Source organism: Cupressus sempervirens, chromosome 7 (genome assembly GCF_028749045.1).
Source record: "Cupressus sempervirens isolate cs-2001-9-10 chromosome 7, ASM2874904v1, whole genome shotgun sequence".
Lineage (NCBI taxonomy): Eukaryota > Viridiplantae > Streptophyta > Pinopsida > Cupressales > Cupressaceae > Cupressus > Cupressus sempervirens.
Genome location: NC_143124.1, coordinates 722,240,052 through 722,312,140, shown reverse-complemented (window position 1 = coordinate 722,312,140; position 72,089 = coordinate 722,240,052). Strand labels below are relative to the sequence as shown.

Genomic DNA, 72,089 nt, shown 5'->3' with positions numbered 1-72,089 from the left:
CTTTTTAATTGAAGGAAACACCAATATAAAACACTAATTGATCTCATGGTCATCAATATCAACAAGTTTGACACCAATGACAACACAAATTGCCAAAACATTTACCTCTCCTTGATTCTTATCGAATGATAACTATATTGAAAATTACTATACACTAATAATCATCTCTTTTTATTTGGTAATCAATATGTAGCCTAAGAGTTCCAAGTTTCTTCTCAACAAATATATTTGGTGCACTTTAAGGTGACACATGGGTTCTAACTAGTCTAGAGTTTGCCATAATTTATTATGTTGTTGTTTGAGTTCATACAATTCTATGGTGTAGGCGTTTTGTATATCATCCTTGATATTTTTATTTAATTAGGTAAAATATCTATGTGAAAAAATAAATTTTTGACTTGGAGAATTTCAAATAAGTTCTTTACTGGAGATGATTTGTAATGTCCCCTTTTTCTGGGACATTATATTTCAGTGTTCTCGGCTCACTTCGCCTAGGTTTTGGGGGCGAGAAGGTTCTTTACAGGGTTCCGTTCGAGATTTGACCTAGAGATTTCCAGTTTCAAACCCATCAGTGCAGTTTTGGCAGGTTGTCCGAATGCTTACTATTTTTAGTAAGTAAATAGAGCTCAGTATTCTTGATATCTCAATGTTGGTTTGAAAGCATCTTGCCGAGAACTTTCCAACGAGCTATTGCACATACTTATTGAGTTTGTTTGGTCAGTTATTTTAATGCTTGACGGTTATATGGTTTACTCGCTAAGCGACTTTTAAAGTTCATTTAACTTGTTACTTTATTTAAAAAGGTACTATGTTCACTTGAGTGACTAGAGGACAAAAAAGATGCTTTATCCCACATTGTTTAAAAGAGCATGCATCACATTGGGAAAAGTGATAAAGGTATAACAAATTCCACATGGGAGGATATGAAGATTATATTATTTAAAACAAATATTAATCTACAGTTGGAAATAGTTGCTAGTTATTTCTTCGAGGACACAAACCCTTGAAGAAGCATTTGAAGGTTGGATGCAAACCTAGCCTTTGCACAGGTTTAATTTACATTGCCAATCTGACTGTCATTACTATTTATAAGATTGGATTATTGGGATTGTTGCATGTTATTGTATTGTTGTTGTATAATACAGTAATGTTACTGGACAATTATTTGTATTAATCTGCTGGTTTATGTATAAAATTTTGAATATTGGAGAAATAAAATAATCTTTTCTGAGTTTCTTGTATGCAAATGTGCTGGTTAGAAATCAATTAAAGTTCTAGAATATATATTGAATATTGATTTTCTATTCGGATTTAAATCTGCACTTTTTATCACGGGTTTTTGGTAAAATATCTGGAAAGGGATAATACAGTGGTATCAGAGCCAAGAATCTTGCCATCCTATGGAAATATATGAGAATTTATGAAATCAAGTACTCTGAGCTCTGGTTGCTATAATGTGACTAGGTTTTGAACTATGAGGACGTAAACCCTCCAATTATCTATGAGAAGAGGTTGGATGTCACCCCAACTCTTTCATTGGCTTGCTAGAAGATATACAATGTTTTGAGTAGAGAAGGAAGCAGTATTATATCTGAAGATTACACATAGGAAGACAATATATGAAGGCTTATTCCAAAATCAGTTTGGCAGTAATGAGCAATGTGTAGGTACAGTTGAATGTCCATTCTTATACACCAGTCTTGATACATTAAAGGATGTTGAGATTATGAGCAATTTGAGTGAAATATTGTGTGGAAAAATCTTAAGAGGGGACTGGCACGTGAGCAGTAGGAGTTCATCTATATGTGCACACAGAAGAACAACAGGATGTCATTTTGTTTAACCTGACCCAAGAGCTTCTTATCTGCGAGCAAGTGTTTGAGCAGGAAGATTGGACTTGTCATGAGGGAACTTGCAGGTCGAATATTAGGTGTATGAGTAGATGCAGGCAATGCTATTCAAGTCGGACGCCTAAACACAGGGTCTTCACGGGTTGATTGGTCTGAGAGTCAACTTATCCATTCATTGCGATAGCAACTCAGGCAGATTGCAGGCTTATCCATCTAGCTCACGTCCAATGTTACAAGCATATATCAGTCTGGAACTTCATGACAACACCTATCTAGGTTACGTTGAGGACACCCCAATCTGAGTGGAATACATTCATGCCAACAGAGGTCTTGGTGCCGTAGCAAATACTGTGCTTGGGTTTACGATTAAGCTCCAGTCTGGACATCTAAAACGTGAGTTACTTCTAGCATATTTCAAGCACGATACAACTACGGGTCTATTTTTGATTAAGTAAAACAGGTTTTGAAGGGTGCCTGAAACCTTGAACAAGTCTAAAGATTTTTAATGAGTGCATAAACAAAAGGTACAACAAATCAACGTAGAACTGGTCGCCCCCCAAACTAAGGGTAACCAAGGTGACAAAAAGCCAGTCACTAGCCAAAAGAAAAGAACCAGCAAGGAGGCAGGGCCAGATACATCATGATTTTCCCTTTGATTTAGAGCCTCCCTTGCATGATTGTAGATTCATTTCTAAAGGAGGAGTAGATGGCTTAGTTTTCTTTCTTTTTACCGCAGTCCAGCCATCCTCCACCTTAGCTGCCTTAGCAATCCAATCCCCTGAAGAAATAGAACAATGGAGCCCAGGGGAATCTGAGAAAACAACAATCTCCCTAGAAGAGCCCAAAGCCAACTAGCCCCCCACTGAAATAGGAGGAGAGTCCAGTGCAGGGGCGGGGGCAGGAGAGGGAATAAGGTCCTGGCTCCCAACAGGACTAGGAGGAACATCCAGAACAGGGGCAAACTCCTCCACAGAAGGATCATCGATAGAGGAAACATCCATAGACAAGGGTAGAACAAAGGAGGTCTCCAACGAAGGGGCAATAGGAGAGCCATCCGGGACAGTAGTCTTGGCATCCACCAGAGTGTCCCGAGAAGAGTCACCATCCCCAACAGAGGGGCCCTTTGAGAACAGTGTAATGATCATCCGAAACATTCTTCCAGCAAGGAGTCTTCTTTGGTCTAGGTTTTTTAGAGGAGCAACGAGTAGCAAGGTGACCGGTCTTGTGGCACTTCCTGCATCAGAAAGGGATTCCTTCATAATCAAGACACTGGATCCTAGATCTAACTAGATAGGCCAAACAAATCATTGTTGGGAGACCCTTGGAGATCTCGACCTCAACTAGGATTCGAGCATATGTGGTGCGATACACATTGGAAGAAGTATAATCTACTAGCAAGAAATCCTCGAGGGCCTCCCCCACCACCTCCAGGACAGAATCCACCCAAAGGTGAAGGGGAAGATTTGACAACCTGACCCAAAGAGGGACCTGGTTAAAGGATTCTGTCGACAGATCAATATCCTTGAACTAGGGTTTAGCCATTAAGGGATATTTCTCTTCCCAATAGAAACCTTGACGTAGAATAGCATTTCTATCTTCAGTAGAATCAAAATTCACAATGAAAAAACCCCTGGCAACTAGGTATATCTGAGTTGTACCTAAAATGAAGGGTTCCCATACACGACCAATCCATGTGTGCAGGTCCAGAAGGGAGGGCCAAAAACCTTTAAAGTAGAAAATGGCAGCAGTAGAGGAGAAACTATCCAACTATTTAGAAATATCCTCAACAATGTTTGGATCTAACTCCAATACCAACGAGTTGCCAATAGCAACAGGCTCAGCAACCTGAGACCCTGACCTCGCACTCGGATCACCAATGCCGCCCGGGAAGCCCGTCCTCATATTCTGACCACCTAAGTTAGCCTCATAAGTTGCAACATTCGCATAAGATAAGGTGGATCTATGAGCCTTAGTTGCCAACCTAGCAGGATCAACCAGAGGAGGGGATAGGGCACCACCATGCAACCCAGAAGTCGGGGCAAAAGGCATTTTTAGGGTAGAGGCAACAAGGCCAGGGCCAAGAGCAGGCGAACGATTCTCGTGCTTCAAAGGCCCATGCACTGGCAACGTGGGCATAACAGGCCTGTCCACATTCTGCGCAGGCGAAGCGGGCGACAAGAGTAGCATGGGGAGCTTCTTTGCCATCATTTCTATTAATTTTGAAGATGTTGAGTACCCTACTTTTACAACTACAGGTCAGTTACTATTTATCCGTACTCTTCATTAATCAATATACTAGCTATTTAATGTGCATTTTTGGGTTTAGGGAAGCACCAAATGTTGTATGTGGAGATGTAATGTGAAATACTCGTTGCATCTAGGAGAAATTCATTAAGTATTAAGAACACTCATTGATTTTTTCCAGAATGCAAAATGCTGTCTTTGAATACTACATGTTTATGAATACTAGGAAATTTTATTATCTTACTGTTCATAATTTGGTTTAATTTGGGCTTTCGAATTCGGCCCGAGTCTTCATAATAGGTTGGATTTCCTATTTATTGCTAAAGTATATTATCTACTTATAAAACTTAAACAATGATATCATGTGTTGAGACGACCATTTCATGCAATTAGAATAACAGTAAGGAGCCATTGCAAACAGTTGAAAGTTAGAGTGCAGGGTCTACTGATAAACTGAAGGAATCCTTTGCCTGACTCAATTAAATGCATCTTGGAGGAAGGTTTATTTTTGTCAACATCATTTTGGATGCAGGGACTGGAGCCATTTGCAACAGATCAAATTCTTTGAGGACAATTTTCTTTTAGTATATTGGACAAAACCCCAGTTTAAAGTTCAGGGAGACCTATATAAGGTCTTGAATTGGGCATTATTGGAGCATTTTCATAGGTGTATTTGCAGATCATAGTAAAAGAGTGACACTATGTCAAATCAACATCAAACTGGTGGCAAGTTTATGATAATTACTTATTCTCCAGCCTATCTATACACTCCCAGGCAGGGCTGATGTCTTTCTTGGGTAGAAAAAATTACTTCATTTATTTTTGGTTGGGCAGATTGGATTCATTGGTTACAAACTGGAGCTTTTAAAGCATTCTTTAATCATTTGCTAAGTGTTTCAAAGGTAGCCCTATAGTTAGACAAATGCCAAAGTCTCCAAATTTGACATGAGAGTTAGGAAATCACCACAGGGCGAGTTAGAGTTACATTGCAATCGGATATCACTGGTTTGGGCGTCAGTTATAATTCAGATTTGAAGAGCTGTTTGTAGATTTGCAAAGTTGATTGAGTCTACTATGGACCGTACAACCGTGGATTGATAATTTCTTGCACCTATTGGGAGAAATTGTTCATCTTCATTCTCATAATCTTATAAGCACTCAGGAGCCATGGTCTTTTGAGCAACACCTAGGTGAAGCAATTCTTGTTCTAGCTATATGCCCTCACCAAGCTAGAAATTTGAAATCATGTATAAAACTACGCATTTATCATACTAGAATTTACATAAAAAATTCAGAGTTCCTAGTGACTTACATAGTTCAGACAGTTTTAACACCAACTGTTTGACGAAATGTCTTCTACACCAGCTTGGAATTTCTAATTAGTTTAGGTGAGATCATTATAGTGATATTTTGACCAAAATCTAGAATCAATATCGTAGTGGAGGCAAGAAAATATGGATAATGAAGGGAAGGGCCATGACTATTGTAAATATGGGGAAAAAGATTGTCCAGAGAAACCAAAATATGTCTTGAAAGACACAAATAAGCACCACCAGCTAGCCCAAGACTACCAAATTGATGTTAAAATTGAAGTGAAGAGACTGTACAATGATTATAACAAATTTTCGTCAAAGATTCAAAAAGAATTACCCTTCATTAATTATGTGGACTTTCAACTAGAACTGCAAAACAAGACAGATATGATGAGAAACAATTACTATGAATTGGCTTGAGATCTCCTTGCAGAGGACAGTTATAGAGATTTGCATAGGGAAGATATCAATCAACTTGATAGTAGCACTAATAATGACACAAGTATATTAACATGTAATTGGGAAACAAAAGTATCTTATAAGCTGTTTACACTAGTCCTTCTGATGAGTAGGTTAATGGTCCTTGTAGTAGAGTTGACCAAACCGCCAACGTTGGCAACTCCAACATCTTATTTGGTGACATGGAAATTAACTTGGATGAATTTTATGGTGATACCGGGCTGAAAATTATATCAAATTTTGAGGAGCAAATGGACAACGATGTTGGCAGGATAGATGATCTAGCACACGTTGATTTAGACGATATATCTGAAAATGTTGTTTCCCAAGGTGCTAAAAAATCATAAAATTCTATGGAGAGCAGCCCACTTGTGTTTGAAGGAGATGGTCAAAAAATATTTTCATTCCTTGACTTATTGGATATGCTTTTGGTTAAAGAGGACAAGATTGTCCAAGTGTTGACAAGAACGGATGATTATTCCAAATTGGTTGAGGATCTCATGGAGAAGGTTGTGATAGAAGAGAGACATGGGAATGTATGTGGCGTGACAAGTCCTCTTTTACATACTATCTTTGAAATGTTGAAAATGATAAAATATGAGTACTTGCAACTATTAATGGATAGAGATCTAGCAATAAAATTTGGAAGGGACAAGGAGAGTGAGGTAGATGAGCTATGTCTTCAATTGAGCTTAACACATTGTTCCATCCACAAAGCTGAAAATCAAACAAGTGGGGCAGCCACTTATGAAGAAGATGACAGTGGTTCAAGGGCACAAGAAATCACACAAATCATTGAAAAAATTCATAAAGTGGGTAGATGTGAAGGCAAGCAATGTGATTCAATTACGTATTTCCCATTTGAAATTTTCTATGGTGAGAAATTTTTTATGGATCAACAAGTTGATAAGTCTGAAAATTCTGATTTTTATGACAACATCTATACATTTTCACAAGAGGACATGATTAGTGATACAACAAGTAAGGATAATTTAGAGTTTTCAGCTAATGGTGAACTATCCTTTTATAAAGACCTTGACATAAGCAAGAGTACTTATGGTGGAGTAGGAAGTTTAGATTTATCCTTAGCATGCTCTGAGGGAATTTTTAGCTTGCCTAGATTTTTATCACCTAGCTCTTATGAGATGGCCATGGCCTACTTGTTGGTTGGTGATTTTTCTTGTTGGTATATTCTAGCTATCAGTGATTTGCCTGTGTATGTTGGTAATATATTCGTTGATTCTATTTGGCCTTCAAGGTTCAATGAGTTATTTGCAGGAGAGTGGGGAGAACACACATTATCCTACGTTCCTCATGAGGTGTCTACATTTTTTGTTTAGCGGGATATTGAAGACATTGTTAGCACTTATGATGCTGGTGATTCATCGACCACTCTTTCCTTTACCTAGGATCATGTTGATTGGGTAATTGGGGATCCAGATCTTAATAGTATATTACATCTGGTGGATTATGCTGTGTTGTTACATAGTCACTTGATTATGATCTATGTGTTTCAGCCTTCTGACACATTAGAGTTCTAGAGATTAGGATTACTCTGTTTTCACCAGGGTGACATGATGGCGGAGTCAAATTGGTCGGATCTATCAGTATCATTGATACATATATTATAGCAGTTGGTCAGGGGTATCTTAGATAGCGCACAAGTTCTCACTTGGTATCCAAGTGGAGCATCCCTATGCATTGCTTTTTATCGGGGAGCTTGTTGGAGAGTTTGGTTGCTATCATCTTGGGGTGGATATTGGCATATTGATGAGCTCCCATCTTCACTTGACACTAGAGACTCACAAGGTCACTCATGGAGTGAGGTTTTCATCCTGACTAAGTGTATTGGCACACAAGGCAGCAGTACATGGCAGTTGGTGTCCCTTTATAGTGAGACCTGGGATTATGACATTCAGTTATTTGACACAATGATTACTATTGTACTATTTCACCATTCTGAGTTTGGGAAGATGCACGTTGGGGTAAATCGATTAAGGAGTAGAACCTCATTCTCCAGGTGAGTATGGGATGTTAGAGTAAATAATTTATTTACTAATTATTTATTCTATTTACTTAAGCTTACTTAGATAAATGCATTTCATTTATTAGTTGTAGTCTAGGAGTTAATTATAAGTTGTTGACAATACGGGAGTTTGTTCTCTCCTAATTCATACTTATCCTCTCACCTTGTTCGAGGACTTTCCACCTCATGTGGATGTATGCTTAGTTGTCACACTTATCTCCTAGCGTCTTCTAGCTTGTTCTAGGAGATTCCTGGAGCTTTTTATATTCGAGCTCCCTCGTTGTATTTTCATAACAACACATTCTCATTGTAAATACAATTTCATTTTTTTTGCATACTACTTGTCTCTCATGTCCGTTTAGGGTTTTTCCCTTGCTCCATGCTCTTCTCTCCTTGGCTTCTCTTTGACAAGTTTTCGCATGTAGGTGATCTTGGGCGTCTTCGGAGTTGGATTTCATCAACTCCAACATGGTATTAGAGCCTTCTTGTTGCTGCTTCGTTGAAGGTTTTTTGAAGCTGTGATTTGAAGTCACAAACCCTAGTTTGTTTGTGCATTTTTTCTTCAAATTGGGGGAACTACAATTTTTCAGAGCACTTTCAGCCCAAATGGACGCTGCCATTGGATTCAGAAGGCACTTTTCAGCTAGGATCCATATAAAATTTGTCAATTTTGGAGATAGGGCTTCGGGAGGCAATTTTTTTTTGGTTCCAAGGCTTTTTCGTATGGACTATACAAACAAATTTGCAAAAAAAAAATAAAAAATATATAAACGCAGCACCGCCAGGCGGCCACCAGCGCGCCACCACCCAACAGCTACCTGCGCTCCACCTGACGCTGGCGCACCTCCCTTTTTGCACCCCTTGTTTGTTCAGCTCGGCCACCGCCTGCAAGCCGCCCACTCACCATTGCAGCCAACGACTCCCCTTTCTGTCACAACCTCTACAGGTCCTTCCGCTCCATCGCTACTCGTCCACAACCTGCCAACTCAGCCCTGCGCGTGGAGTCATGTCACCAGCCTGCCTGGCAATTATTCTGAGCCCAGTCAGCATTTTGCAGCCACTCGGTAGTGTGTGGGGGTGACACATGGCCTGGGTGCCACGTGGCACCTTGCCACATGGACCCGCCATGTCACCCCTACCACATCACTTTTTTGCCACGTGGCACGCGCCGACGGCTTCTAGGCTATCAAATTTAAGCCCATAGAATGCTGACATCAACACTGCATCATCAAGCCTTCTTCTTGCACTCTCCAAAGTCCCTTTTGACCTACTCTTGATTTTTTGGCCATAACTTGAGCATACAGAGGTATTTTTCCGATCCGAAAGAAGCACCGAAAAGCTGGTTCCGAAACGGAGACATTGGTGTAGGTATTTTTAGGTTTTGATGCATTTTTATTTCTCATTTTTCAGTTGAAGTCCAAAGTTGTGTTTTTGACTTCGGCATGCATACTTTTGCGTCCCATGTCAATTTTTGGAAACTTTATACCTTTTCAGAAATGTAGTCTTTTTTCTTAGATTTTGGCCCATGCTCTTTCTATCATGTTTTTAGCATTTTTTCTATATGGTGGATATCTTGAGTGTTTTAGGCCCGAGGATTGTTTTCCTGGCATGGTTTTCTCTTGTTTTGGGTTGTACAATGCTTTGTATTAGCTTGTTTTCAGTTTTGATCGTTGAAGCTATCATTTTGAAGCACTTTTATGTATCGCACTGAGGTAAAGTGCCACTCTTGCATTCCAGGGGTCGTGAACGTTGTTTTGAGTCAGTTGTACATGCATTATTTTCATAAAGCACCATGGGGGGGATAGTTGTTTGCTGTTTTAGGCATTCTCCCTTTGTCAAGTGAGTGTCCCTTCCACGACATTAGCCCTATGCAAAGTCAGTTTGACCATGTCTTTATAGGTGTTTGTACCTCTTCCTCTCTCGTCATTCTTGGTTCGTTTGCAAGAGAGTTTGGCGAACCTTCTCAATTGCCTATCATCACACCCCATCTGCATTAAGGGGGGGTTATGTTGTTGTTCTAATGCATCCATGGTTTGATGGTTCGATAGTGTGAACTATGTATTCAGTGGTTGATCCTATATACAAGGCGATTGCAGTGGCTGGTTACCTATGCATTTCGGTGAGATGGATTATCTACCATATAGACACACTCGGTTCGTGCCTTCTTCTTCCATGGAGGTTCTTCAGATCATTAGTTTTCTTCTTGATGGAAAATTTGCGGCTTCTTCATGCTTCAGTGATGCTCTTCATGATCACTCCTTGTTCCTGTTTTAGGGAACATTTCCCTAGTTGGAGGCTTCTTCAGTTCTTCACTAGGTTTTTACCTCTTTTTGGGGGAGGATTTTTCCCATGTGATTTTCTCTCTTTCCTCGTTTACAGAGGTTGCATCTCTTTGCCTTGTACATGGGTACCTAAAATGGCCTCATTTCCGAGACCCATTATGCATTATGCATTTTGTATTTCTTAGTTTTGTGAGCTTAAGACATTTCCCTAAGTTGCACTTAAGGGGGGGTGTTAGAGTAAAAAAATTAATTTACTAATTATTTATTCTATTTACTTAAGCTTACTTAGGTAAATGCATTTCATTTATTAGTTGTAGTCTAGGAGTTAGTTATAAGTTGTTGATAATACAGGAGTTTGTTCTCTCCTAAGTCATACTTATCCTCTCACCTTGTTCGAAGACTTTCCACCTCATGTGGATGTATGCTTAGTTGTCACACTTATCTCCTAGCGTCTTCTAGCTTGTTGTAGGAGATTCCTGGAGCTCTTTATATTCAAGCTCCCTCATTGTATTTTCATAACAACACATTCTCATTGTAAATACAATTTCATTGTTTTTGCATACTTGTTGTCTCTCATGTCCGTTTAGGGTTTTTCCCTTGCTCCACATTCTTCTCTCATTGGCTTTTCTTTGACAGGTTTTCGCATGCAGGTGATCTTGGGCGTCTTCAAAGTTGGATTTCATCAACTCCAACATGGGATCCTGACATTTGATTTCTGCAGGTATGAGTGGATTGCTTGAGGGCAAGCAATCTTTGAGAAGGGAGGCCTTGTAATGTCCCCTTTTTTTGGGACATTATATTTCAATGTTGCCGGCTCACTTCGCCTAAGTTTCGATGGCGAGAAGGTTCTTTATAGGGTTTTGTTCGAGATTTGACCTAGACATTTCCAGTTTCAAACCCATCATAGCAGTTTTGGTAGGTTGTTCGGATGCTTACTATTTTTAGTAAGTAAACAGAGCTCAATATTCTTGATATCTCAATGTTGGTTTGGAAGCGTCTCGCCGAGAGCTTTCCAACGAGCTATTGCACATACTTATCTGAGTTTGTTTGGTCAGTTATTTTAATGCCTGATGGTTATATGGTTTACTGGCTGTTGGTGTTTTATTTTGATGTTAACAGTGCTAAAACTACTAGGCGACAAAAGGCTTAGTACCTAGATATCAGTACATACACAACCTAAAGAATAGCCAATTCTCATTATCACTTGCATATGCAAAGTACTAGGGCCCAACTCCAACAAAACCTTAGACGGTTTTCTACTCTTTTGGCTCTGTAAAACCAGGGCGGGTGCACCCGGGGATGGTTCAAAGATGGAATAATTGTATGAGAATTATCCTTAGTTTCATTTTGATTCTCATCTCTAAATCCTCAAACATATATGTAAATAACTGATAAACACATCCCTTGAACAGATATGGCCAAGAAATCTTCTATAGCTCTGCAGATGTTTCCAACAACAATGGCTAAATGAAGCTAAAACAATCCATGCAGGCAAGTGCTGGCCAACTTTGAAAATCTTACAGGAAAGATAAGTGAAAATTGATTTTATGATGTATTTTGAAAAAGCTAGTTATAATATACTTCTCTTTTGGCTGAAATACTTTCGATCAGTGCCTAATCCATTGGACATTCAGAGTCAAGTAAATTCTTAGATCTAATTTGTTGCCTTGCAACGAATTTTCATCAGCAATTCTTACCAGAATTTATCATTCAAAAATCCTTATTAACACCCAAGCAACCTCATCACATTCATCAAAGCCTTTATTTAATCCATTGAATTAACATCAATAACAAATGGATGTACAGTCTTACTAAATTGCAATCAATTGCATAAGCTTTTACTCACACAACATCAAGGTAGCTCAGTATTAAAAAGGAGACAAAATTCAGAGAAGAACAGATATGGGGACAGTTCATAATTTGTATTCATTTCCTTTGAAAATGGTATATCCTTTACAAAAGACCCAGAAAAACCTTCAGACAAGAAGCACAGTTCTTTCTACATTCATCCATATCTCAGAAATTTTGACAGAAAAAGTATACTATAAATTTCTTTCCCAAAATGTTTGGACCAAAAAAAGAACTAAGCATAATACTTAGTGAAAACCAAATTCGGACCCATCTTTAGCCTTGGGATCTCACTTAAATAATGTGAGATGCAACAAGCTTCAGGCTACAGTAGGTGACAGGTGTCCTTCTTTTAAAAAACAAAAACAAGAATAACAGAAAGGTTGATTACAACAGCACTTCTTGGCGGGTCCCTTTCTGTTATGCTTCTTGGTTGATATGATCTGCTCTCACAATCATTCCTCATCTTCAGAGTACATACCCATAAGGTCTGTAAGTGATGTATCATCTTCTATTACATGCAAACTCACTTTAACCTGGGGATTTTCTATGTCATCATTGATGACTACAAAAGTAACTATTACTCTTACATCTTCCTCGTCATCGTCTCCTGACATCTGTTCACTAAACTGATCTTTCCATCTGTTAAAAGTATCATCATCTGGCCAATCAAAACTTAGGGTTTCTCTTTGTATCTTTATTAAAGAATTGGCATTTTCTTCTAAATCATCGAATTCTTTTCTTATATCAGCATAATATAATTGTATCTTTACCAGCTCTTCATTTGTCTTTCCCCAAAACCAATGGCCAGTCTCACTGATGATGTTTGTTATTCTGTTATCGAATAATTCATCCATTTCCTTTTTCCATTTGTCTTTTTCCTTTACTGTATCAACAGATTCTAAGGCACAAGGAAATAGGGTGAATTTTTTAGCAAGATATTTTGAAAAACAGAGTATCAATTTTCTCTGTAAAGAATCTCTTTTATTTTCAAAATTATCTAATTGATTCAATAAATCAAAAATCCTTTCAACCTGATGATAAGGCATTTGAACTGTAGATATACAAATAATTGTAACATCATTATTTCTCTGTCTCCACTTCTGTGCAAGAGAATCTAGTCCATTCTTTTCTTTATTTAACTCATCCATGAGGGTTACAATCCTTGTCAACTGATCATAAAAATTTGACCATTGTATTTTATCCCTCAAGTATGTCACACCCTGCCTCCATTTCTCTTCCTGCTGATTTCTAAATTCTATCTGCCACTCATGTAATTTAGTTTTTTCTGCTTCAAATTCCTCTGCAGTATAGAATTGGGGTCTTTCAGGGGTGTCAGGTATCTCAATAATAGGGGTTAATCCCACAGATGACTGTGGGGGATATGCAATTCTTAGTGTACTGGATTCTCCCACTTTTCTCTTTCCAAGTACCTTTTCTAATTGAGATACCCTGTTTTCTAACTCAATTCTCCTTTTTACCTCTTGATTATAGGCTTCCACCACTATTTCATATTTATTATGTATATCAATCATTTCCCTCTCTTCTCTTTCCGCAGTAGCCAGGGCAAATTTAGAATAATCCACATTCATGTGGGCTGCCTGTACATTTGAAGTGTCAGCAACTCTTCTTACAATGATACTCCCTGTTAATCCTGAATCATCAGGCTGTGATGAAGTAATTCTGGATCCTCTTCTCAGGGACCACATAACAAGGGCAGCTTGATCATTGCTGAATGCTGTACCCAAGAATTCCTCTTTATTTGGATCCTGGAGTCCTAAATTATTTGAAACAGAATTAAAAATTAATGCGTCAGCAATGTCCCAATTGGGCAATAATAAAACATTAGCATTTTTTACCATCTGTCTTCCCTCATCAGGGGTTATATTTTGGAACTCTTGCACCATTTGTTCCTTTATTAGATTTTGAATGGAGGTCTCATCCATTTCTGGATGTTCTGCTCTCATATTATTGCACCTTTGCTCAAAAATGTGCATGTTTACTCTCCACGCAAACTGATGGAAAGCCCTAGATCTTACAAAATTGTTATCAGACAAAAAATGCTGACTGGCTTGTTCCAAAACAGGGTCCAATTCCCTTCCTCTGAAATCTGCTGTAGTTAATTCAAAACTTGGTACAGGGGTTTCTTGAGGGTTCCCTTCATCAATCTCTGCTTGTGTAACAAAAATTTCTCCTTGTGACCCCATTTGTTCGAATTGCTCATTGGTGAGCTGTTCTTCCTCAATTCTTATTGGGGTTTGAGAAGGTGAGCCACTTTCATCAGGGGATTCTTCCTCCCTTATTATTCTCCTTCTTTTGGGGGAAAGTTCAGGGGGTCTTTCTTCTAGGACAGTGCTGGTGGATCCAACTATCTATTTTTCTTTATGCACCACGGGCACCTGCTGTCGGACAATAGTATATCCTGTTTTCTTCCGTACCACCAGTGGACCTATCCCAATGTTGGGGGTGAAACCCAATTTTCTCATAATTTCTCTGGCTTTATCTGGAAAAGAATTAATAAAATGCTGTTTCTTCTCATTCATTACTTCCATTATCTCAGAGAAAGTACTCATGAGCTTATGTATTTTATCTGCATTGTTTGCAACATTACTAAGAGGACTGAAATCTTTATCAAAACAATTAATGAATTCCAAAACTTTTGAATAGACTCTCCATTTTTCTTTCTTTATTTCTTGCTCATGGAGAGAGTATTCATTTCTTATTATATCTTCAGGAAAATAGAATTCATGCTGAACTGGACGAAGCTTGATTCTCAATCTAAGGGCAGAGTTAAAGAAACCTTCTGTATCACAAAAACGAGAGTGAGACACTGCCATTTTATATTGATCCAAAAATTTATGGAAAAAGACCCACCCTTCTTTAGTTATCACAAACTGGTGGGCTATAGTACAAGTAGGAAAAATTGATCCTGTCCCCCTTTTGTGCAAAAAGGCCTCCTCCACTCCTCCCAACTGCCACAAAAATTCAGCTATCCCTACCTTTAAAGGTACCTGATAGGGTAACACATGGGGTGTTCCTTTGAAACCATAGACCCTGATGACCGTTGAGACTGAATATGGGATAATATCTCCCCAATTATGTGAAACTTTTAGATTATGGGTTTTGTCCATAGGCCTGACAAGGTGCATTAATGCCTTAGGGATTCTGGGATTGTCATTCAATATAAGGCACCTTAGTTTGGAGGCAAAGTTCCTATCAAATCTAACGAAGCTAGCATTTTTTGCTTCCCAGGTCATGTCTGCACTCCATAATTGGACTAGTAGTGCTTCCCCTTCTTGTTCTCTATTTAAAACCATTTCTTTACCAAAATAAGTGGCCCCTTTAAAAAGAAACATATGCATCAGTAAGGAATACTGACCCCAAACCTTTTCCACCTTGCCCTGTGCAATCCCCACCAATCCATGATGAATCTCATTTGCCAAGTAAGATGCAAAATCAAAAATTATTTCCACACCAAAAGAAGAGATTTGGGTGATCATATAGATGAAGCTCACCGGAATAAAGTCTTCTTCGCCCTCTCCGAAGACTCTGCACAGGGTCCTATATATCTCCACTGCCCTGGCATTAAAACATGATTTCTTGAAGGGTTCTTTAGAAGATGATGTTATGGTTGGGAGGCCTCCAATCCGGCCTATGTGGGCTTTCAGTGCACCCTGTCTAACTACATCCCTCTTGGATATATATTCTTTTTCTAAATCTATCAGATTAATGGGCACATGATACATGGTGAGGGGTCCCAGATTGAAAACCTTCCTAATCTCCTCGGGACTGATGGTAACTAAAGCCTCACCATCTATTCTTCTCACTACTTTAGTGGCTTGGTCATAGTTTTTTGCTATAGCTTCAAGCAGGTCAAAATCCATAAACACGCTGGGGACAACAAGCTTCCCAAGATCAAAATTCCATATATTGGCATGAGGTGCATATAACTTCCTCTCGGCAAACCATTTTTTGAATAAACTCAAACCAGTTTGAGCAGTTTGAGCATCCCGGACCCAATTACCCTTATCATACAATCCATCAGCTACCCTAAGCCTAGGGTTGAGTGAGGTTAACCTCTTAACTTGCACCGTTTCTACAGTAGATTCAGGAAGTAACTCAAGCAAATCATCATGCACATTTCTATCCAGGTAGTTTACTGCACCTGTAAATCCCTTCTTAGGAGGCATCTTGGGCTATCCTTTTTAAAACTTAAAAGCTCACAAAGATGATGGCAGTTTTACTTACTTGAATTCTGTCTCAATTCTCCTTTGTATTCCTGCAAAATTTCAGCGAACAGATAACTTGACAAATTTTTTTTTTTATCAACCTTGGCACGCTTTTCTTTCAGTAATAGCTTCTGCACAAGAATGGCTTCAAATCTTTTCTCGCGTGAAATGAAACTGATGTAATCTCTCTGTATTATACTCTGTTTTTCCTCACGGACGAAGCTTTCTTGTCTAATTAATACAGAGAGTGGCACTACATTTTTTATTTAAAACTGCGCCGTTGATCTTCAAAGATCCTACGATCATGCGGTACAAAGAGAACAACTAGGAGTTATATTTGCCATGTCAGTTATTTTACCCAATAAGAGCTTGCCACGTACATAATTCTTTCTTTTGAAGGCGCTTACATTTAGACCCACTGACGACGGAGAACACGTGTCAGCATGTCGCTACTTCGTTATGCATAAAGAACAAGCACCTTGCCATGACGAGGCGGCGACAACCGTTGATCGGATCAAGAAATGATCGAAAGATACGCTACAGGACTTCTTAAGAAAGAAGGCGGCGGGCCCAACTCGCTATGTCGCTGTAATTATCTTCCTTGCAACTCTTCATAGCGAGGTAGCGAGCTCCGTTGATCCACTTCAAGCTGACGTTCCAGATTTCTTGTACATTTAGTCAGATAGGTATTAATGAGAATCGGATCTCTGCATAGCTGGCACCTGTCAAAATTTATCACAGTCATTTGTCATTACACGTCTTTAGAGATCTTGCCGATCTTTTGCCATTTTACGGGGCCTCGCTAACTCGCTAACGGTGAAGCACCTCAATTTTTCGATAGCGAGGTAGCGAGCTTCGGCACTTAAAAGGATTCCGTGCCGGAAAATGCAAGGGTTACCCAGTAATTACTTCTGTTAATTAAAACTGATTCTGACAACGGTATTTATGACTGGTCATGCCACCTGGTGTAATTATGATACAAGCAAGATGCAATGTCATCATTTTTAGATTTTCACGTGGCCTCGCGACTTCGCTAACGGTGAAGTGCCTGAATTTTCCGATAGCGAGGTGGTGGAACTTCCGAAAAAATCAACATTCCGGCTCTGATGTCAAATATTCTAGTGGGTCCCTCTCCTTCCCTTTTTTATGGCGAATTGCAAAGTGTACCTGCACAATAAAACATTTAATAAGCAAATCTCCGATCGCCGCACCTTCACTTCATGGTCCCACCGCTTAAAAAACTCAACACTCGCTATCTCGCTATACTTAATGAGCATGCAACTCTCAATAGCGAGGTAATGCCAGCGGTAGATCTAATCGGATCAGACGGTTGGGACAAATAGGAAGAAAGGTAACCCGGGAGGAAGGAAAAGGAATATGAAAGCATATTCGCCTCTTTTGAAATTTGAAAATTTCGCGCCCGACCATTTATGAATAGGGATGAATATAGGGCTTATATGGCGATTATTTCTTACAGATGGTTTATCCAAAATCTTATACTTCACTTAGACATAGAACATCTGACTTTTCTATGGTTTAACTGAGAAATTTTTTACTGCAGAAAAAGTCAGACCAACATTGGCTAAGCGACTTTTAAAGTTCATTTAACTTGTCACTTTATTTAAAAAAATACTATGTTCACTTAAGTGATTGGAGGACAAAAATGGTGCTTTATCCCACATTGTTTAAAAGAGCATGCATCGCATTGGGAAAAGTGATAAAGGTACAACAGAGTTCACATGGGAGGATATGAAGATTATATTATTTAAAACAAATATTAATCTGGAGCTGGAAATAGTTGCTGGTTATTTCTTCGAGGACGCAAACCCTTGAAGAAGCATTTGAAGGTTGGACGCAAACCTAGCCTTCTCACAAGTTTAATCTACATTGCTAATCTGACTGTCATTCCTGTTTATAAGATTGGATTATTGGGATTGTTGCATATTATTGTATTGTTGTTGTATAAGACAATAATGCTACTGAACAATTATTTGTATTAATTTGCTAGTTTATGTATAAACTTATGAATATTGGGGAAATAAAATAATCTTTTTTGAGTTTTTTGTATGCAAATGTGTTGGTTAGAAATCGATTAAAGTTCTAGAATTTATATTGAATATTGGTTTTTTGTTTGAATTTAAATCTGCACTTTTTATCACAAGTTTTTGGTAAAATATCCGGAAAGGGATATTACATGATTCAATCTATCTAGTTTGTTGGCTAATTTTATTAATTAATAATTGAGTATAAAACAAGGTATAACCCTTCATTACAATCTTTCTAATTTATGAACTAATTTATTTATTTATTTTTTCATTTTTCTCCTCCTAATTTATGAATTTTTTTTTTGCTCATTTTTCTTACTTTTAGCCTTTGGAGAACAAATTTGCTTGCTTCATCTCAATAGTAAATATGTTACTCTCTAAAGTTGATTCATTCTACATTCCTTTGGAATCAATTAATGCCCTAAATTGCAAAAAGATCTTAAAGGCTAGACATATCTAGGTTTACTATAGTCTTTCATGATCTCATGGTTGACTTGAAAATATTTCCTTCTAATAAATTTTTATTTTAATACCAAATGATATATTTACAAATCTTACTTAAATCTACAAGAATTAAATTAGGGATTTAACAAAATTAACTGGATATACTTGAATTGGTTACTAATCATGTATTTTCTATTTGAAGCCTTATATTCTTCTAAACTTGGTAGACTAATTTTGTTCATAATTGTTGATTTTGTTTAGTCTTTTGATTCAAAAAAACATATTTCATCCTCATAGAAATGTAATTTTCATTTCATAAAATTTTCTCAAAGCTTTGATGGTCATATAGTTTCCAAAAGTTCTTTAAAGATGTTACAATTTAGTGTAAAAATGGAATGAAGTTACTTCGCTTAATCAGAATAATTCATTAGGTTCAAGTGTTTAAAATAATGTCAAGAGAAAAGCTTATTTTAAAATATCTATATCCTTTTTTTTCCCCCTTAAAGTGGGTCTACATATAATTTCAATTAAAAAAATTAGCCAACATTATTAGCTTAGAAATGGAAATTTATATGCAATGCATATACACAATTGATTGTCTTGAGGATTTTACATTTCAAACTACTCATTGCAAATAGGTTGAAATGTATAATGGTTCAAACAATTAATTGTCTCTTCTATTAAAGGCACAAAATAATAAAATATGTATTTTGGAGGATGTTAATTTGTTAGAAAGCATAAAATCTTCTATCAACTAGTGGTCTTTTATCTTGTACGCTTTTCAAACCCAGAGAACCTTGTGGTCTCTTGTTGGACATTAATAAATTTATCTTATTTATATAATGACTTACCAGCTATCTTTGAACCTAAATTGAATTTGAAATAATCCCCTTCTTGACATAGGGTTACATGATAATATGTTGTTGATGGTGTGAGGCCTTCTTATTGTGGGGATTTATGGTAATATAATTATTGATGGTGTGAAACATTTTTTTGTATGGTGATACAACTGCAAAGTTATTCTCAATAATCTTAATTGTGCTGACCAAGAACCTACATTCTTGGGGCTTCACTCAAACATTTTTTTTATTGTACATGACTTCAAATTTTTCTCAACTATTGGCTAAAGAAGAGATGAATTTGAAGATTGATTTCCAGATCTAACAAATCAAACTTCAAGTTAGACTATTATTCAACAAAAGAAAGGTTGTCATGGATCAATTTTGAAAGTCTTCTTTTGAAGATTATTTTTTGTTCCTATTCTATGTCTATATTTAGTCTTCTTCTATTATCATGTAATTGACAATTGTTGTAGGTACTCTCTTGTAAGTATTAACTACCGTATTGTTATATTTTCAGTTCATGTATCATGTATTTTAGCTACTATCATGCAACTATCAGCTATGATCATGCTTGTATCAACTATTATGTATTTTGTCTTCTTTTGTAATTCATAAGTACAATTTCATGTTTGTAATATGCATCTTTCTCAATTAAAAATTAAAAAACTTAGTTATCAATAAAAAAAGATTCAAAGTTTGAATCTAGATATTTTAGCGTTACTTGTTTTCTTGTTGTTGAATAAGTCAACTTCCTTGAAGGTATGGAGGTACCTTGTTTCCCTTGTATAGGGCATGTTGCAAAATTAATGAGGCCCACAACACACAACATGAAAAGGAAGAGGTTTTAGGAGCCTGTAACAAGTCTTTCCCATGCACTCAAATGTCTCTGAAATGAGTGATTTACATGTGATAGATTCTACATCTTTCTAGGTATGCAATCTCTTTCAAAAGTTTTAACAAAATAAGTGTAATTTTGTACAAGTTCAAGTTGAACATCTAAAAACTGTTAAGAAGTAATGTCCACACATAACTTCAAGGGGGATATTGGGGTGATGGGGTGAATCAATTGTGACCAAATATAATTAAAACCAAACTTATAAATATGATCTCCATCAATTAAAACAATGATGCACAACAATAAGAAACCATACACCATAACACAATGATTTGTTGACTAGGGAAACCCTTGATTAGAGAGAAAACCCTGGTGGTGATAACATCCACAAGATCGTGTACTAATGTACAAGTATCTTGTGAAAGGATGCGACCATGTTAGGAGTCAAATAAAATGCATTTAGTATGTCAATTACTGTTAGAGGATAGAACCATGTTAGGAGACTTTGGACCCTTGTTAGAGGGTTTCAACGAGTTGTTAAAGACTAAAAGTAAACAAGTACACATGCTGCCTAAATGCTCCAACAAATGTGAAAGATAATATTTTAGGATAACATATCAAAAATCATGAATTGATTGATCTACATCTTACCTGTCAAAAGAATTCCTTGGAAGCTCACCTTAATCATCCAACATTATCACTGCCCTACTTTGATCATCCTGCATAAAATTTCACATCCTTACAATGCCTATGATACCCAACCCAGGAAAACAACTTTCTTTTATACCCCTTACAAATAAATAATTAGGTCAATTTGTTAAAGCTTCCCCAATGTACATTTAATTACATAAGTCCATGTTAAGGCATACACGCCTTCATAAGCATTATTTACAAATAATACAATAAAGTTCCCACACATTACAATAGAGATATTACATTTTACAATGATAAATAATACGTGTCCTTAACACAATCAACTGCTAGTAAAATATATCACAAGTTACACAACGATGACCTTTCTAGAATAGTCCAAATGCATCCTAATCTCGAACATACGTAAACAAACAAGTCTTCTATCACATCCCAAGCTCATTGACATTAACTTCTACTTGCAAATAAGATATAGCAAAAATAATTTCATCTCTGTCATTATTCCTTGTATATTGGTCTTCTACTTGCCTTCCTCAAACAAGTTGCAACTCATCCATGACATAATATAAAACTTGGTGAACATAGAGATGATGTCTAAACTCATTCTGCTACACAAGTCTAACCTCACATAACATAATCTGTCACATACTAACTTCAATGATAAAAAAATATCATGCAATATATAAATGTGTATCATGAACATACAAACATATGTTGTCATCAATGACAAAACTACTCATCCAAGTGCCAACAAATACCTCAATTCCTAACAAAATCATCATCAACCTTAGAAGCCTAGAGAATATTTTAACAAGTCAAATTTAAAGATTCTATTGAGGACTACAAAATGCAAAGTTGCTAAGTGTATTGCAAAGTTCGCAAAAGGTCTTGCTCCATTTCATAATACCCCAGACTCTAGAATGTATATTAGATGATTCATCAATGGCAAAGAAACAATGTTATCTATACTACTCTTACCCCATTTCCCAATGCATATAAGATGATTCATCAGTGGCAAAGAAACAATGTTATCTATAATATTCTTACCCCATTTCCCAATGCATATAAGATGATTCATTAGTGGCAAAGAATGATGGTTTCGAAAAAATAGAATAATTTCCTATTTTGGTGAAGTAGCAACTACTTAAAAACCAACTTTAAAAAGAAGTGGGGAAGGAAACAAACAATAAGTGCTTACTGGAAAAAAGGACACAACTCTACATTATTTTTTCTCCCCCTTTTATATGCCTCAATTTTGCTTTTGTAAGAAATATATTTAAAAATGTCAGTTAAATACTACTTTAAAAAATATGCAACAAAATTTACTATCGACAGGGCTACCGACTCCCCAAACTACTCCTTTAAATATTGAGCAGTCACTCTTAACCAAAATAAGCTTAGCAACTACATGGGTACCTCCCCTTACATGCCTTTTAAACAAGAATCTAGCAAAATGTAAACATTCCTCCCCAAATTGCTGCTTTAGCCAAAATAAGCTTAGCAACTACATGGGTAACTCCCCTTACATACCTTTTAAACAAGAATCTAAAATAATGCATACATTACTATATGGCATGCACACAGTGCTAGGTTGTCAAGGCCTTAGATTCCTAAACCCAATGATGCGAGATTTATCAAATGTTAACACAGATAGAACCTTTGTTATCAAGAGCTGCTTGCAAATGGAGTCCCAACGTCTTACAAATAGTTTGTTTATGTAATCTTTGTTTATATTAGAATCTGTTGGAAAAAAAATTGTTACAATTTTGCTATCAAGATGTCATTACTTTTAGCTAGCGTAAGACCGAGACAAACAAATTTGAACATGCATGGTTGAAATACAAGATTAAAATCCTGACAAATATAATATAAGAAACTCTAAAATGTAATAGGATTCCAAGAGAATAGAAAATAAAAATGAAATAGTGATTAAGCTAGAATGTAGAATGAGTGCAAATATTTTTTTATCAAAAAGCCAAATAAATTTGCAAAAGTTAATATTAAAATTTGTACATCAATGCACCAAAGACTAAAAAAGTCAAAAATGATTCTTTTTCAGATTCATGAAAACGCAGCAAAATTTTCTCAGAATTTTTGTTGTTTTTGACCACAAAATATACAGATCATGAAGATCAAATGCTGGAAATTTCAAAAAAAATCATTGTGTTTTTGTTTTTTTTGAAATTGAGTCAATGATGCAATTTGTAGGGAGCATAGCTGCGTCCAATCAATTTGATATTACAGCTGGTATACATTGTTATTCATTAGTATTTATAGGACTTATAGATTGTTGACATAAATTGCAGTTGCAATAGCAAAGCTGGCAGTGAGATGTGCGGTAAAGGTTTAACTAATAAAATTGCTGAGAAGTATAAGGTTGTTAAGTTTGTATCTAAACTGTCCTTGCAATTGCATCCTATTATGTAAACTTTTATGCTGGTGGAAGAATATGATCTCTGAAATTAATTTTTATGAAGAATGCTTGTAATATTTGACATTTCTAAATAGAAATAAGAAGCCAAAATCAAAACCAGAATAGTATGAAAGTTCATTATTGGCATGCGTCATTTGTAATCCATTTTGAAAGTGAAAGAAAGCTTCTATCTGGAATGTCTTTTTTTTTTGTAATCTACCACAGCCACAAATCAGGGTAAGGAACATCGAAATCATCCCTATACAACATAATTGGTATGGAAAAAGTTGTAGACTAGAAAATGCTGACTATTTTTTATAAATGATAACTGGAGAATTGGAAGTACAAGTGTATTGAACAGCTTCCATGTCATTGCCTGCACTAGAGAGCCGGTGGATATCCAAATAGCCAAGACTTGAAGGATATTGGACCAAAATCTTTAAAAACAATAAAAGATATTTTTTTTCTAACATTATCTTGTGTTGAATGTATGATAATTGTTATTATTTTATTAGACATTATCAATGGATGCAAGATCCTTAATGCTATAATGGTGAACTTAAGTGTAAACAATGATCAGAAATTGTTCTTTTCTTCAGTGTTGAAGATCAGAAATGAGATAAATGGACATGAGAATCAATTGCATGGGACCTTTTGTTTCATCCATTTAGCAGGAAAAGTCAAATATACTTCAAGATGGCAAATTCAACCAAAGAAGTAAAGAATACAGAACAAGAGAACTGAACAAGCCACATCATTCAACAGTTCAAGGACATGGTGGAGAGACGAAGCATGATGAAAAATCCATTGGCCTGTTGTATTTGAGGCCCCATATGGTGATGATGTGGACAAAGATGCCAGTAAACTTTTGAATACAAGCATGATGAAAAACTGGAGGACCTTAGCAATGAGGATTCCTCGGAGGCTAAAAATGAAGGGGGTGTGGTGGTGATTGCAGAATCAGAGGATGTTGAGGAAGTTAAGTCAGAGAGTGATGAAGAGGCAGAAGCAGAGTAAGAAGAGGAGGTAGAAGAGGAAGGTGAGGAGGAAGATGAGGAAGTCCAGCCAGTTGTCGATGAAAAGGAAGATGCTGAGGAAGAAGTGGCCTGATCAAGAGGACACACACGGCTCTATTTCCTTTTCCAACAAGAGTTAACAGATATGCCCTTTACTGGCTCGTTTTTGAGTTTTCCCCTGCATTTTGTAGTCTCAACTCAAGATTTTCTTAGATAGCCTAAGCGTACATAATTTCAGAGGTGTAGTTAGGAGCATTTGGCCCCATTTTGGATGTATTTAGAGTCTAGACATCTTGGCAGATAGTAGTCTGCAGAACTTGAACATTTTCTTTTTTGCATCTTATTATATTTTACTAACATTAACTATCGGTCTTGAACCCTTATTTATCAAAAAAAGAAAAAAGGCCAAAAAAGAAAGAGAGATCAGAAGTGAGATGAAGAGAAGTCAAAGAGAGATTGCACTCGTATGAACATGTAGAGGCAAACATGACTATCTGATAATACATATATGTTCCTTGGAATTATGTGCATGCCAGTAGAATCTAATAGCTTGCAAACTAATTTGTGGCCATACTAGGATGGGCACACTAAAATCTGGAGTATGATACTACTAAAGCTCTATCTGGGGAAAAGCCTGAAGACTGCATTTTTTTCAACTCCTATATTTGCATCAATTACTTCAAAATATTACAAAAAACTGTAGACCAAAGGAATGAGGAGTTGACATGGAACTTCAGAAATAAATAAACAAATTAGAGCTCTAATTGTTACAATTTATAAGCAAACTCTGATGATGGACCTCTTTCAAAGTTCTGAATTGGCTACAGATCTCTTTGAAGTTTTGATGATTGCTATGGAATTCACTTTGTTATATGAGTAATACCACTACTAATCAGCCTGACTCCATGCCTGATCCGTGTTTACAAATAATTCTGCCCAATGATGGAAGTTGCCCTGTTGTACAAAATCTAACATGAAGTTATTAGCATAGAATTTTTTTTTTTAACTTATCGTCTTAATCCCGAGTAAATCTTGAAATCAAGTAATGTACTAATCATGCTTTGAATAAATTTTGCTGCCCTCAGAGGGTGCAAAAGTCTAGCATTAATTAAGCAGTAAAACCTATGCACTGCAATTCTATAAATAAAACAAGAATAAAAACCGAATAACATAAAGGCTTCCCCCAACAAGATTCATTTATATACGAGGAACTAAAATCAGTATCATAAAGAAACTATACATATTTTTAAATATGGAATAATTATATCTAAAAGGGTATGGAAGCTATTTGCTAAAGACACAACATAGGACATAAAAATTCACAGTGCATGTCTAAGGATCTTCTTGGTTACAGAAACTACTATTAGAAAGGTGGAGATTTTATGTTGATCTCTGTATAATGAAATCTGAAGGTTCATGGTTTTCTTACATAGAAATACAAGAATTTTCTTTGGGTGTTTTTTAAGGTATTTAGGCGCTTGGTGACTTATCTGTTTATTTATTATGTTTCCTGAGCTTAGCTATGAGCTATCAGGTCACATGTAATTCAGTATTTTTAATTTTAAAATGCAAGGATGGCATAGACTAGCAAAGCAATTCTTATTCCACCCGATCATCTAAAAATGATAACTATGATCAAGTTTCTCAATATAATACATCTCTTCTGAACTTGTGATTTTGGACATTCCTACTTGTCTGTGCCTATTGCAGTTGGCTTAATATATATCTCAACGAAATATAGCTATTGGGAACCAGTTTATAACATTAATACTATCTTTGGGATATGATTAGTATATGCTATATGGACATCAATACAACTGAGGCCTATTGTAGATGATGACTTTTGAGGTCTTCGGACCTTATTGTATCTGTATTATAACTCCTCTTGCTTGGCCTTTGCTCTCTCATGCATTTGGCAGGTGAGAATATTATTGTTTTAAATTGACGGCAAAATTTATATTGTTTTCAATGCAGGGAATCAGGTATATTATCTCAGAATGGAATCAGGTATACTATCTCAATACATGTACAGCATTGGATACAATGATACAATTATCACAAATCCTCAATACACTCTGAATGGAATTAGTATACACACGTGGTGTGGGGGCACCTTGAGACATAGGGCCCTCACCACTTGCAATTTTGTTGTGCTATGCTCTAAGAGAGCTTTGTAATTAGAATAAAGGTTTCAGGACCTAGTTGAGTGCTTTGGCAACATTGGTTAGGGGATAGGAATTCATAAATGGCCTTAGAATCAAGGTATTCCTTGTCATGAAGTCGTAAGTGGCCTTAGAATCAAAGTATTCCTTGTCATGAAGTCCTAGGACAGGTCTGTAGCCTAGGAAAGGGTCTCTAGCATTGAAAAGCTAGGAGGCAGCCAACTTGGCAAGAAAAAGATGTCAAAAAGATGTAAACAAAAAGTTGCAAGGCAAAAAAAGGTTGCTACTTTGCAAAAATTGCTGGTCAACTTTGCAAAACCCTTCCAAACATGGTGGAGACCGATAGCAACCTTAATTGTGAGGGGAAAAGACCTAAGAGGCAATATATAAGCCTACTAAACCCTAAAGTAGCCAGAGTGTGGGTGTCAGTGTACGGACTGTATACTGGAGTGTGGTTTTTGAGTGTAAAAAGACAAAACAGTGAGCAATGAAGGCTTTTGAGTGCTAACTTAATTGCTGTATCACCTTAGCATTGTAATTAGGTTTGTTTAGAATAGTTTTGATTCAGTAGATTAGGTGTGCGTTTGTGTTTCTTTTCAAGTTTGTAAATTCCTGCATTCTTGCCAGTTCGCTGTCCTGAACCAGGCAGTTGGCATTGAGAAGCATGTAACTCACTATCCCACCGTAGAAACAGTACGGCCTCTTGGGGATAGTGAGTGTACTTTATGTACTTCCTGCCTGCAGAAGGAAGGGCCCTCAAAAGCCATGGAAGCATTTTTGAGCTCTCGCCCTAGGCGAGCCAGTGCATGTCCAGCTAGGGAAAATTGATATAACAGAGCTTGTAAACAGCAGGGTTGTAAAGATCATCAGCAGAGCAAATATGGAGAATGAAAGGTAGTGAGTTAAGATCCCTTGGGAAGAAGGAGAGATTGTTGGCAATCTTGAAAGACACTAAACCCATCCATACAGCAGAGAAACCTAAGAAAGGTCAAGAAACCCTTAAAACCCTCAGTTTGTACAGAGGTGCTGTACGGTCTTTTGGAGACCCAAAACCTTGACAATCTGAGAGTGTTAGTGAATTGAATGGGGGTCTCTGAAGGAAGTTTGCATTGGCTAGTGGAAGAAATTTGAGTAATTCCCTGATTTCTAGGAACAAGAGGGCTAATTTGGGCTCTTTTCTAGTAGCCCTATTTTGGGGAAAAGTGTGGAATTGGTAAGAAAGGTAAGTGCTTTGAGTTGCCTTGTGCAATGGAAGAAGTGTGTTAAGAGATCTTTCATCATTCATCATCTCCATAACCCTGCAAGTTGTAAGGATTAGCCAAGAAAGACCTAGATCAGTTAGGAATCTAGAGTGTTCTCCATCTAACATGAGAACCTAGCAAGTGGCAAGAAGAGGATTTTGTTCACAATAGAAGAGTGGGGTTTAGGATTGGGGGATCTCTGCATAAGGGAGATCCTATAGATCCATTTGGTGAACTTGGGAGTCACCTTAGGCCTCAGTGGCAGACTAGAAGCATGAACTAGTGATTAGTTCAACCCCTCTCCTATCAACATGTTACATTTCAAAGCGTATAGAACACAATGCAGAATATATATGTATCTGTTTAGATTCCTGAACATACTCATGTTATATTTCACAGCGTATAGAACACAATGTAAAACATATATAAAATACAAACACACAGTCACACATAACGTTAAGATTCTAGGACATTTTCAAATTCTACTAAGCATGGATCCCACTGGCCTGATATTTTATCCATATGCATCAGATTTAGTTTGATGTGGACTTGTATTGGGATATATGTACATATTGTATCTGGTTCTTACATTTATCCAGGTCCATATCAGATATGTTGATCTGTGGATCCAGGCAAGGTTGAAAGAATAGTCCAACCTGGCTCTTGTTTTTTCATCAATTATTTCTATTCACTATACAATTATTTTATATTTACACTCAATTTTTTGTTTGCCTATTGTTCTTCCTATAGGTCAAATACAAGCAATTTTTAGGCTTCAGAAATCACCATCTAATGTCAATACTAATGTTCCAAAATTGGAAGGTGCTCTATGGAAGGAAGTAGGTGTTTTGTCAGCAAAGGCATGATTAACACATTTACTTTTGTATGTATAAGATTCATTTGATCAAACTCCTTTCAAGTTGCTAAGATTCATAATTTGCTGAATGTGTAGGTCACAGTGACATCCATAGAACCATTAAATGCTACAAAGTAATTAAAACATTTACTTTTGTATGTATTAGATTCATTTGATCAAACTCCTTTAAAGTTACTAAGATTCATACTTTGCTGAATATGTAGGTCACAGTGACATCGATGGAGCCATTAAATGCTACAAAGTCAGTAGAGGGAGGTTATATTTGACATTCTTCCAGATCCAGAGAGCACAAATATTTCATCATATGGCCTTTTTAACGAAGAGAAACATTCATAACTTGATTCCAGGGATTTATAATCTTTCTTTGAAACCGGAGGCTTTTGGGGATGCTTTTGTTTTCAACCGTTGCAAATTTCTGGAGGAATTACCCGAATAGAAAGTTTTTCCTTTGCAACGAAACCCAATGCTCCTTAGTTTTACATTACATAGTACAATTGCTCAAGTTGTTCAAAATAATCCAGATCAACTAAAAAACCAGAAATGTTGATGAGGGAAAATGAGGTTGCAGGGATTGCACGATATGCACAAACGGATTTTTGGAAAGGTTTTTCATTAGCCTTTGTCACCAATCTCTGTCTAAAAAGCATAATGGAAGAGTGACTTTTGTCGGCTATTATAGTTAGAAATCCACGGGTAGACATGTATACAAAATGTATAAATATAGACGAGGAGGATAAATGTTTGACAGAATGCCTCCAGGAAACTTAGAAATATGGGATGCCACTATTGCACGATATGGACAGAAGGAGTTTAATTAAAAGATCTGTAAAATTTCAGGCAAATGCAAATCAGAGGTGCAAAGCGAAATCCATGACATTTTTCGTCGTTCTACTTACCTGTATCAAAATGGGGCCTTCGTCATAGGTTCATAGAACTTGACAGTTTCTTGCGCTAAAACCAGTTGTATTCACCTCAAAAAATAAATCATACAGTTCATCAAAACAAGTAATAAGAATCATATTAAAAAAACCATGTACTTATATGCAATCTTCTAAGAGTTAAATGCAAATGAACTTATCTGATTCTGCCTGCAAGTATGGAAAATTCTCTTGCTATTAAAAGAACTATAAAAAAAGTACAGAGTAGAGTCTAACTAGGAGCCTTATGGCAAATGAGATACTCAAGGAAGAAACCCATCTCTACATATTTTAAAGCACATTCAAAGCCAAACCTCCATTCTCTGACTTGAGATGTTCTATGCACACACCGCTTTTTAAACAATGGCTTCCTGTGCTACGGTTGAGGCGTCCAACCATCCGAACAGACCTGAAAGTGCTTTTTTTATCAGAAATGATTGAAACTGGAAATAAAATGGGAAGCGGCAAACCTCAGAACAGCAGAATTCGCAATAAAACCTACCTTGCCATAGCTAGGGCTTCAATCTTAAAGCATATGAAACTTACAGTAAGAGGATCTCAAAAATTTAATTTGGTATCGAAATTTGGTATGCTACCTAGTAACCTACACATTGAGGCCATGAGTTCCGAAATATGATAAGTTCGATCTGATTAGAATCTTTTATTCCAACCATATGATAAGCAAGTGCCGCGTGATTTTCGGAAATTGAGTAATTTTGAGCAGGGCTGCCAAGGCTTCAGCGCCTGTTCTTGGCAGGGGTTTCAAGCAGTCTCTGTCCGACAGATCTGATACAACAGAAGATTTAAGGAAAGTATGGCCGACTCTCTTCTCCCATCAATGACATACAGAGACATCACTACTGAAGAGCTACAAGAGACGAAAAAGTTATATGGTGAAGTGAAAATGTGATAAGATTGTACAGATTGTATTATACTCGGAAATTAACAAGGGACGCTATGCGTCACAGTTCCTGCCATATGGTACAAAAGAGGTTGGAGTCATAGAACAGTAGTAAAACATATCAGAACAACAACAATATAAAGAGGTTGAAAAATATAAAAGCTATACGAAGCCTAAGCCACGGAAACCCATAGCTCCTCAAGAGTCTGCAACAGAAGGGCTTTTTCCACCATCTCTGCCAGCTCATTATAATCATAATGCGAATCCAGCAACGCAACAAGAACAGAGTTAGAGCTTATGATGGAGTCATTTGAAGAAGAATTCTGGTGTACACCGACATGAGTTGTAGGCTTAGTTGCCATTGCAACTACATTGAACAACGCCAGCACATTCTTACACCATGAGTCATCTCAACGAAAGCAATCTGATCCCTTGCAGTTCTATCTGTAGGTGTTCTCAAAACTGAATCAAATCGCACTCTCTTGGGCTGTTAAAAAACATATGTAAAAAAAGAATATATAGACAGTGTATTTAGGCGTCGAATGAAATTCAGGTGAAATTCAATTCAAATCAATTCGATTCAATTCATTCAATTCAATTCAGTTTCCCGGCATCTGGCAGGCCAAAAGACTTACCTTGCACATCAAGGGCACACAATTGTGGGGTTCCTTGATTTGCACAGTGGGTGGCCTTACCTCACTTTCTCACAAGGTGTTATAGTTGGAAAGCATCATATTAGCTCCAACTGTAGGTGTAGGTGCGTGATAATTTAGTTAGCTCAATATCTATACTAGAGATGTTGTCATTTTTAAGTAATCTGTATAAAGACAGTGTACAAATATGACAAAAATCAAATCGACTGTGTATGTCGACACTTCAGATTTCGCCCAATGTTATTAGAGACCAAATAGGCATTCAACCAATAAACATGTATATGTGATAGTTGTCTTTACGCGTAAATGACCTGGATTATCCTGTGCAAGTCAGATCATCACTTTCTGCAAGTTATATACAAATATCAAGTATGGCAGCATCTTTAAACTTGTGTCATTATTGTGTATGTCTGCGTGATAGACAATTACCTCTTTCCATTTCATATAATGAAGCTTATGAATCTGAAACAATCATGCCTTTTGAAACTAATTGATAATGTAGTGAATGGCAAGTTTCTTTTGTGAATGGAGCATCTTATAGTGGTGGTTTCTGCAAAGAGATTCAATTGCTGTTAAATATCACAGAATATCAAATTTATATTGCTAACAGACATTCTTTTCTATTATATTTACAATTTTTTGAGTCTTTGCAGGGATGAGCCCTTAAGCACAATGCTTTTGTGAATCTGTTAATTTACAAGGAAATTGGAGTAAGTATGAGAAATGCCAAGTTTTTTGGAAGCCTAGCAACCAGTTGGCATAAAAACATCAGATGGGGCAAAACATGGGTTAGGTTTTGAGGATGATAGGCTAAGAAAAGGAAGGCTTCAGGAAATGTGCATGGAAGCTGGACAGAGCAAGACAGACCCACTTAAAGACATCAGATGGGGCAAAACATGGGTTAGGTTTTGAGGATGATAGGCTAAGAAAAAGAAGGCTTCAGGAAATGTGCATGGAAGCTGGACAGAGCAAGATAGACCCACTTAAAGACAGAGAAAGCTGGCAATGAAATCTGTGAATGCATAATCAAATAAAAAATTCTTAAAACATATATGCAATTAATTAGAAAAGCTGGGTATGGTGGATAATATGCAAATCAAATCATGGATGAAACTCTATTACAGTATATCTTGATACAGACACAAGACTGTACATATATTATTCTAATATACCAAAAGCAGAGCATAATATTGCTGTTATATTAACTAACTGTAGAGTTAATAATAAAAGTGCATATAATTTATGTGCAATAGAATTTGAGAGCAGATAAATACATCAGCATTGTGCCAATTCTATGACTATCCATGATATCCACTTTCATAATGCAAAATCTGTATTGTTTAAAAAGAACAAGCTTCTATTAGAGAGATGAATTGTTAAGTATGTTAATTTATATAACGTTTGTCAAATCCCATCAGATTTCTCTTTATGCAATAAAATGAAGTATGAAGCGGACAACTCAAACCAATTACTTTTTCAGAATTTATTAAAAAAATTGTAATAGCCTATTCGTAAAATAGGATTCAATTTCAAAGTTTTGTCAACATTTAAAGGCAGCCCACTGCATCAATTAAACAACGATTCACAAACTTTACCTATTTCTGTAGCTGCTCGCATAGAAGCCAGCCTGCATCTTGGGGTCTGTAAGAATTTGCATGGTACTTAAAAGCATAGTGGTTCAAACTTTGTGTTGTACACAAAGATCCATTGTGTGAAGGCTAGTGCAATCTTATAAAACATTTAGCTGGTGTCGTTGCCATAGCTTTAGCTCATGGAAACTTATAGTCTTGAAAACTTGAAGTGACCTTGCCTTCTAGTTTTTGGTCAGATGAACTGACTTTGATAAACTACTATAAAAAAAATGCAAACTCCTCTGCAGATACTTTAGTGAATTAATACATTCATGATCTTGGTTTTGTAGTTCTGTACTGACTGGATGACTACAATGGTACAAAAAAGCAAGAAATGTGCAGAAGAGCTACATTTTGCATTGACATCCACCACTGTTCATATGTTTTGTAAGACTAACAAATGTGTTGTATCAGTGACTTGAGGAAAAGACATCTTGCAAGAGCAGAAATATGACTTTCATAAAAATATCATAAGAAACAATGTCAAAGTTCTTATGCAAAACTAAGGCAAAATTGATCATAATCAAATCTGTGAATGCATAATTAAATAAAGAATTCTTAAAACATATATACAGTCAATTACCAAATCATGGATAAGAGTCTATTAAATTATAACTTCATATAGAGAGAGCATTGTACACATATTGTTGTAATATACCAAAAGCAAAATATACTATTATTGTTATATTGAAGGCTGTAAAATTTTGGAGTCAAAGGAGCAATGAATTGGTTGCTGGCTATGATTTGTGATAATTGCTTTTAAGTACAATGTATATTTGTATGAGACAGTTTCATCATATCGGTTGCAACAACTTTTTTCTCCTTCTAGTGCTCCATAGCTTTCAAATTTGTAATTGCATTTTGGACAAAAAGCATGGAACGGACTTGAATATGGATTCTCCACAGCTAAATTTCCCTTGACCTATTCATAGTGTGCTAGTATTAGTATGCTTTAAAACATGGAAGATAAAATATTCAATTAAATTGATAAAGGATTGGAAACAACTTGCCTGAATTGGAGTTTGTAACAGTTTGTGGAGTGCATTCATTGCTCTTTTGTTATGTATATTGCAGATAAATGTTACTGGAGTTGTCCGTAGAGCTAGTTTTTGATCATTTTTTTTAGCTATGCTCCTAAAGACCAGTGATGGTATTTCATTTCTTTCAAGCTGTTCGTGTATCTGAATGTATTGGGATGTGAAACTTGAATGCATATATAGCTAAATACAAATAGCAAAGTTAGTTGAATGCATATATAGCTAAATACAAATAGCAAAGTTAGTTTTTTAATTTTTGAATTTGTCATAGTGAAATTGTAAAATGTGATAAAAAGCCAAAAATGGATAATTATTTTCATAGATTTATCAATAAAGTTATTTGTATGAGCTTACCAGTGCCTTGCTCATGTCACTGTTTCCATCCTTGATTTCGAGCAGATATTGGGTACCTTTTTTGTATGTTTGTAGAACAATAGCACCAATTTTTCCAATGGAGTAGACAGCTGTGCTTGTGAGTAACTGCTTTATAGTCATACCAGGAATGAATTTGTATTGATGCAATATAGTTGGTATTGTTTCAACCATGCTGGAATCTTTTAGAATTAGTATGCAGTCACTGTCTCCTCGATCAAAATCTGATTTTGGTTCTATGTCAAAGTCTGTTATTTTTAATGCCATGCCTGGAATTATTTTACTTTCATATTTACTGAGAAGGTTGTTGCCACTGACATTTAATGTTATAGTAAGCTCTCCTTTGGAATCTGTAAGCTCAGCACGTAGAACTTCACGTGTTTTGGTTGCTTTGTCCAGGAAAGTTTTGTAAACTACTAGGACATCACCTTTGAAACTTTGGCCTGCTTTTCTTGCATTCAGATCTTCTATTAATATACATGGTTCATTGTCTTCTTTTGACCTGTAATAAGTAAAGGTCAATATTTTTTATTTAGAAACATTTGCAAAGCTGAAAAGATTGAAAAGTTTAGATTCAAAATACCTTTTAGTGAGTTCTTGGTGATCTTGTGGTAGTTCACTTGGTGCTCACTTTGGTGGAGTCATTGCTGTTATAAACATAACATAAACTAGAGTCAAGTTGCATATATTTGAATGAATGTTGCAAGATGATCTGTCCAGTATGCTTCAGTCTTGTAAATGGAGCATGTACTTGTTGGTGAATTTGTCCATACATGATCAATGAGTGGTTTGTTTATGCTATGTGTTTGATTTAGCATGAATTGAATATTGTAATTTTGCATATGTTTCATGAGTGTTGTTGTGATTATGTTTTCTATGGACATGTCTATGTTAAAATCTCCAACAATGTAAAGCTTATTTTTTGATATGTAGTTTGTAGCTATTTCAGTAATAAGCATTTTGATTTCGGCAATAGCTGTATGTGGTCGTATATAAACATTACAAACATTGACTTGAGAATCTGATTCATTAATTTTAATTGTTATAGCTTCGATGTTTTTTGATCTATGTTTTATTGAATTGGTCACGAAAATATTTCCTGAAATAAGTATTGTTACACCATGTATATGATACATTGAATGGTGGTTATATTTTTTAAACAAAATATCAATATTGCGTGGGAGGGAAAATAGTTCTTGCAGGCATATGATATCAGTGGACATTGTATCGTAATCATTTAAAATGTCATTTGCATGAGCATGTAGGTTTCGTGTGTTCAATGTACATAGCAATATGTGTGTATTGTGAGCTATACAAGAAAATTGACTTTCAAGTTTCCATGTTGCATTTGAGTGTAGTCGAGACATTTCATAATGTATTTTTTTGTGAATTTTGTGTTAGGATAAACCACGGACAGAAATAAAAACTACATGCAAATATAACCAATAACAGAAAAGTAATAGAACACACAGAAATGAACACAAGGCACCAAGATTTAACGTGGTTCACCCAATACCTGGGCTACGTCCACCAAACAACAAGTCTGATCTTATTACAATCCAGTGATTACAACCTGATTACAATCTGTAATCCCTTACAGCTCAATACTGCCGCAAGAACCAATTTCGCATCACAACATAATGAAAAATACCCAACCCTAAGCCCTTTTATACAAGTATTAAACCACTTTAGGGTTATAACATGTCGGCCATAATATGTCGGCTACCATGTCGGCCACGGCCCAAATTTTTTTTTTTTGGGGCGATGCCCCGAACCCCACTATTTATGAAGTATGTATAGTACTTTCCTGATCAGTCACCACAATCTAACAATCTCCCACTTGGGGACTGATCAGGCTCCACACTAAACAACAATCTCCCACTTGGAGACTGATCCTATAGCAATACAACTACCACATGGGGCTCCCACTGGATCAAACCACCCTGGACTCTGCTGTTCTTTTATTCATGTTCAGTCTAAAAGACCAACCGAAGCTGAAGAGGAGTTAAGCTTCTCCCTTGTTACAACCTTTGTCAACATATCTGCTGGATTGTCATTGGTATGTATCTTCTCTAGCTTTAACTGTCCATCCTCGAATGAAATGGTACCGCAACTGTATGTGTTTGGTCTTAGAATGCAGAGCTGAATTCTTAGCAAGATGAATGGCACTCTGACTATCTGTAAACAAATAATTATCCTTCTGAGGATGTCCCAATTCTTCCAAGAAGAACTGAAGCCATATCATCTCCTTGGCTGCCTCTGTAGTAGCAACATACTCTACCTCTGTAGTGGATAAAGCATTAATCTTCTGTAACCTAGAAACCCAGCTCACGACTGCCCCACCAACAGTAAAGACATAACCTGTAGTACTCCACCTGGTATCAATATCCCCTGCCAAATCTGAGTCAACATAGCCCTGTAAATCAGTAGTAGAGCCCCCAAAGTGTAAACACTTATTGGATGTCCGTCTCAAATATCTGAGAATCCACTTGACAACATTCCAATGCTCAAATCCTGGATGACTCATTTACCTGCTAACGAATCCCACTGCATGTGCAATATCTGGCGTAGTGATACCATAGCATACATCAAACTTACTATAGCTGAAGCATAGGGTACCTTGGACGTCTTATCCTCCTCTTCCTGTGTCTTGGGACACATCTCTTTAGTCAATTTCAAATGACCAGGTAAAGGTGTGCTGATAGATTTAGCATTCTCCATACAGAAACGTTGCAACACCTTCTCAACATAATCAGCCTGAGATAGCCTCAAGGTTCTGTTCTTCCTATCTCTGCAAAACTTCATACCAAGGATTTGTTTTGCTGCCCCCAAATCTTTCATAGAAAATGCATGTGCTAACTGACGTTTAAGCCCCTTAATATGATCCATGTTAGACCCAGCTATAAGCATATCATCAACATATAGACATAAAATAATGTAGCTATCATCATCCAACCTCTTAAAATAAACATAATAATCTGAATGACACCTGTTATATCCATGCTCATGGATAAAACTATCAAATTTTAGATACCATTGCCGAGGTGCTTGCTTCAAGCCATATAAACTTTTCTTCAATTTGCACACTAAGTTCTCCTTACCTTTGACCTCAAAACCTTGTGGTTGAGCCATATATATTTCTTCATCCAAATCACCATGAAGAAAGGCTGTTTTAGCATCCATCTGCTCTAAATGCAAATCTTCAGTAGCCACAAGACTTAAAACAGTACGAATAGAAGTCATTTTAACAACAGGAGAAAATATCTCATCAAAATCAATTCCCTTTTTCTGTGCAAATCCTTTTACAACTAACCTAGCCTTAAATTTTTTCTTACCTCCTTCCTCTTCTTTCAACCTATAAACCCACTTATTCTGTAAAGCCTTTTTACCCGCAGGCAACTTGCACAAATCCCATGTCTTATTTTTCAGCAAAGAGTCCATTTCATCTTTCATCACAGACTCCCACTGAATCTTAGTATCCACCTGCACAACTTCATCATAACTTTTAGGTTCACCAGCATCAGTAAGTAAAATAGAATACAAAGAGGGAGAAAACCTTTGTGGAGGTCTAATTTGCCTTGTTGACCGTCTAACATTTACTGGTGTGTGTGGTATTTGTTGTTGCAGTTGTTGCACATCATGAGGAATGGCTGGAGCATCAGCTTTTGGAGTATCATCCAACACTACATAATCATCTTCTTTCTTCTCATGTTGCTGCAACAGATCTTTGTACAACACTTTCTCATTGAATATGACATCCCGACTTCTAACAATTTTAAGATTTTCAAAATCCCAAAGCCTATAACCAAATTCATTAATGCCATATCCAACAAAGACACATTTCTTTGATTTAGCTTCTAGCTTGGTTCTATTTTCAGAGTCTATATGAGCAAAAGCTTCACAACCGAAGGTCTTGAGAAAAGAATAACTCACCTTCTTACCAGTCCATGCTTCCTCTAGAATACCACAGCCTAAAGGAGTAGAGGGACCTCTATTAATCAAATATACTGCAGTATTGACAGCCTCCGCCCACATGTGTAAGGGCAACCCAGCATGCAACCTCATGCTCCTTGCGCGCTCCATTATAGTCCTGTTCATGCGTTCAGCCACTCCATTTTCCTGTGGAGTCCTTGGAACAGTTTTTTGTCTACAAATACCATTAGTGGAGCAATAATCTTCAAATTCATGACTGCAATACTCACCACCATTATCAGATCTGAGACATTTTAATTTCTTACCAGTCTCATTTTCAACCAAGCATTTCCATTTCTTAAAAGTTTGAAATACATCAGATTTCTGTCTAAGGAAATAAACCCATACTTTTCTAGTTGCATCATCAATAAATGTAACATAGTAATGAGAGCCACCAAGGGAAGATACCTGAGCTGGTCCCCATACATCTGTATGCACAAGCTCTAATTTCTCCTTTTTGTTTTCCTTCCCTATCTTTACAAAAATCACTCTCTTTTGTTTTCCATACACACAACTTTCACAAAAATCCATATTCACACATTTCAGACCTGGTAAAACTTTCTTTGAATGAAGTACTTTCATACCTTTCTCACTCATATGCCCAAGTCTATTGTGCCACAGCGCTGTATCAGAATCTACAACAACTATTTGTTCTCCCTGCTCAACTGCAGCAATTGTTCCTGAACATTCATTTTTCTCTGAAACAATCAAAGTAGAAGGAACAATATGACCTGTACAAAGATATAAGGTGCCTACTTTCACACCTTTTTCTACTACAAGGGAACCTTTTGAAACCTTCCAATTTTTATCATTAAAAGTAACTACACAACCCTCATCACCGAGTTGCCCTGCTAAAATTAAATTCCTACTTAGTTTTGGAACATGTCTTACCTCATGTAGTAGCCAATGATTCCCATTCTGCAACTTAATCTTAATTTTTCCCTTTCCAACAATTTGACAGGGTTCATTATTCCCCAAATAAACAAGCCCAAAATCCCCTTGGACATAATCAATGAAATAACCTCTATGAGGTGTAGCATGAAATGAAGCACCAGAATCTAAAACCCATGAATCATCAACACTCTCTAAAGATAGAAGCAAAGCATCCTCTTCGAATTTTTTACTTACCACATTTGCCTCCTTGTCTCCATCTGATTTATCTACTTTATTTTTCTTTCGATTCCAACAATCTTTCTTTTTGTGCCCTGGTTTCCCACAGTACCAGCAATCATTTGGTCCTCTCGATTGATACCTCTTCCCCTTTGACTTTCCTCTTGATTTCCCACGATTTCTAGAGTTACTTCCTCTTTCAGTCGTTCTGCCCTTGCTTTGTGCATTTAAAGCACTTCCTAATGTAGATCCACTTGAGGATTTCCTACGAGTTTCCTCACTTAAAATAACACCGATCACATCATCATATTTTAGGGTACTAAATCCAGGAACAAAATTACTCACAGCCATTACCAAGCCATTCCAGCTTTCAGGTAAAGAACACAAAATCAAGAGAGCCCTAATTTATTCATCAAAATTGATACCCACAGAAGATAATTGACTAGTAATAGTATTAAACTCATTTAAATGATCTGCAACGGATCCACCTTCTGCCATTTTCATATTAAATAAACGCTTCATGAGAAATAATTTGTTTGAAGCGAAGGGCTTTTCATACAGTGTCGCTAGGGTTTTCATCAAATCTTCTGTCGTCTTTGCTTTTGTAATATTAAATGCCACCGATGGTGCCAAGCATAACCGAATGCTTCCGAGTGCCTTTCTGTCCAAGAGATCCCATTCAGCCTCTGACATAGTTCCCTGATTCTTGGCTTTGCCTTCCAAAAATACTTCTGAGATAGATAGTCTTCCATTTACATCTTCCATAATTGGAAGTTCTGCCCATTAAACCAGTCAACCCTCAGCTTACCCTCATCTACCATCGCTCCCACTCAACCGTGAGACTCCCACTTAACCGTGAGACTTTCCTGCAGAGGATAACTGAAAGACAACTAGGCTCTGATACCACTTGTTAGGATAAACCACGGACATAAATAAAAACTACATGCAAATATAACCAATAACAGAAAAATAATAGAACACACAGAAATGAACACAAGGCACCAAGATTTAACATGGCTCACCCAATCCCTGGGTTACGTGCACCAAACAGCAAGTCTGATCTTATTACAATCCAATGATTACAACCTGATTACAATCCGTAATCCCTTATAGCTCAATACCACCGCAAGAACCAATTTCGCATCACAACATAATGAAAAATACCCAACCCTAAGCCCTTTTATACAAGTATTAAACCACTTTAGGGTTATAACATGTCAGCCATATGTTGGCCATAATATGTTGGCTACCATGTCAGCCACGACCCAAATTTTTTTTTTTCGGGGCACCCCACTATTTATGAAGTATGTACAATACTTTCCTGATTAGTCACCACAATCTAACATTTTGAAGTTTGCTAGAATCAAAGGTTTCAAAAGATATAATGAATTAATTGTTCTTGTTCTTGAAAGTGCTGTGTATGTTAAACCATGTTGTGTTATGCCACTAGGATCAAATGCAACACCATCCATTGTGAGGCCTTGGGCTCTATGTACTGTTCTAGCACATGCTACTTGTATTGGAAATTTTTTTCTAGTTCGAACTTTTTCGATAGTTGATATTTTTGGAATCGGCCTTGCAATTCGAAGGATGGGAACCCATTCTTTTTGAATGCCTGGAATGTAGTATTGGCATAGTTTGTTTCTTTGTTGTTGGCCAATTTTTGTATCACTGAATTGTATCCAAACTATGTCCATTTCTTGTTGTTTGGTATACGCTTTAAATATTCTGTCTGATCCATTTACAAGACCATCTTGTGTGTTGTAGTTTCCTGCAAAAAATTCAACGAGAATGTTTGGCTTTACAACTATTTGAGCTGGTAGAATCATTGTTTACGGATATAGTCGCATTGCATTGAAATTTTGATCTTCAAAGTCTATTGCATTTAATATAATATAGTTTCCAGGGACCTTGGAAAGCATATTGTTATTGTGTACATTGACATCCTTTCTTTTGTAAAATAGATATGGGAATGTTGGATCAGTAGGTGGGGGTTGAAGACAAATTTGATTGAGATAGTGTATATCATCATATGTATGTTGTCCTAGATGTATGTTATTTAGAATTGAAACAAATTTCTCATCTTTTTGACGCATTGTAGTGCTTAGTGAATAGCATTTTACATTATCAATTCAAAATGTATAAGGCATTAATTCTATTGTTGATGGTTTGTTGTAAAAAATGGGTGAATCAAGTACTGGAAGTGCTTGATAGAAGTCGCCACAGAAAATTGTGTCTAGATTGCCAAAGTATGATGTTGGCAATTGCATTAGATCACGTAGTCATTTGTCAATGTAATGTAAGAAAGTGGAACCTGCTAATGAAATTTCGTCGATGAGGAGTACACGTAATTGATTATAGTGCTTTGATAGTGTATCTAATGTTTCTGTACTTAGTGGAATGAAATTTGATTTATTGAAAGGTATGTGAAAATCTGAATGCAATGTACTTCCACCTATATTGTATGCTGCCTTTCCTGTATATGCTGTTATTAGGCCTTTAGGTTTATCTGGATCATTGTCAATGGAATTGTTGTAAATGAGAATAAGTGCTCAAAAAATGGTTGTTGCTGTAAATATTTTTCTAGTTCCAGCTCCTCCAATTAGAAAAAGATGCAATGGAGTTTTTATGTCTTTGAGTTTTTCCATTACAATATCCTTGATGATTGCTTGTTGTTCTCTATTTAACTTTCTCCTTAAGTTATAGTACTCATTGTTATTCATTATTCGAGGGAGTTGTGTGATTTCGAAATATTTTTGACTTGTACTTTTAAACTGGTTGGGAAGTTTGGTTTTTATATCTTCATGCATGTCATATTGCTCATTAGGTTCTTTAATTATTGGTTGTTGGAAAGTATTGGCTCTGTTTTCTTCGTTATCATTTATTGCATCAATAGCGTTGTCAATATCACCCCACATTGAATTTGTGTTGTATGAAAACTTTGCTCGATTGTTATGAATTATATTTTCGTTATGCATGTAAGCCTTTTCCCATGAGCCGTAATTTTGTTAAAATGTGTCTTCAGTTACAATGAAGGGAACATATAGCAATAATTGTTCCCTGCAATAGTTTTCTAGCTGTAAATGTTTGTTAAAATTAATGAAACAAATGATATTTGGTTTAGCTTTTGGTTCAAGCTTGCTCCCATTTTTCTTATAACTTGATACAAATTCTGCTAAACATAGATTAGCAATAGCCTATGGACGGCATAGGTAATATTCAATTAATGATCTACACATTACATTTTCAGAATTATCTTATTCTTTTTTTAATTGTTCAATTGGTTTTAATATAAATGTACGGTCATTATGTGATCGCGTATCAATAAACGTGCATTTTCTAGAGCTCGAGTGCAGGGGTAGAGCTAAAACCAAATGAGCTGCTTGTTGAGCGGACATTTGTTGTAGGTTTAGCAAAGCATTTCCAAGTTTTCCTATCATCTTGAGTGCATCTATATTGTCTCATTGATGATCATCACATATTTTTTTGAAAGCATTTGTCATAGATTTGTCAACTTTTGCTATGTATGAACTACAATACATTGCGGCTGCATATGCATTGAGAATAAACTGTGCATCTGTATTGGCTTTCCATAAAGGAGGTATCAATTTTGCAAAGCTATTATTCCAAATCTGTGACGGTTTTCTTTGCAAAAAGATTGTTGGTCTATGGATTGTTGACCTTAAAGCAAGAATGTAGTTTTCTTCAGTTATGTCTATTTCATTGAGAAAGTTGTCACATACATTGCAAGGTCAAGTTTGCATTGAATTTTGTTAGCTATTAAGCTTATGCTTTTTTCTTTTTCAAGTAACGGGTCAAGTATTGTCGTTGCTCTCATTGGTGGAAATGGAAAGTTATGTCTACAATGTTTATTTTTTGATCTTTTGCATTGCTTTGTATGATGATGTTTGTGGAGAATAGCAATACCTGGATCAAAATTTTCTATTTGACATGTAAGATATGTGTCAACAAAATTTGTAATACTTTCATTGCTTTGCTTTCCATAGACAGGTGCATCTTTCACCCATATGAGAAAGTGATCATGTTCATTTCCTCGATTTTGGAATTCTGTTACTGAAAAGAAATCAACTACATTTCCAAAAAAAGAGTGGTCTGAAAGTATCATTTTTTTTAGAGCATTTATGCAATGTCTATAGTACCGCACACAAGTTATTGGATCTTTTTTAATTATTTCATTTGTATCAAGTTCTTGTATCATATCTAATATGTTTTTTTTTGTTAATTGATGATTGTTATATAGTTGTTTGAGTGTGTTCATTAGAGCCTTCCAGTTTTGTTCAGCACTAGTAAATGTGAGAAAAAATGTTGGAGGTCCTAGTTGTCGTATCATAGCAAAGACGTCTTTTTTTAGTTGATGTGCATAGTCTGGAGATATACGAATTCTTTTGAAATCGACATAGCCTATATCTAATTTTAGTATTTTTTCTAAATTTGATTTCTATTTAACATCTTTTGCTAATAGCTTTCTTCCTTTAAGTTGTCCTTTGCGAATTCTAATTCATATTGTGGACATAACTTGATGTATGAGTATTTTTATTGTTTTGAAGAAAAGATTTGTTATGTGGTATGAAAAATATCTTTGTGAGTGCAACAATTCCCACTTTGCAATTTTTTGGTATGATAGTTTTTGGTCAATGTCATGGTCACATGGGTCACCAAAAAATAGTGTTGGAAAATTCATTTCTTCTGCATACTTGTCTTTAAATATTCCAATGGGACATTGGTTTTGTGCAGGTGCAATTTCTAGTAATTTGTCTTCCATTTTATGTATGTTAATAGATTCTGTGAATCCATGTACCAAAGTTTCGCAAGCTTCATTTTCATTGTCACTTTCACATTTAGTTTCAATGTCATTTAACTCGTTCTTTTGACTAGTCTCATTATTTGTTTCTAGAGCTTGTTTCCAATCTTTATTAAGTTTAACATGTTCTATTTGGTAAAGTGTTTTTCCTAATAGTTGTTGAAGGGCTTGCATAATAATGTTTGGTCGTACCATTCCCTTTTGAAATGCATTTTTGTATTCTAGTTTTCTTTTCAAAGACACAACAATTTTTGTTGTATTACTAGTTGCTAGGGGCAAAGCTGTCTGTGTAACGTTAGTATCTACAGGTACATTGATTATTGAACCAGTTAAACCAACTTGAGATCTTCTGTGCCCCAGTTCCCAAATTTGTGCAAATGCAATTCGCAATGAAACAAGGCGCTCCTCTAATTGTGTTAGCATTTGCACATATTGCATTGGCTTGTTTATTCGAATGTTATGCGGTGTAGCATATTGAGGAATCTTGTATTTCTTTAATGCATCACTACATTTGTGGCAAACAGAATTTGATAATGTGTTGGAATTTGAGTTGACTAAATTGCAATAAGTCTCCTTTTGTTGAAAGTGGAATTTTTTAATGTGTTTTTTGAACTGTAATGTTTGACAAACGCTGCACATGTGTATTGGTGTGTCATTAATTGTGTTCTTGAATACATCAATTGGGGATAACGTTCTCTTCTTTTTTTTAGAGACTTGTTCTACAGTATTGTTTGAAGACAAGTCTTTTGTTTTATATGCTGCTTTTGTTTGTTGTTTATTTGTTGATAGCTTTCATCTATTGTCATCATAGGTCCCATATTTACATTTCTTGTTAGTTGCTTTTGTGTAGTATTTCTAATTGATTTCTTAAATTGAGAGAAATGGAGTTGTTGTTGATTTTGTGAATTTGGTGGCATTGATTGTATTAGTGGTTCGAAATGGCCACAAAGTGGATTGACATCACGAAAGAGAATTGAGTATGGTTTAGTTGTTAAAAATTCATTGAAATGCAAGTATTTTTTCCCCGTTGTAGATGACCAAACACATATTCCTATATTCAACCATTTTGACAACCATCGTATACAAAATATATCTCCCCAAAGACCTAGTTCATCACTAATTATTTTAGGATTTGCAGTTCTTTGCATTCTTCGCAAATATGTTTGATGGTCTTCAACTCTATGCAACTCGTAAAGTATTTCTGGATGCAATTCATGATTGTAAGAATTAACTGCTTCTGGTTCTTGTTTTTCTAGACTGGTCAAAAAGTATTGAATAGCTCCTTTGTGGAGGTCAGTTGATGTATACTTATTGTCAAGCAAAAGTTCTAGTGAATCAAATAAACAGTCCCCAATATTATATGTAAATGTTGCAACTCTACACAGTCCTTGTTGCCTAAGTGCATTGTCAATGTTGAAGGACATGTCACCGTTTTCTAGAATGAAAATTTCACGTACTGGCGTCAGTCTTTTAAGTAGAATTAGAGGTGATGAAAGTTTTTTGAAATGGAAGAGAAAAATTATAAAAAGGAAAACCTCTAACAAAAAGCAATGTAAGACTAAAAATATATGTTATAATAGTGTTAACGTATAAACAAAACTAAAGGAAGTAAATAAGAATAGTTTTTTCTTACAATAATCTTACCTAAATGTAAAAGCTTTTGCTAGTACAATACTTGGGACAATTCACCTACTTCAGCTAATTGCACCAAAACGTTCAGAGAAAATGAAGTAGCATGTGATAAGCTGTTCAAAGGGAAAAAAGTAGAAGTAAATGTCAGAAAAAAATATTATAGCATCAAATAATTAGTAAAGTAACAATGATAAGGAAAAAATTACAACAAATATATGTTTACATGATGAATTTGAGAAATAGAATTACTCTTAAGAACTTAAAAAGTATCAGTTGAACTATATAATTATAATAGATTATATCTAATATATATCATTTTGAATTGATATATTATTTTCCTCAGCTATAAAGGAAATAGGCAATAATTTGTAAGGGTATTTTCATTCTTAACTTTTCGTTTATTTGATTTAATGACATGTAATTTAATTTCAAAAGACAAGCAGTAAATTCAATTTTTTAAATTTTAGATGAACTAGAACTTAGATGATAAAATTCAAAAGAATAAATAAAAGTGTTGTAAATAACTAGAATGCAACCTAGGATTTTAAAATTAGTAATATTAAAATTTACTTAAGAGAAAAGGGCAATTGAGAAATAGTCCATCTATTATTTTATGGTGATTAATGATATTGGAACAACATGTAGTGAATGGATGATGGATATTGTGTTTAGATAGGAGTTCATCTTAGATGGTAGGTATTATATGATCAAATAGGTTAGGAGTGAACTCATATGAACCCAAATTTTAAAGTTTAGGTTTGAGAGTCCAAATTAAAAGAGAAATTGGCAAAGGTCTATGTCTAAAATTAAATTCATAGTTTTAGGATGAAAATTGAATTAGATCAAATATAGGTGCGGAATTGAGTTTAAAAAGAAAATGAAGAATTTGAAATGTAATAATAAAAAGAAAATGATTACCTCTACAATCCAAATTCGTATAGTAAAAGAAATACTTGAAAGACAAGCTAAAAATAAAATACTATAATAAACTTTAAAGTTAATAATTAATATTAATAATCTATAACTATTAGTTTTATAACAACTTATCTAATAATTACAAGTATAATATTAATAATACTATTATTAATATAAATGTTAATATAACTATTATTTTTAAGATCTATAGAACAAATTCTAAATATTATATTATCCATAAATAATTCTAAAGATTAATCTTTAGAATTTATATTTATCATAAATTAATATATTTATAGATTTGTATTAAAAAATAATAGTTAACATATTATATTATATTATCCATACAATCATATTAATACTTAATATACTTATAATGTAATTAGAAATATTAATTATTAATTATTAATTAGATATTACTATTAATTAACATTATAAGTTAATAGTGATTAAATTTATTATAAATTTAGAATTTAGAATTCATAAATAATAATAAAAAATAAATTAACTTTAAATTATAACAACTTATATAATTATAATTATTTCTTGAATAAATTGAATTTTCCTAAATATTACTAGTCTATAAATTTATTTTCCTAAATATAGATCTCACCTGATATATTAATTTAATAAAGTTTATTTATAAATGAACTTTAAATAAGTCGACTAATTATTTGTAAAGTATAGATTAACAAATATTAAATAATAATAATAATAAGTAAAGTAAATATATTATAGTTAACTTATTAATAATATTATTAACTTATAATTTATCTTAACTATTATTAACTTTGTTATAATTGATTAATATAATTGATTATATTAAGTTAATAAATAATTATTTAATTTATTTTAATTTTATAATTTAGAATTCATAAATAATAAATAAATAATATTTAAACATAAATCAAGATTTATTAGTTAGAAATTTTATTGTATCTGTAAATCTTATAGTTATAATATTATAATAAATAATAATGATTATATGGATAATATTAAATATTATAATATAATATTAAAATTAATTATTAATAAGTTAACAATATTAAAACTATATTATGTATTACTTATTAAGTTATTAATATATTATATAGATTATAATTATTATAATGATAACTATAAGATTATAGGGTTAATACTTGATATAGTTAATTAATAATATTATTAATTAACTAAAACTATTTCAGTTCTTACAATTTGATTGGTCCTTTCGAACAATGTCAACATGATCTACTTAATAGTAAAAATAAGAGAGTGATTAATTGAACCCCACCTTTATTATTTTGAAGAAGAAAAGGACAAAAGTTAAATAGAGGTTTCTTATTTAACTAGGGTTACATTCAGGTTATAGGCTTATCCTCAGCTAATCTACCTACAAAACTACTTATACATGGCAGGAGAAAAATCACGAGACTCTAGATCCCAACTTTACCTTACAAAAGTTAAATAGAATAATGTATTATATGTACTCTCATCTAGTTGTTCAAATCTGTTGATAACATCATTAGCACATCAAAAGGAAGCGTTACAGTAATTATTATAGCTATCATGGTCGACCTTAAGGTCTTAGAGGTTTGATATTTTTCTTTTTGAAGAAATTCGATGACAAAACTAAAATTCAGGAAACTTTAGTTTTCTACATGTTAAATTTATCATGGCATGCTATAACAAATAGAGCTAAATAATATGACAAATAATCTATTATATTTTACAGCAAATAAGTTGTAAAGATGGTTTATTTCTGTTTCAGGGGCATTTGTTTTCTACAATTTTACAACAACATGGGAAATATCAAATGGTCATTCGATCCAACTGCAAAAAGATACTGCGAACTGATGGAAATATAGAGGCTACAAAATGCAACTAAGAGGAGGTTGCATAGAGAAAATAACAGCGACAAAACTTTTGAGATTTATGGCATAGGTTGACTAAAATTGATGTTGAGAGTATTAGCCATTGGTGACTTTTAATATTATACTATAGAAAAACTAAATTAGATTATTTACTTTTTATATCAATAAGTTAAAAATATTTTAAATAGAAATATTAATAGAGAATTTGTAATATACTATAATAGTAATAATTAAATTTAATATTGTTGAAATAAATATAAATTGTAAAATTGAATATTTAAAAAATAGTAAAGCATCTAATTATTTGATGTAGATTAAAACTTATTTCTTATATGAAATTTAATATATTATTAGATGTAAAAAATAAATTATAAACTGAGAAAACATAATTATAATTAATCAAATATCAAATTTCAATAATAATTATTTAAATAAAGCTAATTATTTGACATAATTATAAATATAGTCTTCTAACTGAATTTTAATATTATTTTATGTTAATTAAAAAATAATTATTTTAAATTTAAAAATCAAAACTCGTGTTCACAGATGTTGCAATAGTTTATAGCATACAAATGTCAACACGTATATTTTCATGATCTCCATCGCTGTCACACTTGCATCTGGAGGGGAGATCCATCTTAACACCTCATCTATCTATCACCTAACAAGCTTTTAGTGTGCTGCCACATTTAGCATATGTGTGGACAAGAGTAGTCATCGCTACACACCAAAGCACTTCAACTCCCTTCTGCCTATTTTCGGAATTCTAGCCCCTAAGTTTGTCATTCCATTGAATTGAAAGAAGAAACCCCTCCGTCTATAAGGTATGCATGATACTTGCAAGGCTTCTTTAGCCTTTCCATGTTGAGCACAACCTGCTTGCTACAGTCATTATGTGCTAAGCACACACAAGCCCCTAGAGGACCACCAAAATCATCAAATTCCTTGAGACTGTGTCTGGTTCTGGCATTTTATGGTTGAGCAAAGCATTTGCAAAGAGATCATGAAAGCTTATGATGCTAATGTTTCCTTATTCACCAATTTTTTTAAAGCCTCCATGATTGTGACTCATTAGAACATGTGTGGGCCTTTTGATGACGAGAAAGATCTTGAAAAGTTCTAATTATACAACTGAAAATTGTTCGCTTGCATGTAGGAGTGCAAGGTAGCTTAGGATTCCAAGTTTCAGGGTTATGACAAAAAATCTTCTCTTTACCACCACAATATGATTTGTGTAGGTTTTTTGGGTTTATTTTTTTTTAAAAGTTGCAAACGGATTTGGATAGTAGCAAGTTGCTTTGGCAAATTGCTTCAGATTAATTGATTTGGAAGAGTGTGCGCTTGTGAAGGCGAACAAACTAGAAGCTTCTTAGGCAACAACTATTTGTAATGAGGGGTTGTCAATTTGGAAGAATAAAAAACTATTTTCTCGTGTCTGTATTAGTATTTTGAAAGCTGCTCTCTGAATTTGTGCTCAATATCTGGTTAAAATGTTATGCGGTGAGGAATCCAAAATAATATTGGTTTTTTTACGATAAGTATTTGGAAAACTCTTCATAACAGGATCTTAAGAAAGCAAGCTCTTTTGCAACTTTTTTGAGTTCATATGCTTCTCTAATTTCTCGGTATAATTCCTTATTTCAATAGTTTTTTAGATATTTGTCTAGTTTCTTTCCCGCTTTTGTTCTTGTTATGGTTAGCTATGCAGAGTGATTCATTTATTGATCAGCTGCTAAAATTTTTGTTACAGTCTAAAAGTCCAAAGGCCTTCTTGTTTTCTATTAGGACTCCCAGCCTCTTGCTACTGATGAGATCCTGCATTTTTCAATGATGGTGGGGGGCTATGGTGGTAGTAGAAGTACGTAACTGAAGAAGGAATGAGGGATCGGTTGGACCAAGCTCTCATGTCTGAATGAAGGGCTAGTCCGGTTCCAATGAATGAAGGCGACATGGGATTCATCGCGATAAGGCTCCTCTGTCGATGTCAAGGCCCCGCACAATTTCATGTGAGGACGATAAAATCTGCAGAGGTGAAAAGCTCACAGGCAAAGATAGGAGACTAATTTCACGGCACATCAGTTTGATTAAAGCTCACCTAATAAACATAATAGACATCCAGTCTTGTTGGTATACATTCCACAGCTACCCTTGTTTATAAATCTTAAAAATTGACATGGGAAAATCGTTAACTGGTCTCTGGGTTCAAACAAATGGGCTCAAACCAATATCTCAAACCCCAAAATAAACACAGACGATATTGAATTCAATCAAACACAAAATATTTTCAGATAAACATTCACTGTACAAAGAAAAAATGGAAAAATAACTATTGAATAAGAAAATATTGAATAAGAAATGACCTCTCATGGCAGGAAATCTCACCACTGCCCACAGAAATAGAAAATCCAACACAAATTTCCTTGCTTTCTCTGAGTGCACAAAAATAAACGATCAGAAATGCACAAAATCAGCTAGCCACAAAAACAAGATTTTCGAAACTGTGAAAGATCGAGATAAAGCCTCAAACTGTCGGTGGAAGATAAAGATAAGGGTGAGCATTTATGAGCATTTAATTCAAAGCGGGACAGATATGCAGTGGATATGTTGGGCGCAATTTATTGTCACAAATTTTGCTCGATTTTGGTTTGTAAAAAAACAATTTTCTCCTTGCCTAAATCAAGTACAACCAATCAAATGTCAGATAAACAGTATTAATAAATGTCTGGAAAATGCATACTGAAAATAAACACTACAATAGCTTTAAGAAATGGAAAAATAAATTTATGCCATTGGTCAAATTAAGAAGACTAATAGCACCTCCGTGAATGCGTTAGTAATCCTGAGCAGGAACTAATAATATAATGTATAGAGGAAGGGAGAAGTGAATTAGATAGGTATGAAGAGTGATATGGAAGATATATTGAAAGTGAATTATAGAAAAACATTGTTCCATTACCTTGTATATATTTGTACAAATTTAATCATGTTTCATTATTAGTCCCTGCCTAACTAATGTGTTTTAGTTGTAGTGTCAATTAATTTTTAAAACTAAAACTTATGAGTTTCTAAAGTTAAAAGATGTGCTTTTTTTTGATTAATTTTTAAATAAAAATTCTTATTTTCTGATTGGTCAGTGACAATTTTCTCAGGGGTAATATTAATTTTTTCACTCCAAAAATTAGAAAAACAAATCTGTAGAATGTTCTGGAATACTCTATTGCCATCACCGCTCTCTGAGCCTGGAAAAGCTTAAGCACTGAGAAACTGTCATTGTAATCCCTGCAAATCTATGCGCGCTACGTGAATGTACTTTAGGCTATGCACTGTTCCTAGATCACTGTATGTGATTTTTTTTGCGGCAATAGAGAACTCATATTAGAAAACCAAGGTTGCTTCAAGGCTTGACAGAGGAGGCTTTAGCGGATAACTGGCAGCGATGCAAAACACACCTCACAGTACACTCAAAAGGAACTTCTCACTGCCGCAAACAACTTAATCCCTAGGTCGAATAAGGAATCAAAATGACCTAGCAACAGAAGTGAGCATTTGAATATTTGAAAAAACAAAATCGACCAAATGATTGTAAAGGGAAATATTGAAGCTCAACTATGCAAATAACCTGTAAATTACTCTTCTCCAGCTAAAGAGATTGAAGAATGTGCAAGTCTTGAAAAGAAGGTTGAGGACGAGGAAATATGCATAACCAAAGTAAAAAACAAACAATTTCATCAAACGGCAAAACATCAAAATTGATCCAGACACAATTTTTTTAATGTTGGGCATTGAAAACAGATCCAAATTATCCATTTATGAGTGCAGTTCCCACATGAATATGTTGCTCAAATCCTGCTTTAATTAAGGATTGATTCACTTGCTTGCAGAGCTCCTAGTTGGGCACATGTGGGAATCACACTCACGACACTGGTAGAGTCTACTTACACAGCTTCAAACTACATAACACAAAACATCCTCAATACCTCCAGATTCGCACAGGGCAGTCAATGAAATGGCAGCCATGGCATTCACTGCTGACGACGTCATCCACTAGAGAGAAAATCAACATCGTCGCAAGCATTGACACAAAAATAATGTAAAATATTTGTTGCACCTTCTTGAGCTTTATGATGAATTTCTTTCTCTTAGGTGCGAGTTTCACCAAAATCTTTTTTGGCTGACCGCCAATGGCCTCCAGTTGATGGAAAAATTCATCGTTGAAGGGATCCATGGCCGTTTTGAAATTTCCAAGTCCTTCCAGAATCATCTTCTACCGTTCCTCGTCGGGAGGAGGGTTTGCAGTCTCTATGTGTTGTAAAGCAATGTGCATTGCAAATTTAGCGTAATGTCAAAAGGCTACTATAATGGAAAATATCATATTATTCAATTTATCTTCTCCCATTATCACTAAGTCAATATTTTATGTCCAAGCCTTTCAAAATTGAAGAGAAATGTTAGAAATTTTTTTATCGTTATTTTGACATTTGTCTTTGGTAATATCTATTTTCAATGTGTTTCTTAGAGATTATTTATTTATTTATTAATAAATTCTTTGTTCCCATTAAAATAACTAATTTTTATTTGTACACATTTTAGAAAAAAAAGTTAGATAGTTGACTATTTAGAAGAATGAACTTCTAAACAAACATAAGAAAATTGTTTGTTGGGAGGTTTCAATATTTGTTGATTAATATAATAATTTTTCGAGCAAAGTAAAATTACTTTTGAAGGGGTACACTTATACACATAAAAATAAAAAATAAAAACAACACTAATCTTTTTACTATAATCTCATTCTTTTATTAAATCTCATTAATACTACAACCCTTCTTCATAATATTTTGTCCTCAATTTGATAATTATAGATTCATCCTTTTTAGAGCATCTTTCACATAGTCATTTTTTACATACTAAATCCTCTCATACATGATGAAATGAAATATTATAATCATCAAGATTTTATATATCATGTTGTATATTTTGATACTTATTTCTTATAGAAAACCTCTGCATAGTTAATGATTACAAATCATTCATTTGTAATGCTCAGATTTTTTTTTAAATTGTTGCTTCATTTACTTATTTCATAAGGTAGGGACTAAAGTTCTCCTAGAGCTCTTGTTATTAATACAAAATTGTAACATAATTCTAATCATATAAGAGTTTGCAACTCCAACTATAAACATATGAACCTAAACTATTGTTCTAACTGTAACAATAATATGTACCTCAACTCTAATTATGAACTAACCTATTCCTACATCTAATCCCAATCAAAATCCTAACCCTAAACATAGTATTAACCATGAGGTAGCTCCTTGCCTTAACCAAAATTCTTATAGTAAACCTAATTGACAATCTTAACCCCAATATTTTTTGAATATTTGAATATATTTTGAATAAGGTGGGAATTTGGAGGGACTTTAAAAAGTCATCATTTTATAATTGGACTTAAAGACACACATCATAAGTGAAACAATACTTAGGGGAAGAGACCTACTAGTCGTCTAGGCTAGCTTCGTTCACCTAGAACTCCTAATCCGAATGTCAAAGTTTGACTTTTTTTTTTTTTCTTTAGTCCATAGGTTACTAAAGAGCTTACATCTAAGGCTTGGGCATTTCTACAATTACAAAGCTCTTTGTACAAGTCATAAAATGCGAAGTGGTCAAATAGTGAAATTTCAAAACGTTCGCCCAAAACCTATTATGTTGAACCCTGAATAGCCACTCACCAAAACAATATTATTTTTGCACAAATGGACTAATCAACAACCAATAAAGCTAAAAACTAATCAACTATTAGTACATGCACATGTGTTATTGGTTATTAGTACACATGCTATCATTTTTTGGACTTTTACAAGTGGTAATTGGGGGGATCTATAATGATATCGTATTGGTCATTAGACCCCCATCGACTATTGGGTGTCTTCCCCTTAGGGACCATATTAAAGAAAGTCAATTTATATTGGTCATTAAGATATAATATAAGATAGACTGGGAGAAACATATAATTATAACTAAAGATAAGATCAACACGATTTAAAAATGTGAAAAAAAAACACCATTCAATTAGTGGTCTTTAGTTAACTTTATGTGTTGTAAATATATACGGTATAATTAATATATAAATATTTCTATATCATATATTAATCAACAATATCGAACTATAATAACTAAACAATATATTTTATTTTAAATTATTCATAATATAACAAAAAACTAATTACTTGAAATCTTAAACACGATATATCATTTATAATAATATTTAAACATTTCATTAAAATAAATTAAAACTAAATACTTATGAAAAGTTTTAAAAAATCAAGCATACTTATTATCCCAATTTTTTCATAAGCACTTCATGGATTTTTGAATTGATTGCAATGATATTGAGCTGTGATACAATATTTATTATTTTTAATAAATAAAATATAAAAATCAAAATAAGGTGAATGCATTAAAATTTATACGCACTGAATTATGCATCAATAACAAAATGTATTAATGTAATATACATTGACCAAAAATATCTCTTAGTGTAACACAATTAGGTAGGTACAAAGGTTTATGGAATTCTTAAAGAGGAAAATTAGGGCATTATGAACTAATGGTTGATGACATAAATAATCCTCTGATTAGTTTGGTGGAAATAGCGGCTACAAAGTGAAGCAACAAGTAGCCATTTGAATTGAGTTTAATATTAAACATTTAATGATTGGACAAATTGATGTATATATACTATGCCAACAAAATAGTACTAGCACTTGCACCCAATGGGTGAAATGGTATAGTTGATAGTCAATAGTCAAGGAATGAGTTAATATTATTGTTCCAAAATAATAGTAGTACATTCTTTAACAACTTATCTAAGAGATTATTTCATGGATAGTGTAAAAGGTACAACTATAACCAAATGTATGCCCGACCATAATGCACCAACAATTAGCGAGCCATATACTTTTGTAATTATGTATTTGTTGATAACATTATAACACTTGGCAAGCATAATAAGACTCCTGTTCTTAGTCATTGTTTTAGGATTTGTATCTTCTTTATTTAAAAGAATGATGGGACACTTGTTAGATGGTTGTTAGAGAGTTAATAAGCATATATATATTCAAAATTGTAATCAAGAATTTGATATACATATACATATACATATACATATACATAGAGAGAGAGAGAGAGAGAGAGAGAGAGAGAGAGAGAGAGAGAGAGAGAGAGAGAGAGAGAGAGAGAGTTGTAGATGTTTATTAGTTGGTAATACACAGTTCATGTAGCCATTATTGTAGTTTCCTGCAACCATTACTATGCACTTAGATTTCTTTCAAGCATTGTTATAGTTTATATTTTGTAACAATAGAATAGCTTAGAGAATCTTATAGTGCATATATTTTGCAGACCTATTTCAAGTATACGTCCTTGGGTTGATAATTTAAATGATTCTCCTCCATAAGAAAGATAGCTACTCATTTTGGATGTCTAGTCCACAAGTTGTGTTTTTAAACCAAGCTATTGATCTGATTGGAAAGCCAACAATGACAATGAGTCTAAAATGTTACTATTTTTTGTGCATGTGTGTTGTAGGCATGGTGAATGAATTGAGGTTAAAGAACAAGGCCTCGACTTCATGTGCTCTCCAAGTGCAATTTGGAGACAAGGGTTGTAAGCTTGCCAAGGTGGGTTTTCAGGGGTTCACTAGTTTAGGCTTGGGGTACCTTTTGTGGGAGAAGTGGAAGGGAAATTCTAAGCATAGATAGCTTAGATTTTACATTACTATTGATGCAGAATAGGTTAGCGAGGGGAGGTGTTGAGGGTGGCGGTTACTACTGCGGATTTAATATTTAAATTTTTGGTTGTTTTTCTTACATTTTTGCCAACAACCAATAGAAAAATAGGTTTTTTATATTTTTCAAATCTACATATATTTATAAATTATAGTGTATATGTGAAAAACCTACCTATCGGGAGCATGCTCAAACAAGGCAAAGTTAGTTGTACATGTTCATATAAGAAAGATTCAAGCAATGGAACAACTAAACAACTTGTGTTTTACTAAGCTAAACAACCAACAAATATGATTCCCACACAACCTCAAAGTAGCTCAATAAGGGCACCCAATGTGAACCTTGTTGGTGTGCTTTAGTTGGAGGGATATGGATGTGCTCTTCCAAACACAACAATTTGAATCCCAAAGAGTTTGAAATGCAATGCAAGATGAGATATAAATCTAACTAAGATGATCGAGGAATGCTTCAAGAGGAGGCTATGGAAGAAACCATTCTCAAAACATCCTAAGAAGTGGAGGTGAATGAAAGAAAGCAAACTAAACTATCAATACAAGAATGAAATCTAACAACTACCAAAGGGTTAGTAACAATGCATAAAAATCACTAAAAGCTCTTGAACTATACTAGCATGGTAACAATGCAACTGAGGGAGATTGTGAAATGCTTAAGGCAAGGGCTCTATTTATAGGCTTGAGAGAAGTCTTGGGGAGGTGACATCTATGTGGCATCCATATAGGTGCCACAAGGGAGACACATGGGCTAAGGAGACAAGCCATGCAAAGGTCAACATAAGCCTTTTTAGTGAAAGTGATGGCTCAAGGTTTGCTCCTTGGAGAAAGGAAAGGGGGACAAGTGTGTAAGAGTGTAAGAATTTTTGGATAAAATAATAAAATGGAAGCTTTATTGGATCTTGAGTTTCCCACACATGTGTGAGCAAACACTTAGGAGCTAAAAGGTGTTTAGAATAATTTTGTGAGATTAATTAATGGGTAGGCTTAGAAAGATGAGAATGATGGGTGTAGGCTAGGTTTTAGGAAGGGATTAGGATTAAATTGAATAGGATTTAACTTAATCGTAGGATTAGAGAAATTAAATAAAGCGAAGGGAATTAAATAAATTGAGATTTATTTAAAAAGGGATTTATGGAGCACTATGTATTGAATAAATTGAACACATTAGAGGGGATGAATTTAAATTAAATTTAAATATATTAGGGAAGTGAACCTATTTAATTAAATGAATTTAATTAAATAAGTAGAGGAACATGAAGAATATAATTAATTATAGTATAGTGTTTAAGAAAATTTTAAGTGCTTATATTTTGCCCCTCTTTGATGTGATGTCGGGATGACATTATATCAAAGAAAAGAAAATATAGGTTGCTCCAGAGAGGATAGGAATCCTAGAAGTTGTGTTGTAACAATGACAAGGGAGGATGGTACCACCTCAAGGAAATGGGGTGAAAAAGAATATATTTTTCCCCATTTTCTCGAAAACAAACACAGGAACGAAAAGGGAAATAAAAAGGTTTAAATGAAAGCCTTACATGACTTGTTGGTAAGAGTGGAATGAAGCAGGGTGAATCGAATAATGATTAATCTAAATGCATCCTAACTGTATGAATGCATGGGATTCAATTGTGTTCATATGGGAGAACACACCTTGGTTCAAGAGGAGTTATGCATCAAATGCTATAGTAGCATAGATGGAAAGGTTCCTTTGCGTGGACTAGACTCTCAACACAATAGAGATTTTAGGAACATAGTTGTAGGTTTCATAGTCATCATGGAACAAATGACATATACGCACTAGAGAGGTTTGGGCACACCCAAAGTCTTGTTAAGGATCTTGGTGGAAAGTGTGCTAACCCATTGCCCCCAGTGAGTAATGCATAACCATAACTTAAAAAATGTCAGAGATGTACTAAAGAGTCATGAAAATAAATCATATCACAAATGACCCATGTAATCAGGTGAAGTCATTCAAATTATACCAAGATATTGAAGATCAAGGCACACGTGGGGAGGTTATCATTGACACACAAAGATAAAATCATCAAAAAGACCTCCTGACCAAGTCATCATACAGTCCATGGTTCTTGCCATGAACTTTATTTTGATGGTGAATTTGTTAAGCTTGTGTAGGAAGGATTCATCCTGTAAGGCAAAAATTGATTGTTCGATTGTTTTGAAATGTTCATGATTGTTCATTGGAAATTATAGTGGAAGGAACAATGTTCTCAAATCATTTAGTCTCAGTGTAAATTTGTGTAAGTTTTGTTCGCAATCACTATTTTGATAAGCTTAGTTTAACATGATGAAGCTCAGTGTCATGAGAAGAGATGATGAATAGAAGGATTTGGACATGATGATGGATGAAGGAAGACCTTGATTGGATGAATTGAATGTTGTTATAAGCTTGGGTGAGAAGAAAAAGATAGGTATGATGGAAATTAATGTGTAGGAAATGACTGGAAGAAGGGAATTTAATAAGATTAGAGGAGAAATGAGTTGATTGAATGAATTGGAAGAAGTAAAAAAATTGATGGAAGGTGGAATAGATTAGAACCAATGACAACGGAGAATCAAGGAATGGTAAATGGATGAAAAGGGTGGGGATATCTGAATAGTGAAAGAATATAGGGGACCAAAGGATATGGTATCAAATAATGGGGAGCCATGGACCATGTTCCAAAGGAGTTTAAATGCCCCATACCAAGGATAGGAAAATGGAAGGAAATATGGTGGGAAAGGATGCATAAACATGGAAAGATGGTGTGAAGGCTATTGTATGGAGGAAGGGAAGGCATGTTTATTTCCAAAGCATTAAATGAAAATTTTGTTGTTGTGCCTTTAGTATTGATCACAAGCATAGGCCTAAAAGTGGAATGAATAAGGGATATGGGAGGGAGGGTATGAAATAGGGATAATGATATGAAGAGTATGGATGAAATGCGGGGCATGAAATGGGTGGGATAACCAAGACTAAGGACATATGAAAGAAGGATGTAGGTATGTAGGTGTATGGATGGAGGACAGTGGAAAGTAAAATGCCAAGGACTGTGGGATGCAAGATATTGATAGGATGTCAAGATCAAATATGTGAACAGATGGTGGGAGTATGTAGGATAGTGTGTGGATAATGTGCAATGGATATGTCTGTAGACACCTAAAAATCCTTTAGAAAATAAAGTATTTTTATTTTCTGAAAAATTCCCGATGACATCATCATTTATTAATTAATTAATTTTTATGCCATTAAATCCTTTTATCTTAATTAAAAATATTTAATTAAGGAATCCCTCCCAAAAATGTTTAAATCTTATTTAAACATTATTTCCTTATTTATTAATTATTTAATTAATAAATTGACCAAAAATCCTAAAATAAATAAATTTTTTTTTTTTTTTCCCAAAAGTTGGCCAATTTCCTTATGACCAATAACCTCTTCCAAAATCTTCTAATCCTTCTTTAATTTTGATTAAAGGTTAATCCCATCATTTCCTACCCCTAATCCCAACTCAAAATATTTAATTAAAATTAAATATTAATCCTCATGTTTATTAAAAAAGTTTTAATAAATATCTCCTCAACCCAAACCCTTGAAATAAATAAAACTTTATTTATTTCCTAAAAATCTAATTTATCCTCATCCTAAGAAGTTCTAGACTCTTCTAGAAAGTCTTCATCCTCATCCTAGGAAATTCTAGACTATTCTAGAAAGTCTTTATCCTCCTCCAAAATCTAGACTCTTCTAGAAGATGTCTTTAAACCTAATCCTAATCCCCTCCTAACCTTGTCACATTCCCTAAACATGGGTTAAGACTTACTAACCCAAGCCAAAGCTAACAAATATCTCCTCCTTCACCCACCCTCATTAAATGCCATCCACTTGCCTATCCCTAAGCTAATCCTAAACCATCCTAATCCATCCTCTAATCATTTGCACAAGCCTAAGCAAGCTTAAAACCTTCCTAATCAAGTCCAAGTCGAATTTGCTCTCATCACCCTCAAAATATCTCAACCATAAAACTTTATGAAGTCCACTAGATCATAAATGACTCTTACAAGCCCTTTTATTGCTCTTACAAGTCATTATGAGGGTCTTTATGAAGATTTTATCTCTTGAGCCTCCTTTGTTGACTCATCCTTGCCCTTTCCTCCATCCTCTCACCATGTGACATGTGTCACTCCTTGATTGGCTATAAGGAAGCACAATCCATGTGCTCTCCTCTCATGCAATCTGAGCCTTCCATAAGCTTTTTCCCATCCTTGCATCTTAGCCCTCAATCCCTCAAGCCTCTTGCCTATAAATTGGATCCTTCCCCTTTACAAAATAACACAATCCATGAAGTAAAGTTATAATGCTATTTTGAGAGCCAAATCCATTCTAAAGCCATCTATCCACACCAAAAATCCACAATCATCCATTGAAGCCTTTGGAAGCATATTGAGCATACATCCTATCCATTTAGATAAAGCTACTCAACAAGAGAGCTTCTTATTGAGAGAGTCCATTAATGGCTCATATTCTCAATTGAGAGCTCATCTTAGTCTATCTTGAAGTTTATGAATTTTGTTTAGTTTGTAGAAGCTTTATTTAAATTTGGTTTCTATTAGCATACTAACATTGCTCATATACAATGTCAAGTGAGCATGGATGGATGGAAGGAAAATAATAGTCAAGATCAAAGATGGAAAAGGATGATGGACGATAGATGGAAATATGGAAGATATATAAGCTCGTGTGGGATGGATGGATCTTTCCCCCAATGTAGATTGCAAGTGGAAGTGGACAAGTGAATGACTGGATATGTGAATTCAAAAGATGGTGGATACATGATAGGGAAATGGAGGGAGGACTCGAGCATCTATTTACATAGATGGTATCCCTTGATATTTATTTCTCTTTCTTTGTTATTTTCAAGGATTTTTTACTATTTTCTCATAGATGTTGTTAGGATGGTGAAAAGAAGGATAAAATGGGTTGGGAAATGGAGGAAAAACACTTATGAAAAAGTTTGGATTAAGGGGGTGGAATGGTTGGGAGGAATACATGGTTGATGGATGCTAAGTTGGAAGAATTGTGAATAAGTGGATGAAGGAGGTGCAAAGATCATCATTGACACACACCTTGAAGGGTGATGGAAAGGAGAAAATTTCAGAGGATATGTAGGAGAAAGTTGGAATTTTGGGATATAGGGACTCAAAATGGATAAAAGAGATGATGGATTTAGGATGGTGGATTTTGGGACATAAGGACCCAAAATAGAGTTGGTAAATGGAAGTTTGGATGATTTATGAATGAGGGAAGCCTTTGGATTAAAAAAATTGGATGTCATTTTGAATCTTTCTTTTAGATTCATTACTTCATTAAGTAGCTTAGGAATCCACATAATTTTTGCATTTTTTATTTTGAGCCTTTGTGGCCTTTGGATTTTTTTTGGATCATATTTTTCTTTTCTTGAATGCATCTTTTAGAGGGGACATGTTGATCCTTGGATTTTTGTGGATATTTGGGTTTATTCACTTTATTTTTGGCATCCAATTTGCTTCCATTGACCGTGGTATGACTGTATGAGGAAAAAGGGGATGGAGAGCTTATGGATTGTGATTATTAGAAGGAATTCAAGGATGTGTGCCTTTGTTGATCTTGACTAGGAGTATGGGGGGATGAAGTGGAAGAATTAGATATGGTAGATGGATGTATGGAAGGACCCAAAATGTATGGAAGGGATGAAGGGTTTGGTTTTGGAACATAAGGACCCAAAATGGATGGAAATGAGGAATGAAATAGATTATGGATATAAGGGCCCAAAATGGACTTGGAATATGGATAATGGGAACATTTAGGTTTGGATGGAGGAATTTTAGGTTTGGAAGGAGTGGAAGGTGTACCAACATCTTGAGATGTTATTTCTTTAATGGGATACTTATCATTTTCAATACAAGATGTGAGTCCATGTATATGGGGTTCATGAGTGGATTGGATAGACATAATAGGTTCATGTGGAGGATTAGGATCATGAGGGGGATGATTAGAGATAATAGGATCATGAGATGGATTTAGATCATGAAATGCACATGAAGGGGTACTTTGATCTTGACTAAAAAAAGGATAATGTAGTATTTTGATCTTGACAAGGAGGAGAGCTAGTGGATTCTGTAGAAGGAACATCTTCATGAGGTGGAGAATTTATGGATGCCGACTCTTGAGATGGAGGGGAATCAATAATGTGTGCGGTACATGGAATGTCTTGATTTTGATTTGGAAGGGGATCATGAGATGGAACAAGATGGATAAATGGATCTTAAGGGACAAGGGAATAATGGGATGGATAAATGCTCAGATCTAGAGGAGAAGAGGAATCCATAATGACATGCTTTGGAGGAAGGTATTGAAATGGAATTGGGTGTATGACTTTGGGTGATTGGATTACTTGGTTTTTAATTCTGTACTTAGATAAACTTTCTACCATTGATTGTGGGATGAAGACATACTTATTACAAGGTGGGCATGATGTTGATTTTGGCAGATTAGAATTGTGTGGCGATTGCACATTAGGTAGGGGATTGGTATGATGGTTTTGGACATTAAGCTCAAAGTATGGGGAATTACATAAAGGATCCAATTTGGATGGGACATGAGGATTATGGTCTTTGAAACATGGGGGAAAAGGACATATGTCATGGATGGTAGACTTTTTCTTTTGATTTGCTAGGCTCAAGATAGAATTCTTGAGTTTGTCAATTTCTTTGGTAGTGCCATTTCTGTTTGAGGAATTCTGTGGGCTATGAATAGAATCGTATTTGGTTGAAGGATAATCAGGTGAATTTCCTTTGCCAAAGGTAGAAGAATAATGAACATGAGATGGATTAGAATTAGATATGAAGTTTTGAGGATTGATTTGATGTGGGATTCATGCTGGAGGTGTGACTCCATATTGCCTTTGAAGATACCCAACCATTTGATAAAGCCAATTCGTATCCATGGAACTTAGACAAAGAGTGATGAAAGATTTGACGATGGATGAAATATAACCTTGGGACTAGGAGCAATTTTGGACTTTGTGTTAGATTTGATTTGGATTTGATTTGACTTGATATTGATTGGATTGAATTAGATTAGATTAGATTTGATATTAGATGAAGGTTGAGATAACCTTAATAAGATTTTGGTCATTCAAGATAACTAGGATTAAAGTCCAAGAATTATGACGGTGCTCCTAAGTCCAAAGTAGAGGGCTTTATGAAAAATTGAATTAGAAGAAGATTTGAATAAATAAAATTAGAAAGATTGATTTTGGATGAAGATGTAAATGGATTGAATTAGGAATTGATTAGAAAGGAATGAATTTGAAAAGGGATTCAATTAAGAATCATGAGGATGAATCATTGGATGAGGGAATTGGATCTTGATGTGGGTTATGAATTATGACTAGGATGGAGATTAGGAATTTGGTTGAATGATTGAGAAGATGAGGATATGATTAGGATGGTTAGAGATGATTAAGATTTTGAGAAATGATTTGAATGATTAAGACAAGAGATGCATGATGGTGATGAGTTTGATGGATAGAAGAAGTGATGTGGAAAACAAGAGCTTCTTTTTGTTATTTTTGTTTTTGAAATGTTTTTGGATTTTGAATTTTTACGATGTTTTTGGAATTTTTTGAAACGTAACATGCAAAATCATACAATGAAATATAGACAAGAAAATTTTAGATGGTGTGTCCCCTTCAAAGGGGGAGGTTTTTTAACACTTAACAAGTCAAACACACCAACAATCTTATAAGGTTTTGACTAGGATATACAAGCTCAGCTAGGGATGTCCTCGATATATGCAAGGTACGTGAGGTCCAAATCTATAGATGAAAGAAAATAATGCCACATAGCCAGGAGGAGATAGTAACCCAGATCTCCACCTTTACTTCCCAAAGATATATAGTTCTTTGGGGCTTAGCCAAGAGTGACAAGATTATGCTTCTAGGAGAGGTGTCTTTCGATTCACCTCCTGATATTTATACTCCACTAGAATATTGGAGTTGAGGTCATCCCAAGGGGTGATGAAATATCCAAGCAGGCCTCCTAAAAATTATAAAACAAAGCCACTTATTTCTTATGCACTCAAGATCACTCGAAGGCACGAGAGGAGTGAATACATAAGTGGTCTTGGGTTTAAAAGACACTTATTCTTTCCCAATTGAAGCTTTAGGTTTTGTAATCTATTTTGAAGACACTCTTATTTATAACATACAATGTTCATTCCAACTTGACAATGTCATCAACATAATAAAAATTGAGAGTTTGCCAACATAAGAAAATTGAGCATTGTCAATATAAAAAATTTGATAAGGAAAGATTCAATTCCTTTATGCATTCAAGATTGAGTGAGTGTTTGTTTTAAGCCCAAATTGAAATGTGTATCACAACATTGTTCTTTGACCTTTATGCATTCAAGAGTGTATTCACTAGCATGCATTCCAATGAAAAATGTGTTCTCTTTAGGGTACTCAAGAGGGTATTTTAGCATTCATTCCAATGAAAAACATGTAGGTTTTAATCCATGGCATTCAAGATTGAGCATAGGGCATTCATTCCAATGGTAGATTTTAATTTCTCTTAAGGCATTCAAGATTGAGTTTTCGATTGTTTTAGCTACAAGACATTCAAGAGCATGTTTGATTTATCCAATTAAATGCAACATTCATTCAAAGATAAATGATTGAGCATTCAAGTTCATTCCTGAAAGCAATAAAATATTAAGGAAAACCTACAAGAAAACATGGTTAGGTGTTTTCAAAATGCTCCCATCTGTAATGCTACAATAAACAACTTGATTAGCTTCAACAAAATACCAAAAAATGAAAACTAACTATGGGGAAATTTATTCCAACTTTTTAAATTATTTTTTCTATACGTAAATAAGCTTAGAATGACTCCAATCTCACATAACCACTAAAAGTCAAATTTTGATTTATTATTAAAAAAAATAAAAATTAAAACTCGTAGATGACAGAATGCAGGCATAGACGACAAAATCATAGGTGATAGAACACAAATCAGTATGATATACCTCTTACTTACACTTCATAGTCACAGACAATAGAACAGGGTTGAAGATACCAAAAGTTAGAGATGCCAGAATATCGTAGACGATAAAATACTAAAAATATTAACTTTCGGTCACCCACAATGTAGATGACAAAACACTGACAACAGAGATGACAATTTAATGAAATGACAGGTTCAAGTATGCCCACAACAAAAATGAAAATTCACTACTGAACTTTAGAGACAACAATTTAAGATTTTGTAGATATTAAGCTGCCCACAACAGAGATGATAGAGTAGGTAAAACAAAGCATATGAAAATATAAAATACATAGATGACAGAATGAAACAGAGAAAACAAAATAGCTATGGTTTTTTATATGAAGTGATTTGGAAAAAAAATTATTATAGATGGAGATGCCAGACCACGGAGACGTGGATCTGCGGAGATGATGAAGTTTCTTTGTAGACGACAATGCATCCTAACAAAGATTATAATGCATGATTTCTATGGCAAACTCTAAGTTTTTAAACTAATTTTTGGAAAATGGAAATAAACATGGGTCCCACCAAGCTTGCCAAAATGTATATGTGAAAAACCTACCTATCAGGAGCATGCTCAAACAAGGAAAAGTTAGTTGTACATGCTCATATAAGAAAGATTCAAGCAATGAAACAACTAAACAACTTGTTTTTTACCAAACTAAACAACTAACAAATATGATTCCTACACAACCTTGAAGCAACTCAACAAGGGCACCCGATGTGAACTTTTTTGGTCTGCTCTAGTTAGAGGGATGTGGATGTGCTCTCCCAAACACAACAATTTGAATCCCAAAGAGTTTGAAATGCAATGCAAGATGGGATATGAATCTAACTAAGATGAGTGAGGAATGCTTCAAGAGGAGGCTATGGAAGAAAGCCATTTTGAAAACATCCTAAGAAGTGGAGGTGAATGCAAGAAAGAAAACTAAACTATCAATGTAAGAATGAAATTGAACAACTACCAATGGGTTAGTAACAATGCATAAAAATCACTAAAAGCTCTAGAAATATACTAACATGATAACAATGCAAATGAGGGAGATTGTGAAATGCTTGAGACAAGGGCTCTATTTATGGGCTTGAGAGAGGCCTTGGGGAGGTGGCATCTATGTGGCATCCACATAGGTTCCACAAGGGAGACACATGGGCTAAGGGGACAAACCATGCAAAGGTCAACATAAGCCTTTTTAGTGAAAGTGATAGCTCAAGGTTTGCTTACACATGTGTGAGAAACCTTGGAGAAAGGAAAGGGGGACAAATGTGTAAGAGTGTAAGACTTTTTGGATAAAATAATAAAATGGAAGCTTTATTGGATCTTGTGTTTCTCACACATGTGTGAACAAACACTTAGGAGATAAAAGGTGTTTAGAAATGTGTTTAGGATACTTAAGTGAGATTAATTAATGGGTAGGCTTAGAAGGATGAGAATGATAGGTGTAGGCTAGGTTTTAGGAAGGGATTAGGATTAAATTAAATAAGATTTAACTTAATCACAAGATTAGCAAATTTAAATAAAGTGGAGAGAATTAAGTAAATTGAGATTTATTTAAAAGGGGATTTATGGAGCACTATGTATTAAATAAATTTAACACGTTAGAGAGGATGCATTTAAATTAAATTCAAATACATTAGGGAAGTGAGCCTATTTAATTAAATAAGTAAAGGAACACAAATATAATTAATTAATTATAGTGTCAAGGGAGATATTAAATCAATTAATATAGTGTATAGGACAATTTTAAGTGTCTGCATAGGAAAAGTTTATATGGTTGAAAATAATCAAATGCTATTGGTAGAACTAATTGAGTTATCATAGATCAAACAAATGTGATAGTGTCCTGCCTATGACATGAACTAATCATTCTATTGGAATTTTAGCACACAACAATAGTAATATGGACAATATACATATTAATCAAAGGCAAGATAGGGGGAAGAGACCCACAAATGGGGTCCAATAGTTGTATCATAGATATCTATAATTAATCTACTTAAAAGACTCCCAAAAAATGAAAACACCTTTACTAATAGCGGATTATACATGTACTAGTAGTTGATTATTTTTAGCTTTTTTCAAAAAAAGTTTAGTTGGTGATTAAATAATGTTTGCACCACTATTAGTACATTTCACAAAGACTACTTAGACATTTAACTACAACTATTGGTGTTTTTTGAGTGAGCAACTATTGGTGCATGAACATAGTGGGTATTAGGTGAGCATTTTGAAATGACACCTTTTTACCACTTTGCACTCCACAATCCCTACAGAGAGATCTATGAATACCCAAAAGTCAAAACCTTAGCTTTAAGCTCTTCACTTACCTTTGTACACCAAAATAATAGGCAAAATTAGACTTGCAGTTTATGATTTTTAGGTACGTGAAGTTAGTCCGAGAAGCTACTAGATATTTCCCCCTAGTCATAGGGTTTATAAAAGCCCCTAAAAAAGCCATGACTATAGCAACCCATCAAATTTGTGAGCCTTTGTTAGACCTTAGAGCATATAAACCCTAGGAGGTTCACATGAAGTTATGGCATGTTCTGATATTGTCTTTAAGTGACTCTCTTCTGACATAATAAATATTTTAAAGATTTACATGGTAACTAGTCAACATTATATAAGGAGTATTGAGTCATAAAGATTCATTAGGAATTTTTTTAATTAAATAAACATTAGATTTTTTTTGATTAGGTAAAATAGGTTTTACAGGGATCCTGAAACCCAAAGTTTTACAGCAAAAATAGCTAAATAAAATAGTCTAAAAAAACAAAAAACTGCCTCAAAAGGCCAGAGACAAAATAAGGCCCGAAGCCAATGACCAAATGCCAAAGAGGAAGGGACAGGAGAGCAGGCTAGTGGTCATCCGTGTCCATGGCTTGCAAGATTTTTGCAACATCATTGTCCTTTTGACTGGCCTTACCCTCCTGAATCCTGGTAGGAGTGTTCATCTGGTTCCCCTGATTCGCTTGGTCACTGGCCTCTTTTTGAAGAACATATCAGTTGAATCTTTGCTCTGTGTTCTGCTCTACATCCCTTTCAAGGCTAGTGGTAGTCAGATAGTCCCCCAGATTGACAATGTTCTCATTCAAGGTGTGAAGGGTATCCACTATCTGTTTGGTGATTATCTGGTGGACATAATCCAGCCTTTGGACCTTCTACTCAAGCTGGGTGAGCCTGTCATCGTGATGGTCTCTGGAGACCTAACCTTTGTCTTTCTCCTGGCTGCTCACCTAGTCATTTCTTCCTCTGGCATCCTGGTTCTTGTCAGTTCCCTGGTTGTTGGGTTGGTTTCTCCTGTCCTTCAGAGCCTCAATTTCCTGAAAAAGCCACTTGATAGACTGAACATTGTCAATCAGACTGTTCTTTGCATTGTTCAGGAAGTTGAAGCCAGTTGAATAAATATTAGATTGTTAGCACCAACTAATATTGTAATTGAAAATTCTATATTTGTATGTAAAACAATCATATTAATTATTATGTTGTCATTGATGACAAGTCTTAGTTGGTTAGACATTATGCTAATTAAGTAGAGTGCCGTATCATTTGATTGATGAAGAGGATTTGAAGAAATAATGATGATGAAAGAGTTGACAAGTATTGGTATTCAATGGGAACTTGAATGAATTGGACCTTGATAGTGTAATATTGGTTTGATTGTTTTACAATCATGTAATGTTGTGAGTAAGTTTTGAATTTCATGTGTTCACCGATCAAACAATCGACACAATGAAAGAAGGAATACAATATTACCTGAGCTACTAAAGTAATAATCAAGATGATTCTAGTGTTAATCGAATGTAGTGTTTTAGATTAAGGAAAAAATAGGTTGAAGGGACTTGAGTCAAGTTGTTATATTTTCCAAGTATGAGCAAGAGGAACAAGTTAAGAAATATGAGATCTAAGACTGACTTATGATGAAAAAAAATAGTGTTTAAGAAATTCAAAGGATAAAGTCAAAGTTTTGTTACAAGATCTATGACGAGAAAAATATAATGAAGAATTGATGAAGAATAATTTTAAGCAAGAGAAAGAGGAGCACAAAATTCCAAGAAGTTCTATTTTTTAAGTGTCTAAATACATAGAATCTGAGATCTATGGATGTGCTTAAGCTGCAAAATTTGGAAGGGTCTGGAAGTTCGAAGTTAACTATTTAAGGAGATTGAGATAATTTTTGGTTATTCATTAGTTTTTGGTTGAATGCTGATTAAGAATGAATTGAAATTGAAGCTAAAGAAACAAGAAGGAAGGAAACTAAGTAGAGAAGAGAAGAGCTAGGAAGATCAAGCCAAGGGAAGTGCAAGGTGAAAGTGAAAGAGTATAAATTAGATAGATAGAGATAAGAATGAAGAAGACCAAGCATAACATAGATCTGATAAAGCAAAGATAGTAATAAACCTCAATAGATAATTTGAATGTTACTTTGTTGCCATTGTAGCAGAGAGAATCTCTTAACTGAGTGAACCTAACAAGTGTATGAAATCCTAAATGATAACATCAATTAGTGATGTTTGTAAGTCCTTCAAAATAGACCACTCTTTAGAAATATCAAGAAATGTTAAGGTCTAGATGATCTTTGGTTAAAATCCTCTATCAAATTCACACTAAAAATGTGCATGTAAACCTTTTACAAGGTTGGCTCCTAGAAGATATTACTTAAGAAGAGTGAATTATTTGGATTTCTCGTCCTAGGTGGTTTTTCTGTTTATAAGATTTCTATGTTAAAACTTTGTGGCCATTTGAGTGATTGCTTATGTGTTGCAAAGTTTACTTCATGCTTTATGTTTTATGTTGCAACTTGGTATAAGCTAAATAATTATTTAGATACTCGGTATAGTCACAAATAGTGATATAACAATTTGAAGTTAGATGATCATAAGTGTGAATTGAGATGTTGGATGTGGTTAATGAGTTAGTGTTGTGAAATTTTATGAAGTTTAATTTAGTGTTGAATTTTTTTAAGGCCCGTGGGATAACTAGTTATAACTGATTTACTCCCCCACCCCAATTATCTAACACAGACAATGGCTGTCATGTCTTAAGGTAGGCTACGAATAAAAAAAGGGTCTACATTATTTTTTTAAACTAGTCCTTATGCATAATACTACAAGATAAATATTTTTTTAAGTGTTGTTGATTCTATCATAATGTGTATAAGAAGTTATCAAAGTCTATGTGGTCTCCAAAAAGAGAAGGATCTTTTCATCATATTAAAGGATTCATAAATAGTATCAAATATTTTTACAAAGCATAGAAGCAGAGTCACAAACATGGAAAAAATCAAGTATAATTCCTAGGAATATGATGAACTAATGTAGAGAGTGAGAAAGCATAACTAGAGTAGCATTTGCATCGATGGATGGATTTAGAAGAAGAATATTACTATTAGGTTTTAAAAACTTGCATATTGAAGAAATCAAATCACCTATGATTTTGATGAATAGATCTACGTATTGTTGGTTGTTTCTACCAAAGAAGAATGTCTAGAACAATGATCTAGTGATGAAATAATCCTACTATTCTTTCTATTTTCTCTAAGAAGATGATACAACAAGGGATCATGGATATGCATGTAATAGCGAAAGTGATGAGGTTTTAATGAAATATGTGGCATACCTATAGAAGATTGTGATGAAAATCTACTATGACAAACTATACTTAGCCTCTAAACCTAGATTTTAGAGTCATGAAGAGGCCTTAGATCAAGTATCTTCATAGAGAATGGAGGAGAATATTGGACATGAAGAAAAATAAATAATGTTAGAAGAGGAGGAGGAATATAGAACCCTATTAGGTCTAAGATGATTGTAAAAAAGGGAGTATATAAATGAAGTTTTTACATGTGACTATTAAAACATCTCCATCAACATTGTTAAGGCCTTAACCTTCTATACATTTGCTTGAGACATTCTATAAATGTAATTTTAATCCATCAAAGATTTAGAATGAAATGTCTATAAAAGCTCTCAATTACTACCAAAATATTTTTAGTGATATCCTTCATCTTGTTAAGGTTTATGCATGTTAAAAACTTCACAATTAATGAAAAAACTTGTCAACTATTACTTCTACCAAAACATTTATAGTTTTATGTTTGAGTTTCTCTCAAACCATGAAAAATACATTATTGTCAAAATAATGAGAAGATTCAATATTTTCCAAACACTAGTAATAATCAAAACCCTATAATGGTGTTTCATAAATTTTTGTGATGAATAAATAACAGAGATAGTTGGCTAGTTTGGACTTTTAGACCAAGATTTTTATGAAATTTAGTGTGTTAGTTTCAATAGTATTGTATTGAAGCTCACAATCATTTGTTGTTGAAGGAAGGAATAATGTAGAATATGTTGGATCTTTACATGAGGTCTTCCTTTAATGCCACACACAAAGTGACATTTGGTGTAGACATGAATAACCTCTCAAATGCAAAATCAAGGGTAGGCTTGATGTTCCTTAGCAAAGTATTTTGATGTTTCTAAGGTCATGATGTTCCAACATTATGTTGGTAGATTTCATAAATTTAAAAGGTCTTTCAACATTAGATAAGAGGCCACTTTGAGGAAAAAAAAAATTAAAATATTGGATGATTTTCAATATAAAATTGTTGA

The 72,089-nt window shown here is 34.7% G+C and overlaps 1 protein-coding gene across 3 annotated transcripts; it reads right to left on the bottom strand.

Moving 5' to 3' along the window:
- Positions 1-24,938: 24,938 nt before the first annotated feature.
- Positions 24,939-52,908, bottom strand: LOC149549262 (uncharacterized). 3 transcript variants are annotated; one of them, XR_016354071.1, is made up of 4 exons: positions 52,573-52,908; positions 30,009-30,103; positions 29,674-29,748; positions 24,939-25,465 (listed from the first exon to the last, which is right to left on the bottom strand). XR_016354071.1 is itself a non-coding variant. In XM_089792679.1 (3 exons), the coding sequence occupies exons 1-3, from the start codon at positions 52,854-52,856 to the stop codon at positions 25,390-25,392; spliced, it is 441 nt and encodes a 146-aa protein (XP_089648805.1). In that variant the 5' UTR covers positions 52,857-52,908; the 3' UTR covers positions 24,939-25,389. The 3 variants fall into 3 exon arrangements, 1 of the variants encoding a protein (XP_089648805.1); XR_016354070.1 differs by having other exon boundaries at positions 24,939-25,451; XM_089792679.1 differs by lacking the exon at positions 29,674-29,748 and having other exon boundaries at positions 24,939-25,451.
- Between the last annotated feature and the right edge of the window lie 19,181 nt (positions 52,909-72,089).

Bases quoted from the DNA above. Each gene is read 5' to 3' on its own strand.
- LOC149549262 (XM_089792679.1), bottom strand. From the start codon at position 52,856: ATGATTCTGGAAGGACTTGGAAATTTCAAAACGGCCATGGATCCCTTC. The intron at 30,104-52,572 runs GTATTGAGGATG...AAGCACTTTCAG, and splicing joins TGCCCTGTGCGAATCTGGAG to GTCTGTTCGGATGGTTGGAC. The intron at 25,452-30,008 runs GTTTGGCTTTGA...TTTGTACAACAG, and splicing joins TCTCAAGTCAGAGAATGGAG to GGCAACTTCCATCATTGGGC.